We start from the raw sequence: 71,239 nt of genomic DNA on the forward strand, positions 1-71,239 counted from the left end.
CATAGGCGTTTGGGGCATGTAAATTTTAAAATGCTAAAACATACAGTAGAGTTATCTGATGGAATAAGGTTAAAACCTTGTGATAAATATTTGTGTTGTAATGTTTGCTGTGAAGATAAGAGCAAAGTATTGCCTGCAAATAGGCTAAATGGTTTCAAAACCAAAGAACCTTTAGAAGTGATATTTGCAGACATCATAGGTCCAAAGAAACCCAGTATGGGGGTGCTCGATATATACTGAGCATTATGGACCACCATTCTAGATATGGGTTTTGCTACTTAATGAAGAGCAAAACTGAAACATATAAACATTTTTTCAACTGGCTTAAATTTGCAGAAAGAAAGACTAAACGGCAACTGATAACCCTGGTGACAGATAATGGTACGGAATTTGTTAACAACAAATTCCAGAACAGACTAAAGGTAGCTGGAATAGAGCACAAGAAGTTTGCACCATACAGGCCAGAACACAACGCATTCATAGAGAGAAGAGGCCAAACACTACAGGCAATGGTTAGAACAATGTTAACTGATTCTGGATTACCTGATTCTTTGTGGGGAGAGGCTACAATGTGTGCTAATAACATATTGAACAACGTTGTTAACACAACGACAGGTGAAATACCATTCACCAAGTGGCATGGCAGGAAACCTGACCTAAGTTACCTGCACACATTTGGTGCACCAGCATGGGTGCATATCCCTACACAACTCAGGCATAAAGGGCAACACAGAGCTAAACGATTTTTCTTCGTTGGTTACCAGGCAAACCATAGGGCATATAGATTTTGGGAGAAAGGCACATCTAAGGTGTTATGTAGTGCTAGTGCCCAATTTCTAGAGCACGTAGGATGGGAGAAGTTAGAACAGGATACCAATAAAGAAGTAATTATTGAATCCTATAGAAATCCCATTAGTTATCCCTGTAACTTTAAGAATAAAGTAAAGAGAGAAATACAGGAAGAAATAGAGCCCATAAAGGAAGAAATAGATCCAATAGCTGAGCAGGATGAGGAAGATGAACAGGAAGTAGTTCAAAAAGGTCCTCCTGCAAGCCCTGTAATTCCCAGAAGAACTACACGAATATCTAGACCGCCTGATAGGTACCAGGCTAACACAGTGTGCCAGATTAATAGAGTTCCATGTACTGTAGATGAAATAAAAATGTATCCTACTAAGGATAAGGAAAGTTGGTATGCAGCAATGAATAAGGAACTGAACTCATTAAAGAATATGAAAGTATATGAGAATGCGAGATTACCTGTAGATATGAAGTCCATTGGCTGCAAATGGATCTTTAAGGTAAAATCTGATAAAGATGGAAATATAATCCATAAGGCACGATTAGTAGCCCAAGGTTTTAGACAGAATGCCAATGACTATGATGAGGTGTTTGCACCTAGTCTTAAGGCCGCAACCTTGAGGGCAGCTTTAGTGTGGGCAGCTAGCAAAAAATATATAATTAACCACCTAGATGTGGAAACCGCTTACTTGCACGCCCCATTAAGACACACTATATATATATATAAAAAAACCTGTTGGAATTAAAAGTGAAATAATAGATAATAATGATTGTTGGTTGTTAAAAAAAAAAAAGCCTCTATGGTCTTAAACAATCAGGCTATGAATGGAACCAGTATATTGTAAAGGAATTAAACAATATAGGATTCAGAGCTGGGTTAGCCGATCCATGTCTATTTAAGAGGGAGACAAATGGGAAAATATCATTATTATTGTTGTTCACTGATGATATTGCATTGATTACTGAAACTAATGATGAGGCCAATAAAATAATAGCATCATTAGGAAAGAAAATAAAGATAAAGCAATTAAGGGAGATAAAAAAATATCTCGGTTTAAATATACAGAAAACACAGAAGGGTTTTAAGATATCTCAGGAAGATAAGATATGCAAATTGCTAATAGATAATAAAATGGAGCTTTATAAGCCGGCTAAGACTCCAATGAGTCAGGAGTTTAGCAACACTGATGCACAAAGCCCGGGGTTTGATAAGGTAATTTATCAATCATTAATTGGTAGTTTGTCTTATATTAGCAATTGGTCTAGACCAGACATATCATACAGTGTGAATCAGTTAGCTCGTTTCAATTCTGCACCAAGTGAAAGACACTGGATTGCAGCTAAAAGAATATTAAGATATCTTAAAAAGACAATGAATTATTCATTGTATCTAGAGCCAAAAGGTGATCTAATTCTGAGTGCTTATGCTGATGCTAGTTTTGCATCAGAAAGAGACACAAGAAAGTCGATTTCAGGAACAGCCATAATGCTGGGTAAGACATTAATAGGTTGGAAGTCAATAAGACAACAGCATATAAGTTTGTCAACTATGGAGGCAGAATTCTCCTGTTTATCGCTATTATGTACAGAATTGATTATGTATAAGCAAATGATGAATGATATAGGCATAACTGTGAATTATCCTATAATTATACATGAAGATAATCAGGCAGCAATTCAAATGGCCACAAATATTGCAGTCAAAACTAGGAGCAAGCATACAGATTTAAGGTACCTAAACGTTAGACAATCTGTGAGAAGTAAAATGATACAGCTGGAGTACTGCATGTCGGAGGACAATGTAGCTGATAATTTTACAAAAGCCCAAGGTGCCAGGAAGCACCAGGAGTGTTGTGAAAACTATGGGGTTAGATTGTAAAGGTATTATATATTTATATCACCCAAAAGGGGAGAATGTTAGGTATAACATTGATACCCAACAAGGTTTGGGTGGATAAATATATAAACTAAGGTATCATAGTTTAAGTGTTTGTAACTTTAAGCACCACACTGCATGTAATTAGTCAATTAAGGGTGCGGTTAGAAACTGCAATAAGAGGAAGCAGGAGAAAGCTGGATACAACTGTTTATTACTGTTTTACTGCGACTGTCTACTGTTTGATCGTTCTACTGAATATCCAGCGTTATCCTCTGGAGAAAGGCATCGGAGGAGGAGAAGATATCTTTATCGGCTGATAAAGATATAGTAAGGACTATTATCTGGACTGAGTTAGTGAGTCTTACTGAATGGATATATTGTGAATGACATACGGACTGATTGACAATGCTTAAACTCTAACTGGATTAAAAACTATTTAAACTACAAACAGTGTTTGTGTTCAGTGTGTGTATACTCTAAAACCCTTCCTCTCTCATTTGGCTGCCTGGCTTGACTGCTGCTGCATACTCTGCTAGGGGTTTATCCCCAAACACTAACAATGCCGTATTCTAACAATTAATTTTTTTTGAACACCCTGTCTAATGTTCAAATATCTCAAATCAGTATGTTTAGACCTTGTTTTAACAGCTAAATTAGTGGCCATACTAATTGCAGATAGATTTCATAAACAATAAATGGATCACGTACAGTAATTCCAATATCCTTCAACAATTGTTTATAATATATCAATTCTGTACACATTAATGATAAACATAAGAATTCCGCTTCCATAGTGGATAAACTAATATGTTGTTGCCTAATAGACTTCCATCCTATTAAAGCATTACCACTATACCTGATGTTGACTTACGAGTCATTCTATCAGTAACAAAACTTGCATCAGCATATGCAGTTAACACTAATTCATTACTTGGTTCTAAATATAATGAATAATTATTGTGTGTTTTAAAAACCTAATTATTCGCTTAGCTGCTTACCAATGCCTTTCATTTCGTTCAGCGTTATACCTAGCCAATTGGTTTACACTGTAAGATATATCTGGTCTAGACCAATTACTCAGATATGATAGACTATCGATTAAGAATTGATTTATTTCCTTATCAAACATAGGACTTTTGATATCACTGTGTTAATTTCTTACTCATTGGTGTCTTAGCAGATTTACAATGCTCCATGTTATAGCGTTTTAATAATTGGCTAATCTTTTTGGTTTGTGAAATTTTAAAACCTTTATTCGTTTTCACTATATCAAGACCCAAATAATGCTTAATCTCCCCTAAATTTCTAATCCTGAACTTTTTCTGTAATCTATAAACAATATCATTTGCTTCTTGTTCAGTTTTAGTTATAATTGCTATGTCCTCCGTAAATAACAGTTTCTTTTTTTTCTTTGGAACAGACAAGGATCAGCTATACCAGCTTCAGCACCTATTGAAACTAATTCCTTTACAATACATTTATTCCATTCATAACCGGATTGCTTTAGACCATAAAGACTTTTCTTTAATTTCCAATAATCAGTTTTTTCATTACCCTTTAAACCTAACAGCTTTTTCATATATATGGTATGTTGTAAAGGTGCACGTAGATATGCAGTTTCGACATCTAGATGGTTTATTTTACATTTATTCTTAGCTGCCCAAACTAATGCTGCTCTCAATATATTTGCTCTCAGACTAGGTGCAAACAGTTCATCATAGTCTTTATCTGACTGAGCAAATCCTTGAGCAACTAATCTTGCTTTATGGGTAATAGTCCCATCTACACCAGTCTTATACACCCATTTGCAACCTATTGCACACTCACCTGGTGGTAACTTTACATCCTCATACACCTCTAAATCCTTTAACGATTTTAACTCCCTATTCATAGCTTCCTGCCAAGCTACCTGATCCTTTGTAGGATATAGTTTTATTTCATTGAAGTTAGAAGTTTCTGTATTAACCTGACATACAATGCTTGCTTGAAATCTGTCAGGTGGACGTCTCTCCCTAGTTGACCTCCTAGGCAACTCAGTACATGTTTTTGGCATGTCCTCTTCCTTTACCTCCCCTATCAAATCCTCGTCTTCTACAGTCATAGAGGGTTCTTCTATTGATGATTCCTCCATTGAGGATTCTTCCACTATCTTATCATCAATATTATTATCATTAGGATTATTGGTAAACAATGGAGTCTCAACAACAACACTATCCTGTACCTTATTATATTCCTGTTCAAGTTTTCTCCAGCCAACATGCTCCAGAAATTTAGCACTTGCACTGCAAAATACATTAGTAGTACCTGGCTCTCAAAATCTAAATGATCTATGATTAGATTCATAGCCTACAAAATATAATTTTCTCGCTCTATGTTGTCCCTTTCGCTTTACTTGTGTGGGAATATGAACCCATGTTGGGGGTCCAAATGTATGTAAATAACTGAGATCTGGCTTTTTTCCATTCCAACGAGTAAATGGTAATTCACCAGTTGTTGAATTCACTGCGTTATTCAAAACATGGTTAGCACACATTATTGCTTCACCTCAAAGTTTTTCTGATAAACCAGAATCCAAAATCATAGTCCTAACCATAGCCTGTAATGTTTGTCCTCTACGTTCAATATATGAGTTATGTTGTGGTCTTTAAGGAGCAGAACGCTTATGTTCAATGCCAGCTTTCTGTAACATGGCTTCAAATTTTCTATTGGTAAATTCAGTACCATTATCTGTTACTAAGCTAATAACTTTCTGTTTCTTTTTCCTTTCAGCAAATTTTAGCCAGTTTACAAAATGCTGGCATGTTTCCATCTTTGTTTTCATTAAATAACAGAAACCATATCTGGAAAAATGATCAATTATACTTAATATGTAATAGGCTCCACCTAAAGTAGGTTTTTAGGTCCAATAATATCAGCAAAAACAACCTCTAATGGTTCACTGGTTTTGAATCCATTTACCCTATTTGCAGGAGTTACCTTGCTTTTTTCTTGATTGCAAGCATTGCAATTTAAATACTTTGTACAAATATTTTAATTTTATACCATTAGATAACTCAACAGTTTTCTTTAGCATTTTGAAATGTGTATGTCCCATACGTCTATGGAGCAGATGAATACATTCATCATGAGGCTTTTTATTCTCATAAACTGAGCTAGCATTAATTAATGGATTATCATGTATAATAAACAAACCATTCTCCAATCTTGCAGTAACGCTTTTACCCTGTTTTTCTATTAAACATTTATCTCCCTGAAAGGCTACAACAAATCCTGCTTTTACCATTGCTCTTACAGATAGCAAGTTAAATATCAGTCTAGGTACATACATGAACAATATGCAGTACCTTTTCCAGATGCTCTCAATTTCCATCCATTAGCTAATGATACATGCTGTTTATTCTTTGTCATGTTAACAAACCTCTTTACTTTTAGTTATACACTGCGATGTCAACTACCCATATATCATGGTTTTCAGTTGTAGTTGTACTTGATATGGCTAAACTAACATCTTTATACGCTCTCTGTATATTAATAGCATTCTGTTTCTTACCCTTTTTACAGTATCTGGCTATATGACCTTTAACCCCACAAGAAAAACATTTCCTAACAATATAGGCAGTTGAAGACAGTTTTTCTTCCTGTGGTTGTCTTTCTCTCAGTTGATTTCTATCTTGCCTTCTTCTTGCCTCTTCTAACAGTCTTCCAGTTATGCCAGTCAATGTAAGTTCATCTCTGTCTAAAACTTCCAGCAAAGACACATAATCATCATAAGTTTCATCCAAAGAAGAAAGAATAGTGTAAACTTGATGCAACTCTGACAAAATCAGCTCCTTTTCTTGTAGCTCTTCTAAGGTTCTTTTCATAAACTCCAAATGAGCTAACACGACGCCACCTTTTATAAGACGGGCTCTAAACAGTTTATGTGTAAGGTGTACACCCGTACTATCTCGAACATAAATCCTCTTCAAAATGTCCCAACACCTAGCAGCAGATACTTCACCACGAATATGGACTAACTGCTGATCGCTCAGTGTCAGTCCAATTATACTAAGAGCCTTTTCATTATCCCAGTTAAAGTCAGCTATTTTCTTTTTATCTTCATCATTCAATGGGTCTCAAGCTGTTACATCCGGTGGACTGTTAACTACAATCCATAATCCATCTTTACGCAGAAGTAAGCTGCACCACAGACCAGGAAACATAGTTCGTTCCATCCAACTGGGTTATCTGGAATATACTGGTTGACTGTTCTTGTGCCATTGGTAGTTTAACAATAAACTGCAATCGGCTGGCTGAATATCAAACTACATTCACACTGATTCTCAATTTCTCTCTGGGCCCATAACCAACGTTATGATATATACAGAATAACCCTTGAATAACAAGGGTATGCACATGGAAACGTTTATGAGAGTAGTTATGAATAATTATTCAGCCATACATGGATACACTAAATTGAGTTAAAGTTTACTTTAAGAAATAGTACAGTCCAATAAACGGTCCAGGTCATATACGTTTTACAGTCCAAAGAATATCCAATTACAAAGTCGTCTTACCAGTTGCCTTTGTCATTTCCAGTAAACAAAAATATCAAAGTATAAGCACAGCATAAACACAACAGAGAATCTTAGATAGCAACAGAGTGTCAGAGAGACAGAATGTCAGAGAGAACAAGCCATGATCTCTAGCTCCATCTTAGGGTAATTTGCAATATAATCAACCAAACGGAATATAGTATAAATCAATACAGTGATTTTGTCTTAAAGCTACAAACGTACATTGTTGGTTTATATATTGCCAACCCAACTAATTGGTGGACAGATTCCTAACGGGGTATGCTGGAGGATGACAGGGTCCCATCAATGATTTGGGGGCGGGGGCAGGTCTGGCCTCTAGATCTGGTCATTTTGGGGAGGGGGCTGCTCTTCTTTCTGGGGAGGGGGCTTTGCAAGCTGAGGAAGGGGCTCTTTCTGGGAGGGTGGCTGATATTGGGTGGGTGGGTGCTGGGTGAATAATTAATGATGTCTTATCTTGGGAATGGGACTTTATTCTTTCGGGGGTTGCAAGTAGGAAGGGGCTCTGGGAGGAGGGCTGATATTGGGGGCTGCCTGGACGATGAAAGGGTCCCATGAATGATTTGAGGGGAGGGTCTGGCCTCTAGATCTTGTCTTATTTGGGGAAGGAGCTTTCTATTCTTTCTAAGGGGCGGGGCTTTAGGATAGGCTGATACTGGGTGAGGGGGCTTTCTGGAAGATAAAAAGTCCCATCCATCATTTGGGGGAAAGGTCTTGTCTTATTTTGGAGGTGGGGGCTTCTCTGGGGGAGGGGCTTTGCAGGCTGAAGAAGGGGCTGCCTGGGACGGGGGGGTGATATTGGGTGGGGGGCTTGTCTAGAACAGGAAGGGGGTCCCACAAATTTTTGAGGGAGGGTCTGGCCATTAGATCATCTCTTATTTTGTGGAAAGGGGCTATTATTATTTCTGGGGGTTGAAGTCTGAGGAGGGGTTCTTTGGGGGCTGATATTGGGTGAGGGGGCTAGCTGGAAGAGAAAAATATCACATAACTGATTTAAGAGGGAGGGGGTTATACTCTGGAGATGCTGGAATCTGCACTTGGGGGAGGAATTAGTCCAGTTTGGTATATCGAAGCCCTAATGATGTTATCTAGTTGGGTCGTGAGACATCTGCGGAAAGAAACCGAGCCGAAAAAGCACTGAAGGACTCCACAATCTTTCTGCCTCCTCCTCCTTTCCCAAAGCCCCTCTTTCTCCTACCACTGATTCTGTTCCCTAGTTGGGTCGTGAGATGTCCGCGAGAAAACCACCAAGCTCAGAGACCACTGAGGACCGCACAGTTCTTCCTTCCTCCTCAATCGCCTCTCTTTCTCCTATCACTGATTCTGTTCCCTAGTTGGGTCGTGAGATGTCCGCGAGAAAACCACCGAGCCCAGAAAGCATCGAAGGACCCCACATTGGCACTGTGAGCATCCATTAATTGAAATTCTGTGGAGTCCTCGGGGGGGGGGGTGTCTCTCAGGTGGATGGGGTTGTTTTTTGGTTTGTTTTTTGGCAGACGTCTCATGACCCAACTAGATAGCATCATCAGTGCTCAAGGAGACATGGGATTGTGGAGAAGAAGAGGGGAAAGAAACTGTGAGATCCTTGGTGGTCTCTGAGCTGGAGGATTTTCTTGCAGACGTTTCGTGACCCAACTAACAAATGTCATCAGTGCTGGAAGAACGGAGGGAGGGAGGGAGGAGACGGACTGGGGCATCGTTGGTGCTCTCCTAAACGCTGAAATATTTTTGAATTTATTCCAACGGCTTTTTAACTATCCATCCATCCATCCATCCATCCATCCATCTATCTATCCGGGGTGGGATCCGACCGGTATAACTACCGGTTTGGTGGTTTATGATTTGCACACTCCTGTGCACCTGACGCGCGCTGTGTGTGCGTGTAAATCGGCATCATCTAGCTGCCTGAATGGCTGAGTAGCACTGCACGCAGGTGCGCACCACTCAAAACATGCCTTTTTTACTGCTTTTTCAACCACAGCTGTGCCGCGCAAAGCAGCTGAGGTTGAAAAATCAGGAAATAAAGGTCAGGTAAGAGCCCGGGCAGGCGGGTGGGCCAAAACAGCAGCAGACACAGAATCTGCTGCTCTTCGGAGCTACCAGTTCTACAGAGCCGGACAGAACCAGTAGAATCCCACCCCTGTATCTATCTATGAACATAATATCATATATGTATGTATGTGTGTATATATATCATATCTCTCTATCGTCTATCCATCCTTTATATCTCTAAAGTATATCTAATCTATATATCTAAATATATGTCATATCTATCATCTATCCATCTATATCTCTCTCTCTAAAGTATATCTAATCTATATATCTAAATATATGTCATATCTATCATCTATCCATCTATATCTCTCTCTCTAAAGTATATCTAATCTATATATCTAAATATATCTATCATCTATCCATCTTCTCTCTTATCATTTCTATATCTATCTGTCCATCTAATCTAATCCATGTATCCTCTCATCTATATCATCTATATCTCTCTCATTTCTATCTATCTCTATCTCTATCATTTATCGCTTTATATCTATATATCTCTATCATGTCTGTCTGTCTCTCTGTCTATCTTTATCTCTATCATTATCATCTGTCAGTCTAGTCTATCTAATCCATGTATCATCTCTCTCATCTACAGTATATCTTATCTAAAAACGCTGCTGGAATAAATTATAGGTATGTGTGTATGCATAATTGTGTGTGTGTGTGTGTGTAAATATATTTTAAAAGTATATTTTCTGTCATCTGCTGGGGATTTTAATATGGGTTTCCCGAACCGTAACAACCATAATCAACACAATTTGCAGTTCTCTACTTCTCCGGAGTCAAATAATGGGATCGTTGGGATTTTCGGCTTCCTCGCCTCTTGTCGCTGCAGGACGAGACTCCCACTGCCTGACTCCAGCCTCTGTTTCCCCCCCTGCAAAGCGTTTGCTGCAGGAATCTGGTTAGAGTCTGAATGATGCCTCCAGTTTTGGAGATCGTGAGGTAGGTAGGTAGGTAGGTAGATAAATAGATAGATAGTAGACAGAAAGGATGGATGGATGAGATAAATAGGTGATTGAGGTAGATAGATAATAGGTGATTGATAGATAATGGAGATAGATAAATAGATAATAGAGATAGATGATAGAGATAGATGAGATAAATAGGAGAGAGGGGGGGTGATAGATAATAGAGATGTGTGATATAGATAGATGAGATACATAGGTGATAGATAGATAGGAGAGAGAGAAAGGTAGATGATAGATGAAAATGATAGATAAATATAGATTGATAGATATACATATACATATAAATAAAAAAGGGGGGTTGAGACTGGAAAAGAGTGCAGAGAAGAGCAGTGAAGAGGATTAAAGGCCTGGAGACCAAAACATACGAAGAACGGTTGCAGGAATTGAGTAGGGCCAACCGAGAGTAAAGGAGGAGTACAGGGGAAGACATGAGAGCAGCATTCCAATATTGGACAGGCTGGTCCAAAGAAGGGGAGAGGTGGTCCACTTTTTATCCAAAGCACCAAAAGGCAGGACAATAAACAACGGATGGAAACTGATCCAGGAGAGAAGCAGCCTGGAATGAAGGAGAAATTTCCCACCAGTAGGGACAGTGAACCAGTGGAACTGCTTGCCACTAGAAGTTGTGAATGCTCCATCACAGGAGGTTTTTAAGAAGAGACTGGACAGCCATTGGTTTGAAATGGTCTTGAAGGTCTTCTAGTCCAACCCCCTGCTCGAGCAGGAGACTTACAGAATGACATAGTTGGAAGGGACCTCAGAGGTCATCTAGTCCAACCCCCTTGTCAGGCAGGAAACCCCACCCCTCTTTTCGGACAAACGGCCTTGCAATCTCTTCTTAAAAGCCTCCAAGCAATGGAGCCCTTACAACTTCTGGTGTGAAGCAGTCTCCAACCATACAAGGCACAATTACGGCCCTCGCTTCCGCTTTGCGGCCAAACTGCCATGCCCTTGTGACCTCCGGGTTCACTGAACAACTGGGTTTACACGCTCCCATCGCGTGACCGGGCGATTTTACGAGTGTGACAACTTAATGAGGGCAATGGGCCAGCTCCATGACAGTTGTTGGCGAAGGACTTCCTGTATATCTTCATGTTAATAAAAGACAACGGGTAGTTGGCTGACGGCCATCATTTTGGTCGCTAAACAAGACTGTTTGCTGCGCTCCTCGTTCGATGCATCATGCAGTTGTTAAGTGAAGTGGGTGTTAAGTGAACTTGGCTCATCAGAAGGTCACGAAAAGAGGATTGTCCGTCATAAAGATGAGTCCATTGCTGAGTGTCTGGGTGTGGGATCCCAGGGATGCAGCAGTGGTCGTCTGTGTAAGACACCGTCCCGAGTCCCTTTCCCGTCGGAACTTCGAACTGTCACTAAATGGTACAGTTGGATCCGAGCACAAAGGAAAGAAGGGTGTTTGGTGAACCTTGCCAACTTTTAAGTCTTTTGTGTGCGCTGGACCGCAACTCCCAGAATTCTCTCCGCCGGCTGCAGCATTCTGGGAAGTTGAAGTCTGACGGCCCCACGTTGGGCAGATGGAGAAGGTTGTCTTGATTGTCGGCAGGAAATTATTTTCCCCTCCTTATTCCCTGTTTGTGGTTCTTCCAAGGGACCCCCCCACACACACACACAACTCAGGTTGCAAAGTTGTAGTTGTTGCTAGGTTCGTGAGTTGCCTCCTCCAGGGGTGGGAATGGGCGTGGCCTAGTCAAGCCTCGGATTCATTCACCGAACCAGCCGTAAAGTTAGCTACTGGTTCGTTACCGGTTTGCCTGAACCGGGGCAAACTGGTATCTGCCCACCCTTGGCTTGGACCTTGAGCAGCTCCGGATTCTGTTCTTGTTCTGGGAAAGATTTGATTGGAGCTTGAGGTGGAAATCCTTCAGCAAGCCCTTGGTGCACAACCGAGGAAACTGGGGAAGAAGAAGAATTCCTCCAGACACAAAGGTTTTGAAAACGGGAAGAGCAGAACTCATTTATGCATTCCTTCCTTCCTTCCTTCCTTCCTTCCTTCCTTCCTTCCTTCCTTCCTTCCTTCCTCCCTCCCTCCCTCCTTCCCTCCTTCCTTCCTTCCTTCCTTCCTCCCTCCCTCCCTCCCTCCCTCCCTCCCTCCTTCCTTCCTTCCTTCCTTCCTTCCTTCCTTCCTTCCTTCCTTACTTCATTTAATTTTTAATGGTTTCTAGAGACAATTCATTCGTTATATTTTTATCCTGCTGGAGACAATACTTCATATATTCATTTGTTTGTTCGTTCATTCATTAATTCATTCATTGGGCTTTTATTCCACAGAAGACCACAAATATATTAGTCTCTAATAGTCTCATTAGAGACAGTTTGTTTGTTTGTTTGTTCGTTCATTCATTTATCCCCCAGGAGACAATTATTGCTCATGTATTGTTCATTCATTTATTCATTTAAAAAAAGATTATTATTTTATTTTCCAAATCACACATCTCTCTTTACATTGTTAACATATTGTGTCATAGATATTACATATATTTACATTTATTTCTTCTATACATTAATCCTTATTCCTATGTTCTATCCACATACCATCTATCCCATACCGCACAGTATTCTGATTCCTCCTTTTCTTTTAGTTCTATTGTAAGTTTGTCCATCTCGGCACATTCTAATATTTTTTGTATTAACATCTCTTCAGACGGTATATTTTCCAATTTCCAACCCTGCGCAAAAACTCTCCTTGCAGCGATTCTTATGATGGATTGGATTTGTTTGCTAAATTTCCTTTTAATTATGCCCAGTAGGAATACTTCGGGTTTAAGTTCTCTTTGATGCTCTGTTTACCTCCTGCACCCATCTTTTGTATTTTCATCCAATATTTTCTGGCTTTGGGGCATTGCCACCACATATGAAAGAACGTTCCATCTTTCTGCTTGCATTTCCAGAACTCTGATTTCCTCTTTGGGTACATTTTTGCCAATCTTGCAAATATCCTGCAGGAGACAATAGCTCATATATATATTTGTTCATTCATTCATTTAATTTTTAATGGTCTTATTAGAGACCATTTGCTTGTTTGTTCATTCATTCATTGGATTGTTTATCCTTCAGGAGTCAATAGCTCATGTATATATTTGTTCATTCATTCATTTAATTTTTAATGGTCTCATTGGAGAGCTGTCAACTCATAAAATATTTCCCTGGTCTTTTAGAGTTGCCAACAGAAAGGGAGCGGGGAGCAGTGTAGCAGCTTCCAAAACTGAAACTGCATTCCATACATGTTTTCATAGATGGTTTCCAGGTGACTGTCTGTTGTCCGCCCATCACCCCAAAACTGATGGGGGTACAGAGAGTGCTGTCTTAGAGCAGTACCTTCTGTCAACTCATAAAATACTTCTACAATCTTAGTTGCCAACCGAAAAGGAGGGGGGAGCAGTGCAGCAGCTTGGAAACAGAAAGTGCATTCCATCAATAGTTTTTCAGAGATGGTAACAAGTGACCGAAGTTTCTGCCATGCAAAATTCTAACTGGAGAGCATGATTGATGACTCTGGGCTATGGATGTGTCCCATTGGAGGATATGAATTACGATACATCCGGCGGGGGGGGAGGGGAAACCAGGGTCAAGGGTGACAAGGAATGATGTGCCTCAGAGTCAGCTACACCCAGGCAGCACCGGCATGTCTACACCTAATAAATCTTCTTGAAGCTTTAAAAATCTGGCTAAGGACTCATGATTTAAATGGGGGTAACTACCGGAGCCCTGACAAGAGTGTTCTTTCATTCATTGGATTGTTTATCCCCAGGGTCAGCAACCTGTGGCTCTAGAGCCACATGTGGCTCTTTCATCCCTCTGCTGCGGCTCCCTATCGCCGGTCGGCTCCACAATTGATAGGGCATTCCGTTAAGACAGGTAGAGGAAAAAGGACGCCGTGCTAGGAGGAGACTCTATGGAGTGGGGGAACTGGACTTTCGGTCAGCTCCAGAATTGAACCGGGAGAGGGGAGCTTCCGGTAAGGACTTTTGTGGCTCTTTGTGAGTGATTAAGGTTGCCGACCCCTGGTTTATCCTGCAGAAGACAGGATACGTGACGACTTAATGACGGCAACGGACTGGCTCCATTACAATCGTTGTTGAAGGACTTCCTGTACAAATTACCGTTCATAAAAGACGACGGATCATCCCGGGCGTACGACCATCCTTTCTGCTGCTAAGCAAGACCGTTCATAAGCGGGTTTGGCCTCCGTTTTATGACCCAGCTGGGCCCCCCTGTTCTTTAAGCGAATCATTCCGGTGGGGAAGTTCATCCCCCACGGTCGTTAAGCGAAATCGGTGGATGATGTTTTGTCGGAAGGTCACAAATCTCCTGACCCTAGACCCTAGACCCGTCGTAAACACAAGTCAGTCGGAACTTGGACCCGGGGCGATGGGCGTTATGTGTGAACAATGGGCCTAAGTCCCTTTTGTCCCTGCCAATAAGCTGACGGTTGTAGATCGAGGGCTTTCTGTACGCCCTCCTTTGGTGCTGGGATGTTGTCACTTTGAATGGTCACTAAACAAATTGTCGTAAATCAAGGATTGCCTGCCGTGGATACACTGAGGCTGGTCTCTCCTCTCACACTGTTTCTTGATTTTCAAATCTTTCCTAGAGAATGCAGACACAATTCTCTTGCTTTCCTGAAGGCGTTTTATTTTATTACTAGCTCAATACCTGTGCTTTGCTATCAGTGTGTAAGAGAGTTGAGGGCTGTTTGGAAACTGAAACCGTATTTGATGGGTGAGCAAGAAGGAGACAGCAAGGAGCCTGGGCATGGCTTAGCTCAACTGTTCTGTACTAAAGCTGCTGGTGCTCTGAAACTGAAACTCCTCTGCTTGTGTTTTGCATTGGGAACAGATTTCTTTTCAGGTGGGGAGGGGGAGTAGAACTCCTTAGCATCAGAGCATGTTAATAATAATAATAATAATATAGGAAATACTAATGCTCTGATGGTCATTTTGAAAAATCCTTTCTTCGTGAGCCCCTAGAAGCCAAGAGGAACATCCGGGCCAAATGTCAAGTTTCTAGGCTTGACGGTTCTGGAGATTTTGTGATGATGCGTGAGGGGTATTTCGCTTTTTGATTGATTTGATTGTGAAAATTTCTCTTTTCTTCCCTCCCGCAGGAACTGGATCATTTCTGTCTGCTCAGAGATGTTCTCCCTGAATTCATGTAGAAGAGGTAAGAGGTCAGTCGAGCCGGGAGCAGAAGGGCCTGGAGGGGAAAAAGCCTTGGGCTCACAGAACCTTCAAATAACAGAAGGGACCTCGGAGGTCATCTAATCCAACCTCCTGCTCAAGCGGGAGACCCTTATAGAATCATGGAATGACAGAGGTGGAAAGGACCTTGAAGGTCATCTAGCCCAACCCCCTGCTCAAGCAGGAGGCCTTTACTGAATCATGGAATAATAGACATGGAAGGGACTTCAGAGGTCATCTTATCAAGCCCCCTGCTCAATCAGGAGACTCTTGCAGAATAACAAGAGTTGGAAGGGACCTCAGAGGTCATCTAGTCCAACCCTCTGCTCGAGCAAGAGATGCTTACAGAATAACAGTGTTGGAAAGGACCTTGGAGGTCTTCTAGTCCAACCCCCTATTCAAGCAGGAGACCCTTACAGAATTGCAGAATAACAAGTATTGGAAGGGACCTCAGTAGTCATCTAGTCCAGCCGCCTGCTCAATCAGGAGACCTTTACAGAATAAATAAGAGTTGGAAGAGACCTCGGAGGTCATCTAGTCCAACCCTCTGCTCAAGCAGAAGACCCTTACAGAATCATGGAATAAGAGTTGGAAAGGACCTTGGAAGTCATCTAGTCCAACCATCTGCTCGAGCAGAACATTGTTACAGAATCATGGAATAACAAGAGTTGGAAGGGACCTCAGAGGTCTTCTAATCTAACCCCCTGCTTGACCTGGAGACCCTTAGAGAATTGGTGCTCTAGGTGGTTTTCTTGCAGACGTCTCGTGACCCAACTAGGGAATATCATCAGTTTCTGGAGGGAGGAAGAGGGAGGGGGGGAAATCCCATAGCTTCGTTTCTGCGCCTGCGCAGTGGCGGCAGGTACTGCGGCTCTTGCAGCGAAAAGCCTGTTCTATCTCTCATCTCTTCCGCCTGGCGCGGAAGCTCTGGCCTCGCTCTCTTTCCTCTGTCTTCCCGCCCTCGGCCTGGCGTCGCAAGGGGTCGCTCCGTCTCCTCGCCGCTGCGGACGCTCTAGCCTCGCTTCTCGCTTCCCTCTGCCTTTCCGCTGTTCGCCTGGCGCCACGCGGGGGCGTTTCCCTCTCATCGCCGCCGCGGACGCTGTTCTCCGCGCTCCCCCTCGCGGAGCCGCTCCTTTTCCTCGCAGACGCTCTGGCCTCGGTCTCTCTCGTCCTCCTCCCCGCCGTTCCGCATTCGACCTCGCGCCGCGCGAGGCGCTCGCGACTCGTCTCTCTCTCTTTCCCCCCTTCCCGCGGACGCTCTGGCCTTTCCATCTCGCAGTTTCCCCGGCTCTCCCTAATTCCGCATGGCGGTCCCTTGCCGGCTTTTGCGGGGTCTCTTTCGGGGGGGAAGCTTCACGGGAACCCCCGGCTTGGTGGGGCCCTGGCGGTCTCGCTGCTACACCCGCGTCGCCGGACCGGAGGAAGCGGAGGAAGGCGGCCGTGACGGAGAGATGGGCCGGGAGGGCGAGGAAGGCGCGCTCTTGCGGATCGCGCCACCCAAGCTGCCTCGGGGTAAATGGGGAGGGGGTCTCTGGGGAAGGACGGGGGGGCGGAGGGATAAATAAGGGGGTGGGTCAGGATTGGGAGGGGATAGAGGGGAAGGAATGGGGGTTATTGAGCCTCCCCTTTCGGGGTGGGAATGGGGGATTCAGCCCCGACTTTGAGGGAGGAAATGGGGGTTCAGCCTCCTTTGGGAGTGGGAATGGGGGTATTGAGACCCCCTTTGGCGGCAGGAATGGGGGATTCAGCCCTCTTGAGGGCAGGAGTGGGGGGGTCTGTCCCGGAGTAAATGGGGTTCTGTTCCCCCCCGTTTGAGACAGGATCATGGGGGCACTGTACCCCAGACTCTATAGGGTAAGTGGGAGGGGATCTCTATGGGGCAGGATCGGGGGGGAGCTGCATCCTGGGGTAAAAAGGGATGCCCATCCTTTTGGGGCCATGATCAGGGGGAATTGAGCCCCCACTTTGTGGATCAGGATGTGGGGAGAATTGTGCCCTAGGCTGCCCTGTGGGGTCAATGGGAGGAGGGGTCCCAAGCCACCCCTTTTGGCTGAGATCAGGGTGGGGGGATTTAGACCCACATTTCGGGTGTGTGTGGGGCTTATCGGCCAGCCGGGAATGGCGGGGACTGCGGGTGCCCTTTGGCCCTTCACCTTCTGGAACCTCGGCCCCAGACTGTGGGGGGTGGGGGGCTTACCAGACTGTGACCTTCAAACTCCAGAGGTGGGTATTCAGCAGGTTCTGATCAGTTCTGGAGAACCAGTAGTGGAGATTTTGAGTAGTTTGGAGAACCGGCCAATACCCCCTCGGACTGGAGATTTTACAGTATCCTTCCCCTGCCACGCCCACCAAGCCACGCCCACAGAACCGGTAGTAAAAATAATAATGAATCCCACCACTGTCAAATCCCCCTCCCTCCTAACACTGATAATATTCCCTAGTTGGGTCATGAGATGTCTGCAAGAAAACCACCCAACTCAGAACCCAACACGCCACAGCTCTCCTCTCCTTCCTTCCTTCTTCCACCACTGATGATCTTACCTAGTTGGGTCATGAGACATTTGCAAGGAAACTACCAAGTTCAGAGAGCCCCAAAGAGCCTTCCTTCCTTCCTTCCTTCCTTCCTTCCTTCCTTCCTTCCTTCCTTCCTTTTCCTTCCTTCCTGCCTTCCTGCCTTCCTGCCTGCCTTCCTTCCTTCCTTCCTTCCTTCCTTCCTTCCTTCCTTCCTTCCTTCCTTCCTTCCTTCCTTTTCCTTCCTTCCTTCCTTCCTTCCTTCCTTCCTTTTCCTTCCTTCCAGCACTGATGACGTTCCCTAGTTGGGTCATGAAACATCTGCAGGAAAACTACCCAGCTCAGAGAGCACCCAGGATGCCACAGCTCTCCTATCCTCTCCTTCCTTCCATCTTTCCTTCTCCCAGCACTTATGATCTTACCTAGTTGGGTCATGAGACATCTACAAGAAAGCTCCCCAGCTCAGGACTTCCGGTTTGCAGGGCTTCAGCAACAGACAGAAATCCGTGATCGTGCACGGTTTCTGTCTGGGCTCGCCACTGGAGCGCCCCGAGCTGGCTGGTTTCGGGGCTAAGCCACCCCGTAGAGGTGGTGAAGAGGGGGAAGACCACCAGCAGGGTCGAGGAAAGCCACATCTCTCCTCCTCAGCTGGCCATTACTCCCTTTCCCGAAGGTGGTTGCAGCGGTGGTCAGAAATGGCCACCACAAAGAAGAACTCGATCAGAAAAGAATGTACAGAAGGAAGATAAGTGAAAGTTTTGGCTGACCGGGTTAAATTGTAAAAGCAACAACCAAGGTACCCTGGAATTTAAACTTACAAAAAATAACATCGCTCCCAAAGAAGAGTTGGAAGCAGCGAAGGAAAGTGAAAAGGGAAAGGTTTGGCTTTTTTCCCCCTTCTCTCTCCTTCCCTATACTGACAACTAAGAAACTTAAATAAGAAATCGGAAAAATCCATTTTGACATCAATAGGCAATTAAGCTGAAAATAAAACAAAATGCCAAAGGGATAATAAAGATTTCTGGACATTAAAAACTTTCTTTTTCATAAGCAGGAAGGGAGAGAAAAAGAATAAGGGAAGGATCTGGAAGAGGGAGGAGACTGCCTGGAATTAAAAAGAATCTATAGTAAAACTTCAACAAGACTTCTCAAAGATACATTTTAACTGAAACTTTGCAACTAAATAGTAACCCCAGGAAGAGAAAGTGAAAAAAAAGAGCAAAAAAGAAACAGCTTGCATGTATTTGGATTATTTGGTGATCTTTGGATTCTTGGTTATTATATTTGAATGACTAAAATCAATCGGGTGGTTGTTTAAAAATTTATACAATGGCACCACTTCTGGATGAATTATAAATGGAACTTAAAAAGTACAAAGATGCACAAGAAGGGAAGGGTTCTTTTGGCTTCGTTTTTCAATTCTTAGAAATGGAGATTTGGAACTATGAGAAACAAGAAGAAAGCGACTGCAAAACAAGAAGACTGGGACAAAGAAGAAGCCATCTTTAATGAACAAGCAATTTTATGTGGGGAAGAAAAAGGAAAGGGGGAAAGAGAATGGAGAATTTAAGACTTAAAAAAACAACCAAAGAAAAGAAAAATAATTCAAAAAATAAGTATAATACTGGAAAGCAACAGAAAAGGGGAATACAGAAGAGAGAAATAGAGGTAGAGAGACGAGGGGGTAAAAAGGAGAGAGAGAAGAAGAAAGGGAAGAAAGAAAGGAAAAGAAGTTACAAAGGACCGGAGCAAGATATAGAGAAACAGGACCTATTTAGAGATAATGGGTGAAAATCTAACTGAAAAAGGGATTCTGTAAAGGTACATAATATTGTATTGTTATATTAGTAATAGAAATAACTTTAGAAACTTGGAAACAACGTATGATTAAAATGAGGGATAAAATAGTGTAATTTAGTGAAATGTTTGTGAATAAAATAAGTGAAATAAAATAAATGAGAAAATTGAAGTAAGAAGGGAATATTAATATTAATGATAGAATTGACTTGGAATGGAATGTTGTTTTAATTATATACATTTATAATTTTTTTCTTTTTTTAAGAATACGGTGTGTATTTTAAGAATGTACCAAGCAGAATCCGAATGGAAGTTATGTATTATATTGAATGTTACAACTTTAGGGAAAAGATATAAAGGCGTCATACTCCAATCAGTAACTACAGGAGAAATTTTGTTTAATGAGAAAAGATAATAGATAATTGAAACAGGACAGACAAAAAATATAAATACAATTATTTGAATTGAGATGAGATAATTAAAATTGAGAAAATTAAAAGAGGGGAGAAGCTATGCAGAAAACGTAAAATAGTAATAAGATATGGAATAGAATATAAAAATGAGCATGAACCTGAATTTGTGTCTGAACGAAGAAATGTAACCCGGGATTATGCTGCTTTCAAAAAAAGATGTTTTATTTGTATTTTTTTTCTTTTTGTGAAAACTCAAATAAAATTTACAAAAAAAAAAAAAAGAAAGAAAGCTCCCCAGCTCAGAGAGCACTAAGGACCCCTTCCTCTTCACAAACACCCTCCCACTAGCCCTGATGATGTTCCCTAATTGGGTCACAAAATGTCCGCAAGTTAAACTCCCCCTACAACCTTCGAGACCACCCAGTGCCCCTCAAGTTAGTTCACCCTTGCTTAACCTAAGACGGGTAGGCAACCCGCAGCTCTAGAGCCACATGTGGCTCTTTCCTCCCTCTGCTGCGGCTCTCTGTTGCTGGTTGGCTCCACAATTGATAGGGCGTTCGGTTAGGAGAGGTAGACGAAAAAGGACGCCGTGCTAGGAGGATACTGTATGGTAGGGAACCGGACTTCCGATTGGCTCCAGAATTGAATGGGGGGCTTCCGGTTAGGACTTCTGTGACTCTTGAGTGTTTAAGGTTGCTGACCCCTGACCTAGGACATCCTGAGTCTTCAGCAGCCTGTTTCAACTTCCTGACCGTTGGAAGATCGCGGTGGCGTCCCGAGAAAATACGATGCAGTTGTGTTCCTGTTCAACAGGGTTGTCGGGTAGAACTCACAACCCCTCTTGTGTCCTCTTTTTACGGCAGAAACCAGAGATTTGCTGAAGGAATTCCCGCAGCCGAAAAACCTTCTCAACAGCGTCATTGGACGCGCCCTCGGGATCTCCCATGCCAGAGACAAATTAATCTACATCCATTCCAATGGGCCACGAAAAAAGGTAATTTTTGTTAAAGAAAAATTCAAATTGTTTCTTTTTTTCTTTTAAAAAAAGAAAATTGAACCAGGATCCAAAAACCCTGGCTCAGTTTCCTACGTGCTAAACCCAAGAATCGAGGTAGTCTTTGACTTACGACGGCTCGCTTAACAACCAAAGGTAATGGGGGGAAAATATCAACTGTGGGTTGTTTTTTAAAACTTCGGTGTTCCTGAAGGTGGTGGTATCGAAATTCTGACGTTTAGTGTCTGACTCGACTTTACAACTGTCGTAGCGTCCCGCAATCCCCGTTTTTCGACCTCCCGATGAACCAAATCCCCAGGGATAAAAGCCAGCTTCACCTTCCTGGCCTCGTTTCAGGGCAGTCCTCAACGTACGATTGTAATGGCCCTAATTAAAGCATTATTCTTGAGCCAAACCACTTTCTGTGACGACTTAACAGCCACAATGGGGAGCTTCCGCCCCGGTCGTAAGTGGAGGACGAACGGTTCAAACCTTCCTCTTGCTTCCCCCCACCCTTGCAGAAAGTCACGCTCCTCATCAAGTGGCCCAAGAATGTGGAAGTGGAAGGCTACGGGACCAAGAAGATTGACGCCGAGAGACAAGCGGCTGCCGCTGCTTGCCAGCTCTTCAAGGTGGGAATTCCCGGTTGCGGCGGGTTTCACAGGCACCACCCCTTTTGGGACGGGTCAAGGTTTTTCCTTTTAGCGGGACTCGAAAGCCACGGGGACGGCTAGCAACAGAAAGGGCCACCATTGGGTAGTACCATTTCCTCGCAGATGTCTCGTGACCCGACTAGGGAACGCCATCTGTGTTAGGAGGAGGGGGAGAAGACTGCGTAGTTTGTTAAGGAAACTGCCAAGAAACCCCATAGTCATCCTCTTCCTCCTCCTCCTCGCAATCCTTCCCCCTTTCTGATTGATGATGTTATCTCTACCTAGCTTGTCCTCCGTTGTGCTGTCCAACCTAATTTCTTCCTTCGTCCCTTTTTACTCCCGACTTTCTTTTTCCTTCCTTCCTACTCCCCTCTTCCTTCCTTCCTTCCTTCCTTCCTTCCTTCCTTCCTTCCTTCCTTCCTTCCTTCCTTCCTTCCTTCCTTCCTTCCTTCTTTCTTTCTTTCTTTCTTTCTCTCTCTTTCCTTGCTGCTCCCTTTCTTTCTTTCTTCCTTGCTTCCTTCTTTCCTTGCTTCTTACTCCCCTTTTTTTTCTCTCTGTCTCTCATTCTCTTCTTTCTTTTTCTTTTCTTTTCTTTCCCCACCCCAGGGTTGGGGCTTACTGGGACCCCGAAATGAGCTTTTTGACGCCGCCAAGTACCGGATTCTGGCTGAGCAGCTGGGCTGCGCTGAGAAGAAGTGGTTTGTCGAAGCCACTGGCGGTCCAAATCCGGCCCTTCCCTGGCTGATCTCTCAACCTGCTGGCGACGGATGGAGCCCGAAGAGCCCGTCCAGCCCCTGGAGCACAGCCCTCTCCCCAAACCCCTCCGAAATGAAGAGCTGGAGGAGGGGGAGCTGGAGGAGGGGGAACTGGAGGAAGGGGAGCTGGAAGAAGATGCCATCGACCTCCACAACGGTCTCTCCGTGACGCGGCCAGGCACTCAGACACCACCCAGAGAGCTCAGGTATGACAACGATACCGTCTGTCCGTTCAGTGGGAGTTTTTTTGTCTTTTGTCATCCATGTTACTTGTTGGGTGCGACTTCAGGATTAGTGTTCAGGGCTGGATCCTCTGGCAGCGCCTGTCACAAAACAACAGCCTGCCGTCGACCCCGTTGGGGTTGCCGCGAAATGCATCATCCCAGTAAGAGGTTCTCGTGCACCAGTTGGAAGCTAGAACCTTTCCCGGTGTAGAGGTTTTTGAAGCTTCGGCCTGGTGGGGAGGGGAGGCCCGCACCTTCGCTCGTCCAGCGTCTTCGCTCGTCTGGTGTTTTCGCTCGTCTGGAGTCTTTGCTTGACCGGTGTCTTTGCTCGTCCGGCGTCTTACCTCATACAACGTCTTTGCTCATATGACATCTTCACTCACCCGGCGTCTTTGCTCATACAGCATCATCCGTTTTTCTCATACGGCGAATGTACGCCGCGCCCTCAAAGGACGACAACGCTGGTCGAGTCGGGAATCATCTTGGATTTGAACCCTGAGCCCTTATCTAAAAAATGAAATTCAGCAGCAAGAAAACTCAGGTCATCCATTGAGTTAAGGAAAAAAACCCAAATGTGATTCTCCGTTCTACAGCTAGCCCTCAGCTTACAACGATTCATTTAGTGACCCTTCAAAGTCACCGCATTCCTGAGAAACGAGGGCCGCTTTTCACAGTCACGACACCAGTTAGCATCCATACTGATGATGCAATCAAAATTCAGATGCCAGGCAACTGATTCGGACTTACGCCGGTTGCTGCATCCCGAAATCAGGCAATTCCCCCTTTGCAACTTTCTGACAAGCAATGGGGAAGCCAGATTCACTTTACAACCGGGTTACGACCTTCACCGTTTCAGGAATTCACTTAATGGCTACAAAATACGTTGTAAAACAGGGCAAAAACTAACACCTGCTTTACTAACTTAAATAATTGCAGAAATTCATGTAACCAGAGCGGTAGGAAAAGTTGTAAAAAAAAAACCTCCTTTAACAAATGTCTCAATTAGCAAGAAAAATTTAGGTGCCGTTAGTCGAGGGCTAACTGAAACTTTGTCCATGATTTAGACCAGGGGAATAAAAATCTAAGACAAAAGGATCGGTCAGATTTGGAGACGACACCCAACTGTTGTCTGAAATGCTGACATACCAGAAGATCGGCTCTAGATCCCAGAAGGATCTCAACTGATTTGAACCCGGGGCCCTATCTAAAGCATGCCGGTTGGGAGATTCTGGGAGTTGAAGTCCCTCCCTTTTAAAGCACGCCGGCTAGGGGATTATGCGACTTGGAGTCTTTCCCTCTTAAACCTTGCTGACTGGGGGATTCTGGGAGTTGGAGTCCATCCCTTCTTAAAGCATGCCGGCTGGGGGATTCTGGGAGTCAAAGCCCACCCCTCTGAAAGCTTACAAACTGGGGAATTCTCGGAGTTGAAGTCGACTCCGCTTACACTGTACCACTCCTCCGATCCCTAGAAGCCGACGACCTCCCTGCAAGGTGGCCTAAATTCCCCCCCCCCCCCCCAATTGGGAACATTCTAGAACACCCGGCAACTTCTGCTGGACGATTGTGATGCAACCTGAGCAGGCCTTACCCTGCTTGGAGAGCTCGATGGACTTGATTGGGAGGGGACTGGATCGGTTCATCATCCCCGGCCTCACTCAAATGTGGGTCCCTCGACGAGGGCATGTCGATCCTGCGTTTGTGGGTTGAAGGAAGAACCAAAAAGGGGTTTAAGAGAAGGAACAAGTTGTGGGTTTTGTTTTGGGTGGCACGGGAGAAAAATCCTTGTGTGTGGGCACAGTCTCGTTGGCCTCCAGGCCTCAACCTGCCGACATACAGCCTGTCCTCGTCTTATGACCAAACAGGACGGGTGAGTGCCTTTTACGTCTCTCCTTGCTGTGGTCGTTCAGTGAATCCCTGCAGTTGTTAAGCGGGTTGTGCAGTTGTCGAGCGACTCAGGCTTCCCCCCATCGACTTCACTTGTCAGATGGTCGCAACAGTGGAGATTGCCCTTTCCCTGGGACGTTGCTCGAACCGTCATAAATACGAGTCTGTGCCAAGGCGTTAGGCTTTCGATCATGTGACCACGGGAATGGTGCCACGGCCCTACGTGTGGAAAAAATGATCATGCCGCTTTTTTTCCAGGGTGAAAAATGGTGGTTAGTCGCTTTTTCCAATGTGAAAAACGGTGATAAGTTACTTTTCAGTGTGAAAAATGGTAATAAATCACTTTTTTCCAGGTGAAAAATGGTTAGTCATTTTTTTCAGTGTGAATAATGGTAATAAGTCTCTTCAGTGTGAAAAATTGTGATAAGTCACTTAGTGTGAATAATGGTGACAGCCACTTTCCAAAGAAAAATGGTCGTTACTTTTTTCAGAGTGAAAAATGGTGATCAGTCACTTTTTTCAGTCAGAAACATAAGTCATCTCATTTTTTAGTGTGATGGTGATAAATCACATTTTCCAATGTGAAAAATAGACATTACCTTTTTCAGTGTGAAAAATAGAGATTAGTCACTTTTTCCAATGTGAAAAATGGTGATAAATCACTTTGGATGTCACTTTTTCAGTGAAAAATGGATATGTCACGTTTTCAGCGAATAATTGTGATAAATTGCTTTTTTACTGTGAAAAATCGTGATAAATCACTTCCTTAGTGTGAAAAATTGATTTTTCTGTTGAAAATCATGATAAAACACTAATATGAATAATGACACTTTTCAGTGTGAAAATAATGATAAATCACTTTCTCAGTGTGAATAATGGTGATGTCACTTTTTCCAGTGTGAAAAATGATCCTGTCACATTTCAATGAAAATGAGCTCAACTCTCAACTACTAATGTCTTGTAGGACGTGAGGATTTTAATACAGATAGTCCTTGACTTACAACTATTCATTTAGTGATCATTCACTGGCCCTGAGAAAAGTGACCAGACCATTTTTTCACAGACCTACGACTGTTGCAGCCATCCCTATGATCACATGATCAAAATTCACACCCTTGGCAACTGACTCATAGTTATGACGGGTGCAGTGTCCTCAGGTCCCCATCAATTCCTTTTGCCACCTTCTGGCCAGCCAACTCAATGGGGAATCCAGGTTCGCTTAACGACCGTGTTCCTCACCTAACTGCAGTGATTCACTTAACGGCAGCATGAAAGGTCGTAAAATGGGCAAAAGTCACTCAACACACATTTCACTTAGTAACAGAAATTTGGAGCTGAATTGTGATCGTACATTGAGGACCGGGGTCCTGTTCTAACTTGGAACAGCCCTGAAATCATTGGTCGTTGAAACGAGGACTACCTCTCATGTCAAGCCCTCCAACCCAGTTGAACTGAAGCTAGTCCTCACCTTAATGACCACCGCTGAGCTCCAACTCTCCACGGCTCAGAGCGAAAATCCAGTCCAAAGTCCTTTTTCCCAGTTCCTAGATGGTCGCTATATGAACGGTCGTAAGTCAAGGGCTTCCTGCATGCTCCTGCTATAATAAAACAGGTGACGGCAGCAAACAGGACGCGTGGGGCGCAAACCAAACTCTCTCTCTCACACACACACACCACGTTTTCTTTCCCCACGCAGGGATGCCCTCTCGGTGGAAATGACCGATGACAACACTGCCCTGCGTGCCCTGACTCAGTTTCCCCTGCCGAAAAACCTCCTCGCCCAGGTCATCCAGATCGCCACGTCCTCTTCCACCGTCAAGGTGAGTTGCTAACCCAAACGGGGTTTGTGTGTGTGTGTGTGTGTTGCGTCCACACGGGCATCGTCTGTCGCATGGATTTTGGACCAACCGGAGGCTACAATCCCGCATTGTCATCTTCATAGGAATACATGCAGTTCCGCACCGTCGGCACCAAAACCAAGATCTGCAAACTGACGTTACGCTGGCCCTGCCCGATGACCTTCGCCGCCAAGGGACGTCGCAAAGTAGAAGCAGAGAACAAGGCTGCCGCCCTGGCATGCCAGAAGCTCAAGGTGAGTCACCCGCAGGCCAGATGGAGAACATATTATAGAATATGGCAGAATTACCAAATGGTACAGATTTACAGAATACCACCCTCCCCCCCCAAATATATATATATATATATATATGACCTACCCTGGAAGTAAGTCCTAGCTTGGTTTTTACACATGCATCCAATATAAGACCTATCCCTCAAACAATAAGCCCTAATTAAGATCCCACCCACTCCAGAGTGCACAGGTAAAAATTAAGGTAGGGTGGGGGTGGGTGGAGCTGCCCTACTCCTTACCTTTGGGCAGTTGTACCCAGGCCTCGCACATCCCGACACCTGCCTGGCCGGCCCATTTCTTCTGCAGCTGTCAAGGCTGTCAAGGCTTTCCTGAAGGCCTCTGAAGCTGAGAACAAAGATCAGGATTGATCCAGAGCTCTGTTATCGGCTGCGGAGGCCTTCAGGAAAGACTTGCCGGCCCCAGAAGAAAGATTTCTCACTTGTGCCCAGTGCACACAAGGGAGGGTAGTCAGTGGAGGACATCCCCCGAAAATAAGACCTTGCGCCTTTTTTGATGGCAAAAAATATAAGACAGTCTTATTTTCGGGGAAATGAAATATAGAATGTTGCAGTTACCGAATATTGCAGAATTACAGGATATTATAGAGTTACAGAATATAATAGAATATCGTTGAATTGCAGAATGTTGCAGAATTACAACATGTTACCAAATTACAAACGATTACAAAAAGTTGCAGAATATTAACAAATATCATAGAATATTACAGCAGAATATTGCAGGATTACAGAAGATTACCAAATTACAGACTATTACAGAATTACCAAATATTACCAAATATGAATGACTTACCGAATATTACAGAACATTATAGAATATTACCAAATATTGGAGAATTGCAGAATATTACAGAATTGCAGAACATTACAGGATATTACACGGCTACAGAATATTACCAAACTCCATAATTTTACAGAATTACAAAATATTGCAGAATATTACCGAATTGCAGAAGATTGCAGAATTTTGCAGGATATTATAGCACATTACATAATTGCAGAATTTTGCAGGATATTATAGCACATTACATAATTGCACAATGTTGCAGAATTGCAGAGAATTACCAAATTAATGAATTACCAAATATTACAAAATTGCAGATTATATAATATTACCAAATATTGCAGAATTACAGAGTATTATGGAATTGCAGACTATCATAGAGTATTACGCAACTACAGAATATTACCAAAGTACAGAATTTTACAAATTACAGAATTCCAGAACTTCAGAATATTACCGAATTACTAAATGTGACAGAATTACAGAATATTATAGAACATTGTAGTTACATAGTATTGCAGAATTACAAAATATTATAGGCTGTTACAGAATTGCAGGATTATTAGATATTAACAAATTTCAGAATATTAATGAATTACCAAATATTACAAAATTATATATTATGGAATGTTACAGAATTGAAGAATTTTGCAAAATTACCAAATATTAATGAGTATTAAAGAAACTACCAAATATTATATAATATTAATGAATATTAACAAATTACCAAATATTACAGAATATCATAGAACATTGCTGAATATTGCAGAAATACAGAATACTACTGGAATTTTATAGGATATTACTAATTTGCAGCATATTACAGAAATTACAGGACATTACAGAATTATGGAATAATACATAACATTATAGAATTACTGTACATTACCCTCTCCCCCTTGATTTCTGGGTACTCCCATATTCCAGCCCTCCAGCGTCCTCACGTGTCCCTCCTTCCCTCCCTCCAGAGTCTTGGTTTAGTTGACAAGAATAACAACCCACTGAGCCACGCCATGTACAACATGACCTCCCTACGGGAGCTGGGGGAGAACCAGAGGAAGCCCTGCCACATCAAAGTCCCTGAAGCTACGCTGCGCAAGATTGAGAACTACTTGAACCATGTAAGTTTGGGCTGAGAGTGGAGCGTCCGAGCCAACGGGAAGCAGACGATACAGATAGTCGTTTGGCAACCGCATAGGCACCTGATATTTCTGTCAAGGGTTACCTTTGCAAAGTGAGTGTCGTCCCTTTTTGCGAAAGTTTACCTCTGCTCTTAAGGGGGAACTGCTGCGGTTGTGATGTTAGTCACACGGTCATTAAGTGAATCTGACTTCCCCATTGGCAGAAGAAGGTCACCAAAGGGGATCACACGAGCCCGGATGCTGCGACTGTCATAAATACGAGTCGGTTGCCCAGGGTCTGAATTTTGTTCACATGACCCTGAGGATGCCGCAACGATCATAAATGGGAAAAAAGGTCCTCAGTCACTGTTTTCAGCGCCGTTGTAACTTGGAACAGTCCCTAAATGAATTGTATGTCCAAATGGATGGATGTGGATGGAGAGAGAGATGATAGAAAGATAGAGATAGAAAGAGAGAAAAATAGAAATAGATATGGATGGAGAGAGATGGATGGATTAGAGAGAGAAAAATAGAAATAAATAGAGATAGATACATAACGTAGATAAATAGATGATAGATCAGTGGTTCCCAAAGTGGGCCATACCGCCCCCTGGGGGGGCGATGGGATGACTTAAGGGGCGCTAAGAGGCAAGGGAGTGGCAGAGGAGTGCTGGAGGTGGGCCCCTCGCAGGACGCACCAGCTTCCCCCCACTTGCCTTGCTTGCTGGTAGCCAAGAGGAAGGTGAACCAGGGCTGACCCGTTGCTGCTTGGGTCCCGCCTGGATTCTCCGCAGCTGCTGGGCCTTGCCTGCTAGGGCGGGTGGGGGTAGGCGACCAGGGAGCACGATGCTTTGCCTGCCGCCCCTTCCCTCTGCTGCCTACCAGCCTGCGCGCTTTGGCTGAATGCAGGCCGCCGCTGTGAGAATGATGCAAGTCAAGCCTCGCAAGAGTGGATCTTCCACCCATGAAGCTTGCATAGCGGCGGCCCACACTCTGCTAAAACACTCGGAGGGGCGGCTGGCAGAGGGGTGATGCAGACGGTGTAAGCCTCGTGCTTCCTGGTTGCCTCCTGCACTCCCCCTCAGCAGCTACGACCCACGAGCCCCAGCAGCTGACGAGAAGTGGGCTGGCGGGGAGCCGAGTAGCGACGGGTGGGCTGGTTCACCTTTCCTGCAGCTCACTTCTCTCGCAGCTCCTGCGGTGGGCAAGGATGCAGCCTCGCTTGAAGTTCCCAGCCCTTTCCCCAAAAGAGAGACCCAAGACCCTTTGTTGGACCCGGAAGCCTTACCTGCCCGCTTTTCCGGGCATCGCGGGACCAGCCATGAACGGACAATAGCGCCAGGTCCCTGGGACTCTGGGAGACTCGTCACGAGCGACGCTGCCGGGTGACTACCTTGTTGGAAGAGTGTGTGTGTGTTTGTATGTGTGCATGGCTGTCAAAACTCCAAAAACAGGTCAAGTTGCTCTAGGGAGGTCAGCCATAAATTAGAACACTTGCTAAGCAACTGGCCATTAAGCAAGGATCGCTTGTATTTGGTTTTCCAGTCACGTGGCCACGCCTACCCAGTCACTTGACCACCAAACCATGCCCACCCGGTCACATGACCACCAAGTCACGCCCAACCAGCAAGCCACCTGGTCACATGACCTCCAAGCCACACCCATAAATTTGGCCACGCCCACAGAACAGGTTAAGAAATTTGAATCCCACCCCTGGGTGGAGGGGCATTGAGGATGAGTTTGTAGCACCAAGGGGATGGTGGACTGAAAAAGTTTGGGAACCACTGTGATAGATAAATATGGATGGATTAGAGAGAGATGATAAAGACAGAAAGAAATAGATGATAGATAGAAATGGATTAGAGAGAGAGAAAGAAAAATAGATGATTGATAGATAGATAGATAGATAGAGAGAGAGAGATGATAGATAGATAGATAGATGATAGATAGATAGATAGATAGATAGATAGATAGATAGATAGATAGATGATAGATAGATAGATAGATAGATAGATAGATAGATAGATAGATAGATAGAGATGGATGGATGGATGGATGGATGGATGATAGAGATGGAGAGAGATGATAGAGACAGAAAGAAATAGATATGGATTAGAGAGATATGGATGGATTAGAGAGATGGAGAGAAATGATAGAAAGAATAATATATGATAGATAGACAGATATGGATGGATTAGAGAGTGAAATGATGAGAGAGATGAGAGAGAAAAGGAATATACGACGGATGGATGGATAGATAGATATGATGGATTAGAAAGCGAGGTGGAGAAATGATAGAGATAGAAATCAATGATAGACAGACAGATAGAGACAGACAGATAAATATGGATGGGTAGATAGATGATAGATGTGTGTGTGTGTGTGTGTGTGTGTGTGTGTGTGTATGTACATATACAAGCCACCTGACTGGGGATGTAACGATAGTCATAAGTGTGAAAAAGTCTTCAGTCATTTTTTCCCCAAGCCCATCGTAAGTCCGAACAATCACTAAACGAATGGTCGTAAGTGGAGGATAACTTCTATTCAGGATGGAAGCAACCCCATTCTCTACCAGGCCTATAGCTCATTGGCGCCTGGCTGTTATTGCAAAAGGATGACGAACCCCTTTCCACTCCTCTTCCTTTGCTTCCCTCTCAGTACCCCGTTGACTCCCGGGACTCCCGGCCGCCCCGGCTGACGGATGACATGATGAACCTAAGTAAGGAGAGTGGTGGCGCCCTCAGTGATGCCATCACAGGCAAAACCTACATCCCGCTCTCCGAATCGGAAGAGGTCCGTCTCAGCCAGAACCTCCTGGCTCTTTGGAAGCGGCGGGGGAGCCTGTGGCAGGAGAGCCACCCGCTCCCCGTGGACTCCCACAAGGAAGCCATCCTCTCGGCCGTGGAACAGCACCCGGCGGTGGTGATCGCTGGTGATACGGGCTGCGGGAAAACCACCCGCATCCCCCAGTTGCTGCTGGAACACTTCATCCTGGAGGGCCGCGGCGCCCAGTGCAACGTGGTGATCACCCAGCCCCGGCGCATCAGCGCCATCTCTGTGGCCCAGCGCGTGGCCCAAGAGCTGGGTCCCAGTCTGCGGCGAAATGTTGGCTACCAGGTGCGGCTGGAGAGCAAGCCGCCAGCCCGGGGCGGCGCCTTGCTCTTCTGCACCGTGGGCATCCTGCTGCGGAAACTGCAGGGCAACCCCCGGCTAGAAGGGGTCAGCCACGTCATTGTGGATGAGGTCCACGAGCGGGACGTCAACACCGACTTCCTTCTCATCCTGCTGAAGGGAATTCAGAAGCAGAACCAGCAGTTGCGCCTGGTGCTGATGAGCGCCACGGGAGATAACCAGCGTTTCTCACAGTACTTTGGGGACTGTCCCGTGGTTAAAGTGCCAGGGTTCATGTACCCGGTCAAAGAGTACTACCTGGAGGACATTATGTCCATGGTCGGCCGGCATCGTCACTACGAGATCAAGGTGGGACACTGGAACGAGCGGAGGGGAGGGTTGGGGGATGTTGCACTAGCTCTCGGGTGAAAAGGGGCAAACCGAGAGGTCAGGAACGATGTGGGTGGGTGGGTGGAGGGATGGATACATGGATGGTTAAACAGATAGGGATAGAGAAATAAAGGTGGGACAGGGAGATAAATAGAGATGGACAGACGGATAGGTAGATAATGGATAAATAGGGATAGAGAGAGAGAAATAAAACAGATTGGAGGGATAGAGGTATGGGTAGATTGATAGATAACGGATAAATAGGGATAGAGAGAAATAGACAAATTGGAGAGATGTATTGATAAGTAGGTAATGAATAAATAGGAATAGAGAGATAAAAGACTGATAGATTGATGGTTGAATAGGTAGATAGGTAGATAACGGATAAATAGATAGGGATAGAGAGATAGAATTTAAAATAGATTGGATGGATAGGTAGATAGAATTAGAATTCTTTTATTGGCCAAGTGTGATTGGACACAAAAGGAATTTGTCTTGGTGCAAATGCTCTCTCAGTGTACCTAAAAGAAAAGATACATTCGTCAAGTATAAGGTACAACACTTAATGATAGTCATAGGGTACAATAAGCAATCAAATCATACTAGGAAACAGTATAAATCGTAAGGATACAAGCGACAAAGTTATAGTCATATAGTCACAAGTGGTGGGGGTGATAAAGAGTGATGAGAAGATTAATAATAGTAGTGCAGATAATAGATAAATAGGGGTATAGAGAGAGAGAAATAACTCGGGAAGATAAATAAAGATGGATCGATCGATAAGTAATGGATAAATAGGGATAGAGAGAAATAAAAACGGAGATAAATTGATGGATTGATAGATAATGGATAAATAGGGATAGAGAGATAGAAATAAAGACAGATAAATAGAGATCGATGGATGGATGGATAGAATGGATAAATAAGGCTAGAGAGAAGACAAATAGATATCGATGGATGAATAGATAGATAGGTAGATAATAGATAAATAGGGATAGAGAAGGAAAGACAAATAGATTGGATGGTTGCAGGCATGCATGGGTAGGTAGATAAGGATAGAGAGATAGAAATAAAGACAGAAATAGATATGGATGGATAGATGGGTAGATAACTGGTAAATCGGGATAGAGAGATAAAAAAGATGGACAGATAAACAGATATGGAGGGACGGGTACATAATGGAGAAATAGAGATAGATGGGGATAAAAGATGGATGGATGGATAATGGATTAGTAGATAGGGATAGATAGAAATAAGGATGGATGAATAGATAGATAGAGGTAAAAATAGGAAGATAGAGGTGGGTGGCTACATATGTCTTGCTTAATGACAGAAGTGTTAGGCTCCATTTTCATCATAAGTTGAAAACTGCCTGTCTCGTCTCTTTTTCACTCCCCGCACTCATACCCCCACCCCACCCCCAGCAATCGGACGACGAATGCATCGTGGACCTGGAGCTGATCGCTGACCTCGTCCTTCAGATCGACGCCCACGGCGAACCAGGTGCGTTCATTCTCTCCATTCCCCCATTGCTCTACCCATGGTGTGGGGTTGCTGGAGAAGGGGGAGCCTGGTTTTTTTCGGGGGACAATTTACAGGGGTGGCTTGGCTTTGGGTTGGGGAGAAGCAAGGACGGTTGATTCCCTTTTAGCACGACCGGCGAATCCCGTGGCTTTATCTTGGGGCGGGCCGTTTCATTTTCCCCCGGTGGGGGACTGTCACAGGAGAAACAGGGATTGCGTTGGAAGAGCAGACAGATGGAGCTGGGTAGGGGTATGGACATCCACCATAATAACGATGATAATGGCAATAGTAATAATAATTTAAAAAATTAAAATAGCAATAAATAATACTAAAAATATACTACTACTACTGCTACTAATAATAATAATATAATGGCAGCTACCTGTATCAACCATCAGTACCAGTCAACAATATTTGTGATACATTTTTAAATGTTCAGTAGACTGAATTTCATGTTTAATGAATAAAAGTTTAAAATACTAATAACAATGATGATAACGATTATAATAATTATAAAATATGTTTATATTTTATATAATATACCCTGTTTCTCCAACAATACGGCCTCCCCCAAGAGGAAGTCCCAGCATGTTTTATAGGCATGAAATGAAATTAAGCCCCTCCCCCCAAATTAAGGCCTATATTAAAACATGCGAAATGGGGGGGGGGGAATGGTGGGGGGGCTTGCCCTTAGGAAGTGCTTTTGTTGCACACCCAGATATGGTGCTGCCTTCATTGACCCCGATACGAAGTGCCCCACTAAAGCCGAGGTCAACATCCAAGCCGTCGCCGCCTGCCCAAAGATGCAAGGGGGGGGAATTAAGTCACCCCCGAAAAGACGGCCTAGCCATTTTTTCAGGGCTCAAAAAAAAATAAGACCCGGCCTTATTATATGAGAAACATGGTATATATATATATATATGTATATTACACACACACACACACACAGAGTATATATGTGTAAAATTTAAAAGAAGTATTATAAAATATGGGTAGGAACCTGTAATAAGATTGATAACATTTGTGATATATTTTTAAATGTTCAGTTGACTGAATTTCATGTTTAATGAACAAAAGTTTATAAACCTAACAATGATGATGATAATGATAATTATAAAATATTTTTATATTTTACATATATATAACATATAAAAATATGAATATAAAAATGTATTATAAAATATGGGTAGCAACCTGTATCAACCATCAGCTCCAGTCAGTGTTATTTGTGGTACATTTTTAAATGTTCAGTTGATCGAGTTTCATGTTTAGTGAATAATAATAATAATAATAATAATAATAATAATAATAATAATAATAATAATAATAATAATAATAACAACAACAACAATAACAATAATTAATAATAGCAGCAATAAAGGAGATTATTTGTAGATTGGGGTTGAGAGGAGGGACCTTCGCTGCTCTCCAAGTTCAGTTATTGTCTGGCAGACGTTTCATGGCCTGACTAGATAACATCATCAGGGCCAGAAGAGTATGGGGTTTGTATAGAAGAGGAGGTAGAGAAATGGAGGAAAATGAGGAGGAGGAAGGGCTGTGGGGTCCTTAGTGCTTTCTGAGCTGGGTGGCTTCTTTGCAGATGTCTCATGACCTAACTAGGGAACATCATCAGGGGGAAAGGAAGTGGGGATTGTGTAGAAGAGGTGGAGGAGGAGGAGGAGGACAATGAGTGTGGATTTTTTGGTGCCCTCTGATCTTGGTGGTTTCCTTGCAGACTTCTTTTTCTGGTGGCAAGGAGTTCCACTGGTTAATTCTTCTCACAGATAAGAAATCTATTTAGTTCTATGACAGGGGTCGGCAACCTTAAATACTCAAAGAGCCTAATTGGAACCTCCCCCCGTTCAATTCTGGAGCTGACCAGACTCTATGGCGGTTCCCCCACCATAGAGTCTCCTCCTAGCACGGCGTCCTTTTTTCTCTACCTCTTCTAACCAAACGCCCTATCAATTGTGGAGCCAAACAGCAACAGGGAGCCGCAGCTGAGGGAGGAAAGAGCCACATGCGGCTCTAGAGCCGCAGGTTGCCTACCCCTGCCCTAATCCTTCTCTTTTCATGAAGCTGGACGTACCGTGTCCTCTCTTTTGCAGGTGGCATCCTCTGCTTCCTTCCGGGCTGGCAGGAGATTAAAGGGGTCCAGCAACGTCTTTTGGAAATCCTGGGGTCCCACAACAGCCGCTACCTTATCTTACCAGGTGAGAAAAAGAGGCTCGTCCTGCCCTTCCGTTGCTCCCCCGGGGTGGGCACAGCTATGTCTTGAGTGTGCTATTACCACAGGTGGGATTCAATTTTTTTAACAACTGGTTCTGTGGGCGTAGCCAAGTGGCCATGGCTTCTTCTTCTTCTTCTTTTTTTTTTGCAGCAAACCTACCCCCCTCATTTTTTTTTTTGCCTCAGGGAAGCCTCCTGGGGGGGGGCGTTTTGCTTTGCCTCCCCCCTGCGCTCCATTTTTTTTGTTTCCTAGGCCTCAGAAAAACCTCCTGGGCGAAGCAGGAAGACAGCGAGGGGGATCCCGGCACAGCTGATCGTCGGGAGGGGGAAAAAAAGAAATACCCTAAGGACTGACTGGGCGGGGGAGAACGCAGTCGGCCATGTTGGTCACGTGTGATAAGGACTGACTGGGCTGGGGAGGGGAGGGGCCAGACAGTGACGTGATTTGCTGGTTCTCCGAACTGTGCCGAATCGTAACAACCGGTTTTATGGAACCAGTCCGAACCGATCGCATCCCACCCCTAACTCTCACTATAGAAGAGACAGTTTGTCTGGGAAAACGAGAACCGGTGATGGATGGTTGTAAGGCAGGGGGAGGATTTGACCGTTTTGGACCAGTTCGGGCCAAACCCATTGTTCCGAAACATCATCTGGCAACGAACCGGTTCAGTGCAACTATCATGTGGACCTGCTTGCCCGCCCCTGCGCTTTACCTACCAGTATCGACTCAGTTGATTAGTGCGTCAAGTGCTGCGCACACAGGCACGTGCCAATTGCACACAAAGCCCACACGTGCATGCCAATCGTGTGATCACCTAACCAGGTGTTAAACCCGGAGAATTCCACCCCTGGATGGCTGTAAATCATCATCTTCCTCTCCCCCCGACCCTCTTTTGTTTTTGTTTTTTTTAGTTCATTCCAATATCCCAATGATGGACCAGCAGAGCATCTTCCCCCGGCCTCCCCCCGGCGTGCGAAAAATCGTCCTGGCCACCAACATTGCCGAGACCTCCATCACCATCAACGACATCGTGCATGTGGTGGACAGCGGGACCCACAAGGAGGAGCGCTACGATCTGAAGACCAAGGTTGGCTATGTGGACTGGGTTGGGGGGGGGGGGGCTATCCTTCCCCCTTCTCCGGGGATTAAATCAGTAGGCGCTGGGAGACACGCTCACACTGAGTTGGTCACGTCCACCCTGCCCCCCACCAGAGGTCAAACACAACCCTGGTGCGGCCCTCAATGAAACAAAACCTGATGCTGTGCCGCCCGGACAGCTGAAAAGCGCAGCGTATGGGTGCGCAGCCTTTGAAAAGCCTCTTTTTTCCTGCTTTTTCAACCTCAATTGTGCCGCGCAAAGCAGCTGAGGTTAAAAAACCAGGAAATAAAGGTCAGGTCAGAGCCCGGGCAGGCGGGTGGGCCAAAACAGCAGCAGACCCAGAATCAGTTCGGTGTCTGCTGCTCTTCAGAGCTACTGGCTCTATAGAACCAGGCAGAACCGGTAGCACCCCTGGGGTTAGGTTTAGGCTTATATATTAGGGTTAGGTTTAAGGTTAGGCTTAGAGCTAGGTTAGGGTTAGGGGTTAGAGTTAGGGCTACTTAAGGTTACACTTAGTGTTAAGGTTAGGTTTGAGGCTAGGGTTAGGGTAATGCATTAGGGTTAAGGGTTAAGGGTTAGGGTTAAGGTTGGGGGTAGGCTAGGCTTAGTGTTAGGTTATACATTAGAGTTAGGGTTTGGTTTAAAGTTAGGGTTAGAGCTAGGTTAGGGTTAGAATTATGCATAAGGGATACCGTTAGGCTTACGGTTAGAGTTAGTTACGTATTAGGGCTTGTTTTAGGGTTAGGGTTAGGTTACACATTAGGGTTAGCTTTAAAGTTAGGGTTAGAACTGGGTTAGGGTTAGACTTATGCATTAGGACCAGGGCTAGGTTTATTACTAGGGTTAGGATTAGGGTTCCTTTAAAAAAAAAAAACAACTTTGGAGCACCCACAGCTTCTTGTGGCAAGAAGTTCCACTAGTTAATTGCCCTTGCCGTCTGGAAATTTCTCCTTCATTCCCCGCTTGTTTTCTCCCTCTCTCTCTTTCCCTCCGTCTTCCCCACTTTCCCAGGTTTCGTGCTTGGAGACCGTCTGGGTATCGAAATCGAACGTCATCCAGCGCCGAGGACGAGCCGGGCGCTGCCAGTCGGGCTTCGCCTACCACCTCTTCCCACGCAGCCGCCTGGACCGCATGCCCACCTACCAAGTGCCAGAAATCCTGCGCACGCCGCTGGAGAATCTGGTGGTCCAAACCAAGATCCACCAGCCGGAGAAAACGGTGATACTCAGGGCCAATCCTTGTCTGTTTCGTTGCCCCCCATCTCCCCCGATCGTTCTCCAGTGGTGGGATTCGACCAGTTTGCAACAGTTTGGGTGAACCGGTAGTGCCGCTTGAGCAGTTGGCCCTGCCTTTTCCTATCCTAGATTTTCCCAGTTTTGTAGCTTAGATGATTCGTGCGGCACAGCCGATTGACGCGCCTCGGCTGCTTTGGAATGCAGCGTGTATGCCTGCATGAAGTGCGCGCTCCCCGGTCCAGTGGTTAAACCGGTTGCATCCCACCACTGTCGTCGTCGCAAACAAACCAAGGTCTTTGAACGTGGGAAAGGTGCGGGAAGGGTGTTCCCAGGGGGTGGTTTTCTGATGTTTTAGACTCGCTTAAGGACTAGAAGGTCGAGCCCCTTGCCCAAACAAGAGAGACCCTTGCAGAATCACAGGGTTGGAAGGGACCTTGGAGGTCATCGAGTCCAACCCCCTACTCTAGCAGGAGACTCATGAAAAATGAGAGTTGGAAGGGACCTCGGAGGTCATCTAGTCCAAACCCCTGCTCAAGCCAGGAGACCCTTAGAAAATTACAGAATAACATAGAAGGGAGTTTGGAGGTCATCTAGTCCAACCCCCTGCTCAAGCAGGAGATCCCCCCCCCTAAAGAATCGCAAAGTTGGAAGGGGGACCCTAGAGGTCACCTAGTCAAGCCCCCTGCTTGAGCAGGAGAGCTTTACAGAATGACAGAATCAAGGAGTCGGAGGTCATCTAGCCCGACCCCTGTTCACGCAGCAGACCCTTAGGGAATGATAGAATCACACAGTTAGAGGGGGGACCTCAGAGGTCATCTAGTCTGATCCCCCTGCTCAAGCTGGAGAAACTCCAAGAATAACAGTTGGAAGGGACCTTGGAAGTCTACTAGTCAATAAACCTTTACAGAATGACAAAATCAAGAGTTGGAGGGCACCTCAGAGGTCATCTAGTCCAACCCCTGCTCAGGCAGGAGACCCTGAATGAATATATATATATATATATATATATATATATATATATATATATATATATATATATATATATATATATATATATGTGTGTATATGTATATGTATATGTATATGTATATGTATATGTATATGTATATATCTATATGTATATGTATATGTATATGTATATATATTTATGTATGTATATCATTCCATCTTCCGTTGGAGAGTATGTTGTCTGGGTACAAGCATCTTGTACAATCAATCAAAATTATAACATCCTTCTATACATATTAATTATTATTAAATACCCCTCACACATCATCACAAAATCTCCAGAACCGTAAAGCCTACAAACTTGAAATTTGGCCCATTGGTTCCTCTTGGCTTCTAGGGGCTCACTAAGAAAGGATTTTTCGAAATGCCCATCACAGCATTAGTATTTTCTATATTATTAACATGCTCTGATGCTAAGGAGTTCTACTCCCCCTCCCCACCTGGGAAGAAATCTCTTCCCAGTGCGCAAAACACAAGCAGTGGAGAGGAGTTTCAGCTTCAGTTTCACAACTTTGGTCCAGAACAGTTGAGCTAAGCCACACCCAGGCTCCTTGCTGTCTCCTTGCTCACACAGCAAATATGGTTTCAGTTTCCAAACAGCCCTCAGTTCTCTCAGACACTGACAGGACGCTAGCCAGATGAATACCAATGGATGCTGGTAGGCAGAGGCAGGATTTTCCCCCTGCCCTTATATTCCTCCCCCCAAAACTAAGCCCAACCACATCGTTTTGTAGTGAAGCATGGGTAGTATATGAATAGCTAAGTATGCATTTTCCTTAACGATATTCTTCAGGTAGACCCCTAATAGAAATATTTCTGGTTTGAAATCAAGATGTTGTTTTATCATTTTTTTTCCCAACCACGTCTGAATTTTGGTCGTCTCCATTCCGTTGAATTGCGTTTGCTTTTTTCCCCTTGCAGGCCGTTGAGTTTCTCTCCAAAGCCCTGGACAGCCCCGACATCAAAGCCGTAGATGAGGCCGTCATCCTCCTGCAGGAAATTGGTGAGTTTCTGGCGAAGAACGGCCTGGCTCTGGCGATTCTCATTTCCCCCCACTCTCACTCTGCTCAACGCCCAATTTCCCTTCCCAGGAGTGCTGGATTCCCGAGAGGCTCTGACCACGCTGGGCAAGCGCCTGGCCCAGATCTCCACTGATCCCCGGCTGGCCAAGGCCATCGTGCTGGCTTCCATCTACCGCTGCATCGAGCCCCTCCTGCTCATCGTCTCCTGCCTGACCCGCGACCCTTTCAGTAGCAGCCTGCAGAACCGAACAGAGGTGGACAAGGTGAGGGAGCCCACGCGGAGAGAGGGGAGGAGGAGGGGAGCTTTCCCAGAGTGAGGGGTGGGACTAGAGGACCTCCTGGGGCCCTTCCCACTCTGGGTTTCTCCCGCTCGGGCAGGAGGTTGGACTACATGACCTCCAAGGCCCCTTCCAACTCTGTGATTCTGTCAGGGTCTCCTGCTAGAGCAGGGGGCTGGACTAGAGGACCTCTGGGGTCCCTTCCAACTATTCTATGGTTCTCCTGCTTGAGCAGGGGGTTGGACTAGATGACCCCGAAGGTCCCTTCCAGCTCCATGATCCTCTCCTATTTTGTAACGGTTGCCCCTTAGGCCAAGGCTGTGCTGAGCCGGGAGAGTGGCAGCGATCACCTGGCCTTCGTGCGGGCTGTGGCGGGCTGGGAGGACATCCTGCGGCGCCGAGACAGCCGCGCTCGCGACGACTACCTGCAGGATTATTCGCTCTACGCCCCCAGTTTGCGCTTCATCAATGGTGAGCAGCTCACGCTCCCAAGCAACGCAACCGCCCTCCACCCGGCGTTCTCTTTTTCCCATTTTAGCGCTCACCACAGCCCTTCGATTAGGGGTGGTGAGCACGTGGTTAGAATCCGGCTTGCAGGGTTTAGGCTCTGGTCTACCCAACGTGAAGAGGTAACATCGGGCCAGCAGTTTGGTGAGTGGCATCCGGCTGGCCACGCCCACTCTGTCAGCCACACCCACCCAGTCGGCCATGCTGGCCCGATCCCCCCGAGGTCAATAATAGACCTGGTGCGGCCCTCAGTTGACACCCCTGCCTTAGATTTATATACTTCAGAGTCCTTTCCAAGACGTTTAGATAGCCGGTACATGTTGCACACACACACACATACACACCCAACTATCTGGGTCCTTGTTTTGTGCCCATGGAAGGACGCAAGGCTTGAGTCCACCTTAAAACAGTCAGGATCAAACTCCTGACAGTGAGCAGAGTGCATGCTAAGCACTACGATACCACGGCTCACCTTCCAGGGCAAGGATGGACGTGTGTGTGTGTGAATGGAAGGAAGGAAATGAATGAGGGGGAGAAGAAGGAAGGTAAAAAGGGAAGGGAGGAGATGGAGAGAAAGGAGATGGAAAGGAAGAAAGGAAAGGAGGGAGGGTGAGGGATGGATGGATGAAGGAAGAAGATGGATGGGGCAAGGAAGGAGATGAAGAGGGGAGGGGAGGAAGGAAGGAGATGGATGGAAGGAAGGAGATTGGGAGTTGGGAAGAAAGGAAAGAAGGAGGGAGGGAGTGGGAGGAAGGAGATGAGTTAGGAAAAAAGGAAAAGGAGGAAGGAAGGAGGTATGGGGGAAAGATGGATGGGTGGAAGGAGATGGGGAGCTGGGAAGAAAGGAAAGGAGGGAGGGAGGAGATGGTTGGCAGAAGAAATGAATTCATTCAAATGGCCCCCAAACAGTCGTAAGTCAAGAACGCCCCTGCACTTGGCCACCACGGTCGATTTACAATCGGCTCGCCAGGGCATTCTGGGAGTTGAAGAAGTCTTTTTAAGGTTGACCCAGTTTGGACTCCTGTGCTGGATGGACAGGTCTTTTAACTCCTCCGTGGTTTTTCTCCCTGCCCACCCGCAGGACTCGTGAAGCAGTTTTCTGAGAACCTCTACGAAGCTTACCTGGTGCCGACCCCGTCGGATTGCCTTTTGCCGTCGTCCGTCTGCAACCAGTACAGCGAGGAAGAGGAGCTGGTGAAAGGAGTCCTGATGGCCGGGCTGTACCCCAACCTCATCCAGGTAAGAGAGACACAAGAGGGAGGGAGGGGAGAGAGACCTATCAGACAGAGAGACCTTAGAGAGAGAGAGAACTGAGAGAGAGAGAGAAAACTGAGAGAGATCACAGAGAGAGAGAGAGACCTACCTGAGAGAAAGATCTATCTGAGAGAGAGGACGGGGATTTTCTTGCAGACATTTCAGGACCCAACTAGGGAATAGCATCAGTGGTAGAAAGAAGGAAGAGGAGCGGGGAGGAGGACTGCGGGGTGTTTAGTGCTTTCTGAGCTTGGTTGTTTTCTTCCAGACATTTCATGACCCAAGTAGTGACATCGTCAATGCTAGAAGTGGGAGACGGAGGAGGAGGAAGGAAGAGGGAAGGAGGAGGACTGTTGGGGTCCTTGGTGTTCTCTCATCTTGGGGGTTTTCTGGCAGACATTTTATGACCCAACTAGGGAACATCATCCATGCTAGAGGGAGTGGGGTTTTCTCTTTGTGTATATGCAGTTGCTTGCCTTCGCAGTGTCGATGGACGCTTAGCTTTTTCCTTGGCAGTTCCTTGATCAGAGGATTGTTTTCTGCTTGATTGCTTGTCTGGTGTTAATTCCTGCTTCTCTGGGTTTCTCTTTTTGTGTGGTCCTTGGTGCTCCCTGAGCTTGGTTGTGTGTAGACGTCTCGTGACCCAACCAGGGGACATCATCAGTGCTGGAAGGATTTGGGGGCTGGGGGTGTTTGGTCTCTACTGATATACAGTTGCTTTCCCTGGCACTGTTAATGGGAAATTGGGTACTGTTGTCTGCTTGTTTGTTTGTCTGGTGTCAATCCCTGCATCTCTGGGTTTCTCTTTCTGTGGGGTCCTTGTTGCTCTCTCAGCTGGGTGGTTTTTTGTGACCCAATGGGGTGATACCCTTAGTGCTAGAAGGGAGGGGGTTTACGGAGTGTAGGAAGAGGAAGACAGAGATGAGGATTTGGGAGTCCTTGGTGCATTCTGAGCTTGGTGGTTTTCTTGCAGATGTTTCATGACCTAACTAGGTTACATCATCAGTACTAGAAGGATATGGGGGTGGGGGTGGGTGTTTGTTCTTATTTTTCTCTCCTAGTGGCTTGCCCCATGAGTGGGCTCTTGTCTGTGGACGGTCCCTGTTGCTCTGTCACCTCTAAAGTCCACCCCAGTGGCTTTGGTTAATGGGAGCCTTCGTTCTCGCCAAATCTTGAGAAACAAGTCTTCCTCTTTTCCCTTGAGGTTCCTGCAGAGAACAGCCTTCAGTGTCCTATCTGAGGGGTCTTTCCGATGACTTGGAAGGACCCCTAAGAAATATCCCTTTTATTCCAGGTCCGGCAAGGGAAGGTGACCAGACAGGGCAAGTTCAAACCGAATAGCTACACGTACCGGACCAAGGCAGGGACTGTCCTCTTGCACAAATCAACCATCAATAGGTAGGCAAGTCGGTCCCTCCTGGGATGCCAAACGGTCCCTCCTGGGATGCCAATTGGTTGGCCGGATGGCCACAAGACACTCCTCTTCTTATCCCCTGCAGGGAGTCCTCCAAGCTGTACAGCCGTTGGCTGACCTACTTCATGGCAGTCAAATCCAATGGAGGTGTCTTTGTGCGAGATTCCTCTCAAGTGCATCCACTCGCTGTGCTGCTGATGACCGATACGGACGTCTATGTGAGGGGTGAGGAATCGGACTCTTGGCTCAGTTCCCTCGCTGTTGTCTACACCGGAAGGGGCCTGTCTCACATACACACATACACACACATACACACGCACGCACTCCGATAGCAGAGTCTCCCCGCCCCCTCAGTTGGGTTGTCCAGCCCACCCCAAAGAATGTTTTCATCCCTCCCTCTGGCTGAGCTTCCTGTGTCTTTCCCACTTACAGGTAGTCGTCGACTTACAAGTTCGTTTAGTGACCGAAGTTACAACGGTGCCAGAAAAATTGACTTATTTCACACTTACAGCCATTACCGCATCGCCATGATTGTGTGGTCAAAATTTGGATGCTTGGCAACGGACTCATATTTACGACGGTCGCAGCATTCCAGGGTCATTGTGACAAGCAGAGTCAACAGGGAAGCCCGATTCATTTAACAACCATGTGATCAAACTGAAGTGCAGGGATTTGCTTAATAACTGTGGTCATATAATGGAGCAAAATTCACTGAATATTCACTGACTTGTTTAGCGACAGAAATGTTGGGTTCCCTTGTGGTTGTAAGTCAAGGACTACTGTAAGTTTCCATATATTTGGTTATGACTTTGCAGAGGTTCACCAGCTGCACCTGTGTGTCAGAAACAGCTTTTCTTAAGCGACTTTTTGCCGCATTTTACGACTTTTCTCACCACAGTTGTTAAGTGAATCGCTGCAGTTGTTACATTAGTCACACAGTTCTTAAGTAAGTCTGGCTTTCCCATTGACCATTGTTTCCTATTCTGAGGTCTTTTGAACCCAAAGTGAATTTTGTCCCATTTTTATGACTTTCCTGGCCACGGTGGTTAAGTGAATCACGGCAAATTTTCAGTTAGTTACAGCATCAGCAAGTGAATCCAGCTTCCCCATTGATGATGCTGGTCAAAAGGCTGCCAAAAGGGATCACGCGACTCCAGGGACATTGCAACTGTCATAAATATGAGTGCGTTGCCAGATGTCAGAATTTGGATCACGTCCCCACAAAGATGTTGCAACGGTCATAAGTGCCCGAATCAGCCATCAGTCACTTCTTCAGTGTCGTCACTTGCAACGGTCAGTAGTTGAATTGTTGTAAGTCGAGGACTACCCTGTTTCCCCGAAAATACGACCTACCTTGAAAGTAAGTCCTAGCTTGATTTTTACACCTGTGCCCAATATAAGCCCTACCCCCCAAAAAAATAAGCCCTAATTAAGATCCCGCCCACGTCAGAGTGCATGGGTAAAAATTAAGCTAGAGTGGGGATGGGGGAGGTGGAACTGCCCTACTACTTACCTTTGGACAGGCCTTGCACACCCTGACACCTGCCTTGCCGGCCCATTTCTTCGGCAGCCGGCAAGGCTGGCAAGGCTTTCCTGAAGGCCTCTGGAGCTGATAACAAAGCTCCAGATCAACCCAGAACTCTGTTATCAGCTACAGAGGCCTTCAGGAAAGCCTTTCCGGCCGCAGAAGAAGGACTTCCGGAAGGAGGCCGGGGTGCTACGCGCAATTGAGGTTAGTCAGTGGATGACATCCCCTGAAAATAAGACCTGGTGCGTTTTTTGGTAGCAAAAAAATAACACAGGGTCTTATTTTCGGGGAAACGGTATATGAAGAATTCTCGTCCTTAAAGTACCATCTCTTTATCTGTCTTTCTTTTCCCCCAGACGACGGCTGGCGCGCCACTATCTCCCTGGTGGACAGCGACCTGCTGGTCCTGGAAGGCGACTCGTACACCATACGGCTTCTCCGTGACTTCCGGGTGGCCCTCTCCCGGATGGTGGAAACCTGCCTCTGCTACGAGATGGCGGCCATTCCTGGCGACCTCCACCACCAACACAGCCAGCTCCTGGATATTCTGGTGGATCTTCTAAAAGGCCCTTCCGCCAACTTCGGTGCCTAGGATCTGAACCAGAGGACTTGTAATTTGTACAAAGATGTTGAGATATGTTTATTTAAATAAAGTTCTATTTATCCCTTGTGACACTTCTCGCTTCCCAGAGCCGGCTCAACTGTGGTTGGCGTCACCCCACCACTGTGGGTGAGGCAGCACCTATTTCTTCCAACGAGCCATCGGAGAAGAATGCCAGTCGCACGCCTGAAGACAATGTGGGCGTGCCCTGGCCTACCGGGTTCACATGCGAGGATGGATTTTGTCCACTCCATCGAGAATGGGGGCAGCTGGCGGTCTGGTCCACTCCAGGAGCTCAAGATGACAACGCGAGATGAGCTGATTCAAGAACAATGGATAGGGTTAGGCAGTGTTTGGAAGACTTTGTGCTCCCTGAATCGCTGCTTGTCCGGGCGAGGAGACCCCGCGCTCTTGCCCGTATTGTCCAAGCAGGAAAACTCCGTACACGGGAGTCCTAACTAGGTTTCTGGAACTGGTAATGTTTCCTGTTGAGTAGGATCAGTTCGATGGACTAACAGCCCCTGTCCCCCAAAATAGGGATGAGTCTACCTAGTGTTCTCGCCAGCCCATTTACCTATCCACTTGCATGTGAGTTCTCAGCTTCCATTTGGCAAGCCTGCCAGGAGTAAGACCCGGGTGAATGCCCACCTGTATCTTGGCCGTATGGGAATAGCGTCTGTGCTCTGTGTTGTAGATGCATGACATCAGAAACATGGCTGTGGATTGAAGGAGTACCTCAATGGCTTCTTGGGAGGGTCCCCTTAATGAGGGAAGGGAGGCTTCTCTGGTGAAAGCTGATATGGTGGTGTCTACAGGAGCAAATGGGACAGCTAGTCTCGTTCCAGAAGAGAGAACGAGGCTATTTCTGACACCTGACGAGGGGTCAAATTTAACCTCTCATCAGCCTACAGCAGGGATGTCAAACTCAGTTTCATTGAGGGCTGCATCAGGGTTGTGTTTGACTTTGGGGGGGATTTGACCAGGAAACATGGCCACCTCCACATCACAGACTCTTTTCAGCTGCGACGGCCTCTTGCAGCTCTTTGCCAGCAAAAAAGGGCAGATGGTTGCAGGAGTCCACCGTGGCCCAAAATTGAGCCCAGACTGGCTGTGCAGAGCCTTTCTAAACTTTCTGCTGACAGAGGACTTCAGGAGGCCCTCGTGGCCCAAAACGGAGGACGGCACTGTGGGCCACTTCGCTGTTTCCAGGGTGGCTCCGTAGGCCGGATCTAAGCACCCCGTGGTCTATAGAAACAGCCTCGTTCTCTTGTCCGGAATGAACCTAACTGCTCCATTCGCTCCTGTAGATACCACCATCCCAGCTTTTAACACCTAACCATGATTTCCATGCAAGTTGGAAACGGCGTTGCCCACGCCAGGCGGGGAGGGGGGAAGTGTGAGCTGCAGGCCGTGTTGTGACACATCCGTCCCTCCTCAAACAGGGCGCCCGCCAAATTTTGGACGGGAATCGGCAACCTGTTCGAGAGTGCGCAAGTTGGCCGCTTCCACCAGGGCTTCCTTGAGCGTCCCAAGAGCTGCTGGCAATGTCCTCGAAACGTACTTGTGACTCTCGATGCGCAGATAGGCCAGTGGTTGTTACTTCTCCTGCAACCTTTTTACAACTTAGATGAAAGCTAATAAATGGGGATAAAATCACTATTTTATGGCTCTTGTGTTGGGTGTGTTTGTGTTGTGTGGTGTTTTTTTCCCCCCAACAAACAAGAAATCCCATCCTCTTGACCCCCCCCCCCAAAAGAGATGGGGTGGAGAAAAAGGCAAAGTGTGAGGTTTTAGGAGTTTTCCTGAGAAACAGCTTGCAGAGGTCGTCCTCATTTTAAACTATTACGATTTATGACCGCAATGGAGACCCGAATTTCCAAGTTCGATTTCAAGCTGGTTTTATCACCATTTTAACCACCCTTTCTATTCTGGACGGTAAGCGAATCACCACAGTCATGAAGCCGATCGTGTCATTAACCAAAGCAGTGTGGACATTTTTCTGCCAAGAAACCACGCAAATGGTCACAACATAAATGCCAAAAATCCACACAAAACATCACAACATAAAATGCCCAAACTCCAAGCAAATTTTAATTTCCGTGAAATTCGCATTTTCATTCCCAGAACTATTCAGAGACTTTCTTAACTCGATCCAGGCTCGATCGGCAAAAGAAATCAACATTTATTATGGAATTTGATTTGTACCAGCAAAATAAATGTCATGATTATATTCACCCTGCCGTTATGATAGACAGCCCTCAACGGCCACGATGGAGCCCAAGATGGCTGTCGTTAAACGAGACAGGTGGGAAGCAAGTTATCATGTTTTACCAGCAAAAGAAATGTCCTTTATTATATTCACCCTGTCGTTATGACATACGATCCTTGACTTAATGGCCATGCTTGAGCCCAAACTGGCTGTCATTAAGTGAGACAGGCAAGAAGGGAGTTGTTCTCCCCCTTTTTACGACCTTCCTTGCCACAGTCGTTAAGTGAATCGTGGCATGGGTCAAGGAGAAGTGAATCCAGCTTCTGCATTGACTGTCAGACCTGTGGGATGGCTATGAGCGTTGTAAGAACGAGTCGATTTGCCAAAAGTCTGAAATTTGGATCAAGGGACCACAGGGAGAAAGCGATGGTCGTAAGTGTGAAAAAAGGGTGGCTTCCTTCAGGGCCTTGCTTAGAATGGTGATTTCAGGAACGGACGTAAGTTAGACATTATCTGTGTAATGGGCAACCCGGAAGAGCGGGAATTTTGAATTTGGGAAAAATGGATTTCTTTCGACAAAAATGTCACCAGCACATTGAAGCGAAGGGCGAAATTAACATAGTGGGACTAGCGAAAGTGGGCTAGTCTCGTTTAACGTCCTGGTTCGTCTGATTATGGCAGTGTTCCTCTGGCAACTTCAAGAAGAGTGGACTCCAATTCCCATAATCCCCTAGACCAGCTGGCATGCTTTAAGAGGGAAGGACTTCCAGAATCCCCCAGCCTTCAGGGTTTAAGAGGGGAGGACTCCAATTCCCAGAATCCCCCAACCAGGAAGCTTTAATAGGGGAGGATTCAAGTCCCTGTAGCTTGCGTGGAAAAAGTCCCCTCTCTCCGAACTACATTTCCCAGGATGCTTTGCTTCCTTGGAAAGGGAGGAGATTTCATCCCGGGAGCAAAGCCCGGGCAGCGGGAAAGTGCGCATGCTCTGGGGTGGGGGGCGGAGCCTTCTCTTTTTCTTTTTCTTCTTTTTCTTGTTCCTTCTCCTCCTCTTTTTCTCCTTCCTCCTCCTTTTTCTTCTTCTTCTTCTTCTTCCTCTTCTATCCCGGGCCGAGATGACTAAGCACTTGGCATCTACACCGGTAGGACCTCCTGGCAAGGGTGCCTCTGAGCATGTGCAAAGGGACCAACCGCCTGCATTCCCAGGGCTACAAGAGCGGCCCCCTCCTCCAGCTTCCCAGCAGTAGCCCTCCATGGTGGAAGGGTCCTTGGCGGGAGGAAGGGGGCTGCCATACAAGGGAAGAGGAGGGGGTCGCTAGGAGGTCTCCCCCACAGGTGGGGGGGTCTTTGGGGTCTCACCTCTGAGACTGTTGAGGAGCTTCCACTTTGCAAACACCTCTAATTCTTGGGGGCGGGGGGTTAGACTTGGTAAGAAAGGAATGGGGAGAGGTTTGGGGGCACAAGATTAGGGAGAGAGCCCCCTAGCCAAGCAGAGAGGGGAGGGTCTCCCCTCCAATTTAGGGGAGTGGGAGATCCTATTGAAGGGCTAAACCTCTGGATCCTCCCATTTGGGGGCGGGGGTTCAATTCACAGTTTCCTTTTTCCAGTTTATTGGGAGAAATGGCTCCCTTCCCCCGTTGAGAGAGGGTGGGATTCGAACTCACCACTCTCTCCCAAAGAAAAAAAGGGAGGGGTCTTTAGCATGGGAAATGGATGGCGGGATGAAAGAGGGATAAAGGCTTTTGGGGAGGGGTGGGGCCAGAGCAAGTGCCCTCCCCGAATCTTCCCATTTTTGGGGGGGGGGGATCTGAAATCTCGAAGCCACCGTCACCCCCGTTGGGGTTTTCGCTTACCCGATCGTACTCGGTGTGCGAGCACAATGGAGCCTCAAAAGTTATGTCGCTAAGTGAGACCTTTCTGAAGTGACACTCGGCCCATTTGATGGCTTTTATCCGGCCCCCGTTTGGGAAGTGAGAGGCTGCCCTAGTTAACATTAGTTACCCGGTCGTTAAGTGAATCCGGCTTCCCTGTTGATGCGTCAGAAAGTTGTAAAAAGAGGATCCCGGGATCCCCAGACCCTACGGCCATCATAAAGTCGGTTGTCAATCGTCCAAACTTAAATCAAGTGACTGCAGAGATGTGGCGACGGTCGTAAATGTGAAAAACAGTCCTAAGTTACTTTTTTCTGTGCCATCGTAACTACAAACCATCACTAAGCAGATTGTTGTAAAGTGGGGACTCCTTAGAGGAATGTGCAAAAATTCAACAGGGAAGTCCTCACAAGGGTTCATTTAGCGACCATATGATGTTTCGAGGCACTGAGAAAAAGAGACTTGCAAGCAAGTGGTCCTCGCACTCACGACCGTTGCAGCATTACCCGTAGTCACATGATCACAATACCCGCTGGTACATCTTGTCCTCAACTAATGACTGTTCATTTAATGACCATTCAAAGTACCGACGGCACTGAAAAAAAAGTTTGCTACTGTTTTTCACGCTTAGCAACCATCGCACATTTCCACAGTCGGTCAAAATTTGGACTCTTATCAACTGATTCATATTTATGAGAGTTCACTTAGTGACCGTTCAAAGTTACAACGATGCTGGACAAAGGGATTGATGACCGATTTTCACACTTACGATGGTTCCACCTTTTTACGGTTAATGTGATCCAAATTCAGAAGTGCGTCGACTGATTCATACTTATGACGGTCACGGTGTCCCGGGGACACGTGATCCTCTTTTGCGGCCTTCTGTCCAGCAACGTCAATGGGGAAGCCAGATGTACTTAGTCACCTTTTGACTCACTTAACGAATGCAATGATTCACTTAACAACCGTGAAAAGAAAAGTAAGTTGTAAAATGAGTCATACTCACTTTGCAACATAAATTTGGGGCTCAATTGTGGTCGTAAACCAAGGACCCCCTGTATTTCCATTTGCAGTATCCCGGGTTTCATGATCCCCACTTATGACCTCACAAGCCGGATTTTGACAAACACATTGAATGTGGGAAGGCAGATTTGTTTAATGACCGTATGATTCTCTTAACGACTCTAGTAATTTGTTTAACAACCAAAGGAAAATGGGGACAAATCAGGCCCGACTCACTTAGCAGCTGCCTTACTTAACAGTGGCGATTTTTGGTTCGAATTGCAGTTATAAATCGAGGACTACCTGAGATGGAGAAATGAAAGAATTTCATTGGATGGGGGACACCTTTCGTTTCCTGGGTGATGTATAAGATGTCTGGACTTCAACTCCCAGAATTCCCCCAACTGGCCATTTTGGCTGCAGAATTCTGGAAGTTGAAATCCAGACATTGTATATTGGTTAAGGTCGAGAAACATTGATCTATACAGGTAGTCCTTGAGTTATGACTGCAATTAAGACCAATGTGTTGCTAAGCGAGGCAGTGAAGTGGGTCTTTTGCCCCATTTTGCGACTGCTGGTATGTGAATCGCCTCAAGTGTTAGCAATACGCTTGTGACATGAATCTGGTTTCCCCATTGACGTTGCTTGTCGGACGGTCGCAAAACAGGAGCATGTCACCCTGGGACACAACGGCCATCGTAAAGGTGAGTCCGTTGCTGAGCGTCTGAATTTCATCACTTGGGAATGCTACCACGGTCTTTAAGTTTGAAAAAACGGTCTGAACGCCATTTTCCCCCGCACCATTGTAACTTTGAATGGTTGCTAAATGAACCGTTGTAAGTCGAGGGTGACGTGTAATAATCATAATAAATCAATTTCCCCAAATTTGGAAGAAACTCAACCAAGTTTGGACTGACGGTGTTGCCTCCTTTCCGTGTCTCCATGCATCCACCAATCTTTTCTGCGCTGCGGGACGCAGTGCGCCACCGTGATTTGAAATTGTATGCCATTCGGTTGCAACGCCAATCCAGCCGCTCACCAAGTCCCTTCGGTTGTGTCATTCTGAGGTGTTAGTGTTCTTGAAAGTAGGGGGGGGGGATCTGGGGTGCGGACCAGCTTTGTGCGACACGAACATCTTGTTCGAAGGCAGACATTTTACTGCGCTGCATCCTGTCGCTTCTTCCGTAGGTGACTTTTGAAGACGTCGTTGTGTACTTTACGGCCGCCGAGTGGGCGCCACTTACCAACTGGCAGCGGGACTTTTACCAAGCTGTGATGGTGGAAACTTATGAGTTGGTGGTGTCGCTGGGTAAGGATTACTACACACACAGTCTAAAATTTGTGTTCCGGGTTGTTGTCGATGTACAACCGCAATAAAGCCCAACATTTCGGTTGTTACGCATTCCAATTCATTTGCGAAGTGAGTTTTGTTCCATTTTACGACATCTTTTCCCCGTTATTAAGTGAATCCCTGTCACTCTTAAGTTACTCAGACTGCCTTGCTTAGCAACAGGAATTCTGCTTCGAATTGGGGTCGTAAAGCGAGGAGGACCTGTACACAGAGAAATGGAAGGACACCGCTGATCTATGATCTTATGACCGCAATTGAGCCCAATGTTTCTGTTGCTAAGTGAGACATTTGTGATGTGAATTTGGTTTGCCCCATTTTATGACCTTTCTTGCCACCGTTGTTAAGTGAATCCCTGCAGCGGTAAAATTAAGTCACAAGCTTGTTAAGCAAATCTGGCTTCCCCATTGACTTTTCTGGTTAGAAGGCCGCAAAAGGAGATCATGTGACCCCAGGACACCGTAACAGTCATAAATATGAATCAGTGGCCAAGTGGCTGCATTTTAACCACGTGACCATGGGGATGCTGCAACAGTCATAAATGCAAAAAACGGTCGTAAGTCCCTTCTTCCAGTGCCATTGAACTTTGAGTGGTCGTTAAATGAAATGTTGTAAGTCAAGGGCAACCTACAGGTGTTGTTGTAGGTCTTGGTGAACTCTAGCGTGTCACCCAAAATGTCATGGGATGTCACTGTCGACACACCTGTCACGTTCGCCGTCATTGGATTAAGGATTTCAGGCTGATCAACAACCACTGAGACCCGCGGCCACTGAGATCCACACACCCCCAAATCACATGCTTCTAAAATAGTTGAGGGGTGGTCTCAGGTGGGATCTTCTGTTATTGGAGGGGCCTCCTGATCTCGGGTTCGAGTGCTTGTCTGTTTCCCTGTCCTTTTTCTTCTTCATTGTCCGACAGGACCCAAAAGTTCGGAGTATCCCGGGCTTTTGGGAATCGCAGTGCTGACTTGATGGTGAGTTTGTCTCTTCTCCTGTCCTCCCAGCAGGCGATGGGGTCCCAATGGCCGAAGGTGAGGAGGGAGGAGAGGAGAGGCCGGTTTGGCAGTACATACCCCAGGGAAAAAGGAGGCGAAAGACCCCGCAGCCGCGAGCAGACACGGCAGTGAGGCAGAGTAAATCTGCAGCGTCCAAGGTGAACACTGGTTGTCTCCCACGGATGATGCCGAAGATGAATCCACCAGAGTGTCCTGAGTGTGATAAGACTTTCCTCACAAATGTGGCCCTGACCATCCACATCCGGACGCATACCGGGGAGCGTCCGTTCGAGTGTCACCTCTGCTCTAAGGCCTTCCCTGCCCAGAGTGACCTCAGGCGTCACCTCAAAACCCAATCCACGCAGGAAGGATCCTCCCAACACGGGTACCCTCCCTCAGGCCACGGAATTTCTTGCTGCCAAGCTCCGGCTGCTGCGCCAACTAGGGGTCTCCTCGGGCCCAGTGAAGCCGCACGGCTGTGTGCAGTGCGGGAAGAGCTTCAACTGGCTGCAGGACTTGCAGAAACACCGAGCGACACACTCGACGGAACCGCCATTTGCCTGCCCAGTTTGTGGGCGCGGCTTCCAGCTCAAACAAGTCCTAGTGCCCCACCTGAAGGGCCATGATGGGGAACGGCCTTTTTCCTGCACGGAATGTGGGAAATGTTTCGGCAAAAGCACCACATGAAGATTCACTGGCGGGTGCACACAGGTGAGAAGCCCTTTGCGTGCACCGCCTGTGGCAAGCGGTACACCCATAAGCAGCCGCTGATCAACCACCTGCGGGTGCACACGGGCGAGCAGCCATACGGCTGCCACGAATGTGGGAAGACATTCCGTAATCAGACCGCGCTGACCATCCACCACCGGATACACACAGGTGAACGCCCCTACCGCTGCCTGCTGTGTGGGAAGACATGCAGCCAGTTGCAGCACCTCAAGAGCCACCAGCGAGTACACTGCAGCGAGCAGCACCTGTTTGTGGAGAGCAACAGCGAAGCTCTGGCCCTCAGGGAGGCGCGTGAGATGTAGGAGAAGCCATATCGGTGCCCCGAATGCGAGAAACGCTTCCGGGACAAAAACATCATGCAGGCTCACCTCCAGACCCATGGGAAGAGCGAGGGTCTCTGGTTCGGTGGGCCAAGTCCATCGCTTCCCGTCCAGCCGAAAAAGTCTCCACTGGACTCCGAGCCTGTTGACAAAGCGGCAGGAGCGAACCAGGATGCCTCTGCCCTTGTCCCAAGGAGACCCTTTGCATGCCCCAACTGTAGCAGGACATTTACGCAGGCCAAGTATCTCGCCTTCCATCAGAGGAGCCACCAACGAGGGCGGCGCTTCCGCACGGAATGAGGCGTGAGTTCGAAAGCACAGAAAGGACCTTTTGGCGGCCACCACTTCTGCTATGGGTGGGACGAAGAGCAGACTTGCATTGGGGCAGGGGGCAGCGGGAAGGGCCTTGAGGCCAAGAACTTTCACACAGTTTGAAGAGCTGGATAGCAGAAGTGCGTTTCTCATTCAGAGGACGCGGCGAAGAAGAATTTTTTCTTCAGACTGAGTTCAGACCCAAACTTTCCTGTGTTGTGACACGACAGGGGGAGCGGAGAGGGTATGTTCCTGTACAAGTGGTGAGCAAGTGTACGTGCGTAGCTCCATTTGCGTATGAGTGGTGGGTGCACACGCCACTCGCACGAGGGTGTGTGCATGCCTTCAGCTGTTGCTCTTGCCCGCCACTTCCATGGCCTGATTGTGAACAGCTCAAAGCCCATTGGTGGACTGCAGCCCTGGGAGTTTTGCATGTGTCTTAACCTGGTTTATGTCCAGCATCTGATGTCCCCTACGCAGAGTGAGGAGCTGTAGGATGTAAAACCCAGGTTTTGTCCCGAATCACAACCGTTAACCAAGTCTGTCAAGAGTCGGGAGATAATCAGGGTACTCCTGAGCCCATCGCCGCTGCTCTGGTTCCTGGGTCCCATTGCCATCGGGAGGGGAGCCTGATCGTGAAAGGGCCACCAAGACTGGGAATGCTAGACAGTCCACCTCTCTCACGATTTGTCCCCTTCAAGAAGCCCCTGTCGACTCCGAAGCTGTGTGGAATTTCGACTTCCAGAATTCCCCAGCTGGTACGTCTTAAAGGAGCGACAGTGGAGAAACAAGGCATTGAACCGTCTTCAGTCAACAGCCGTCAGCAGATTCCAAAGCGTCACTGCAGCATCGGATAGAGTGGGGTGGTGGCCTAGTGGTGGAGCCCTCGCCTCACAATCAGGAGGCTGTGAGTTTGATCCTAGGCAGAGGCTGATATTTCTCTCTCTGGTCACAATGAGAATGTATCTGCTAAAAAAACCTCTGCATTGGCGACAGGAAGGGCATCTAGCCAGTAAACATGCAGCTCCATTCAATTGCCCCGACTCCACTTAGATGCAAGGGTTTACGGGGTCATTAAACGATGAACAACAAGCACTGGTGCTGGTAGATAAACAGCAATGGAGTCCTGCACCAGGGATGGACTACATGACCTCTGGGTTCCTTCCAGCTCTTAGGTTCCACGTGAAGATTTTGGGGCCAGGTGTGAATAAGGACAGAATTTCCCATTAAAATCCATTTTTCGGGAACTCGCAATGTTCTACCAGCTGCTCTTTTGCTGGGAAAAAGATTTATTTGATTTGGGAATGATTTAATGAATATTCCTTGTTTGTTTGCATATATGAATAATAGTCGGGGTTTTGTAAGTGTTTATTACCCACAGTGCTCTGGAACAGTGTTTCTTAATATTGGTAACTTTTAGGATGGGTGGACTTCAACTCCCAGAATTCCCTAGACACCCGTGGTGACTAAGGAATTCTGGGAACTGAAGTCCACCTGCCTTCAAAGTTTCCAAAGTTGAGAGCTATTGTCTAGCAAGTTGTTGAGTTGGTGTTGTTAAACCGTTCGCAAACACCATTATGACCCACAAAAAAGCACATTGCAAGTCTGTTTGGATTTTTAAAAAGGAAAAAAGTTAAGAATTGGGAGACAATAAATTTTTGTTCACTTCTGTTCAGAACTAATGTTTTTTTGCCAATTTGCCTTGAATTAAAAAAACAAAACAAAACAAAACCAGCTGGTCACTAATTGAACATTATAACGCAGTTAATCCTTGACATAACGACTACAATGGAGCCGCAAATTTCTCCCGCTCTGAGATGGTTGCCAAAAAAGGTTTGTCCCATTTGATGGACTTCCTTGCCACCGTTGTTAAATGAATCACCACATTTGTTAAGTAAGTCAGACAGTTGTGTATATCATGTTTCCCCAAAAATAAGACCCTGTCTTTATTTTTTTTGCCCCCGCCCCCCAAAAGGCACCAGTTCTTATTTTCGGGGGATGTCATCCACTGACCACCTTCACTTGCGTGTGTCGCCCTCAGGCTTCTTCCGGAAGTCCTTTTTCTCTAGGCGGCAAGGCTTTCCCGATAACTGAGCTCCGGATCGATCCAAAGCTTTGTTATCAGCTACTACAGAGGCCTTCAGGAAAACCTTGCCAGCCTTGCTGGCTGCAGAAGAAATGGGCCGGCCAGGCAGGAGTCGGGGTGTGCGAGGCCTGGCTACACCTGTCCAAAGGTAAGTAGTAGGGCAGCTCCACCCACCCCCGTTTAATCAGGGGCGGGTCATAATTAGGGCTTATTTTTCAGGGGGAGGTCTTACATTGGGCGCCCATGTAAAAAAAATCAAGCTAGGACTTACTTTCAAGGTAGGTGATATTTTCGGGGAAACGGTAGATATACAGATAATGGAAGGATGTAGATAGGTGATGAGAGGATGGCTAGATAGAGGGAAGGAGGGGAGGGAATTATTGGATGGATGGCTAGATAGGTAATAGAGAAATGGATGGAGGAACGGATGGAGGGAGGGATGGATGGATGATGGAATGGATAGAAAACAGATATAAATACAATAGGTGCGTATATATGTATGAGGGTGGATGGTTGGATGGATTAATTATATATAGATTTATATAGAAGAGATAAACGGTTGATGGGGAGAGAGGTAAGAGATGATAAGATAGGTAGAGACAGAGAAAAAGGCACACAAAGGGATGGAAGGGATGAATAGGGGGAATGGATGGATGGATCAACAGGTAGGTAGGTAGGTAGGTAGATGATGGATGGGTGGATAGATAAGAGATTGAGAGAAATAAGACAAAGACAAGGGAGAGATGGAAGGAGGGATGAATAGGGGGAATGGATGGATGGATCAACAAGGAGGTAGGTAGATGATGGATAGATGATAGATGGGGGAGAAATTTAGAGAAGACAAAAATAGACAGATGGAAGAAGGGATAAATCGAATGGATGGATCAACAGTAGGGAGAGTGATGAATAGAGAAACAGGTGATAGGTAGGTAGGTAGACGGACGTGGTGGCTCAGTGGCTAAGATGCTGAGCTTGTCAACCAGAAAGGTTGGCAGTTCGAATCCCTAGCGCCACGTAACAGTGAGCTCCCATTCCTTGCCCCAGTTTCTGCCCGCTTAGCAGTTTGAAAGCCTGTAAAAATGCAAGTAGAAAAATAGGGACCGCTTTGGTGGAAAAGGAACAACATTCTGTGCACCTTCCGCATTTGATCATGCTGGCCACATGACCACGGAGACATCTTTGGACAGCGCTGGCTCTTCAGCTTTGTGACGGAGATGAGCACCACCCCTAGAGACGGAAATGGCTAGCACGCATGTGTGAGAGTAACCTTTACCTTTAGGTAGGTAGATAGGTATAGATAGACAGAGACAGAGAAAGATGGAAGGAAGGATGAATTAGATGGATAGAGATGAATAGAGACACAGAGAGGTAAGACAAAACACACGAAGGAGAAATGTATTGGGTGGATGGATGGATAGTAGATTAATTAGAGAGATCATAGATGGATAGATAGGTAAAATTGTCAGAATTCCAGTGATCACACTAATTTGTGTTGTGGCTGTGAGGCTGTGAAGAGAGCAAAACAACCCAGAGTGTGGCAACGAAGCTGTGCAATTATTAATATGAGGCAGAATGGGGCTGCCCTTGTGTCTTTGCGTGCAAACAACACACCGATGTACATATACACCCACTACGGAAACCAGCCTTTGAACACTTTATTGGCATCCGGTCCAGAAGATCATTTCCATCCGTGAAGTCAAAGTCCTTCAGACACCCAGACTGAGCGGGATCAGGGGCTCTAAGCATCTACACCGCTCCCTCTTGTTTTCCAAAAGCAGGCGGATTCTGAGAATCTCCAAAGCTTTTCTCTCTCGGAGCCACTGCTGTCATGATGTAGCGCCTGGGTTTCATCCAGCAGTCTTCTCCGAGGAGACCTCTTTCACGGGGTGATGCGGGTCCACTGCTGGTGGCCAAGCCGGGCTTGAGATGAAACACTACCCCGAGGTCGAGATCTCACAGAAGCTCCCCAGAAAAGATGGGTCAGCGTCGGCTGTAGCTGTCCGGGCACTACGTGACCTCCATCGCCCGATTTGCTGTGCCTGATCACCGCGTCCTTCAGGACATCAGAAGACCTTCTGTTCAGGGCCTTGTAACCCCTCCCCTAACATCCCCTTTCCCCAACCTTTAAGCCTTAAGTTCCCCCCAACATCGTTGATCAGGGCTACATCTCCCGTACAGGCCAACATACGGTGTTCTGTACGAGTCATGAAGAGGCCCTGAGCCCCTCATATGAAGAATGCAGAGGCTGTCCTTTGCATCCATCGTGGGGGAATGACTCCCATCATGTGCATGTGGGGGTGTGGCATGGTTTGGTCCCTCCCCCAGGAACCCCCAGGCCTTTCTGTTATCCACACATTTCTCCATTTACAAACCTGCTGTTAACCACTATCAGTGAGGGGCTGAACCATGGTCTAGAAACCACAATCTAGTATACTGAACAAACTCGCCCTTGGTGGATAAGCAGATGCCAGGATGGGTCAAATGGAAGACCCCTGTTGTCCACCACCCCCTCCCCAGATTCTATGTGAGAAGGTGGTGGTCAGTTATGTCCAGAAATTGGTTATTTTCTGCATGCTACTAACTCCAGAGGAAAACGGCAAGATCTCGCTTGATACTACATGCCAAAAAACTACTTTGGAGACTCTACTGGGTGTCCAGAAATCCAAAAAGAGCACGGCTTGATGGATTTCTGGACACCCATTTCAGGATCTGGAGTGCTCCGTCCGTTCAAGGTGTACGTTGGGCCTCAGTCTTGACAGGGTTTGGCTCTGGCTAATTGCATGTCGGACAGAGCCAGGGCGTGGATTGTGTCCTCCAGCTGGTAGAACGTCTGGAAGATGTTGGGCGACACCGCGTGGCACTCCAGGTAGCGCCGCAGCGTCGCCAAGCTTTCCACAACATCGGTCTTGGAGGGACAGGAGAAGAGAGACGGTTCCTCCTTTTCCTCCTCCTCTTCTGCTCTTGCCAAGATGGGTTCTTGGGATGGAGGGACCTCCTTCATCGCATCCACACCCTCATGGTCTCCAAAACACTCCAACCCTTCATCCATCAACACAAACTGCTCAAACTGGTCTTGATCCTTGCAGCCCAATGCTCGCACTACTTCCAACGAAGGGGTCATCAGGCGGGGATTGACACTGAAGCCAGCCGCTTTGAAAGAGTTTGCTATGGTTTGAGGGCACACTTCTGACCACGCTTGGACCACCAGGTGGACGGCATCCAGCAGGGTGAGGAACCGGGAGAGTTTGCTGGTGGGGCTGGCGACTTGGCTGTGGTCCTTGACCAAGAGATGGGTCAGCATCCGTCTCCGATAGTGGCACTTAAAATTCTGGATAACCCCTTGCTCCAGAGGAGGCAGCCAGGCAAGGTGAGGTGGCATGAAGACCATCTGGACATTGGAGAGCTCGGTGTAGGGGTGGACGCTGCACTGTGTGACAAAGAGTGCCACCCGCCTCTCCTGCTCCTTCATCTCCTCGTTGAACTTCTGAAGCCACTCGGAAAAGATGGCCGGGGTCATCCAGGCCCGGCGGTTTGTCTTGTAGGTCGCGGATGACAATCCACGGAGCGCCCCAAATGGCCGCACCGCCTTGCCCACGATCAACACATCCTTTTTCTCCGAGCCATCCATGTTGGCACAGAGCAAGACGGTCAGCTGGTCGTTGGCTTCGCCACCACCTCTCTGGGTCGCCAGGTCATCGGGGGTCGCTCGAAAGAGCATGCCCGTCTCACCACATGCATAGACATTGGGAAGGTCGTAGTGTCCGAGGATACAGGGCAGCGTCGTACTTTCCCAGCGATTCTCATCTTCGTCATCCTCTTCCTCCAACACTTCCCGGCTCCACTTCTCCGGGAGGGACCTCCTGGGACCTGTTTTCGACTTGGCCACCAGGGAGCTGTTTGGCCACTGGAGAGCAGTCTCCATGCCTGGTTCCCCGCTTCCGAGGGTGACTTTCTCAGCTGGGAATGGGTGTCCGCAGCTGCGTTCGAACCACTGCAAGAATGCTCGGTCACCGCCAGCCGGCCCTTTGTCTTCTAGTTTGCGTTTGCGACCCGGGTTGGCGTTTTTCCCCCACTCGGTCAGGATCCGTTCTTTGTTCTTGATGATGCGGCAAATTTGGGGCTGGGATACCCCGAAGCGCTTGGCCAGTTCACTCTGCGAGACCTTGGGCCCTTCGAGCATCTCCAGCACGCGGACTTTCTCCTGCAGCGACAGCTCCTTGCGCTCCTTGCGTTGAACCCCGGCTTCGCCGGGCAAGGGTGGCCCTTTTCTCCGGCTCCCCGAAGGGCTGAAGGGGTGTCCGGCGGCACAGGCACCCTGCCCGGACAGCGCCATGTGCTCCATGAAGCTCCGCCCGCAGTCGCCGCAGATGTAGGAATTCTGCCCGGTGTGCTTGGACTGGTGCACTTCCAGCTCGGACTTCAAGCCGAAGCTTTTGCCACATTCCAGGCACCAGTGGGGCAGCTCCCCCAGCTGGGGTCGGCACCCTCGCATATAAGGACTCACATGGTAGTCCACCAATAGGATCTCCTCATTGGCAGCTCCGGAGCCCAGCAGAATGGGCTCAGGGCTGCTCGGTTTTCCTGCAACCTGGTGGAGTCCATTGGTGGCACCCTGTGCAGCGGAGGTGGCAACCTCCAGCCGGTTAAGGTGCATCTCCAGCCCATCTTCTTCCTCCTCCTCCTGCTTGATGATTTTCGGCTGCCAGCTCTCCTCTGGGGAAGGAAAAGCAGAAGGAAGTGAATCTCCTGTCCTTCTGAGAGTTGGTATGGGGCAGAGCCTGATGTTGTTACCTAGTTAGGTCATGAAACGTCTGCAAGGAAACCACCCAGCTCAGAGGGCACGGGGACCTCATCACCTCCTCCTCCTCCTACTTCCTTTCCTTCTCCTCTCCACACTCAACCCTCCCTTCTAGCACTGATGATGTTTCCTAGTTGGGTCATGAAATATATGCTAGAAAACAGCTCAGAGAGCACCAAGGATCCCCCAGTCCGTCCGTCCTTCCTTTTTTCTTTCCTTCCTTCTTTCTTCTTTCCTTTCCTTCCTTCCTTCCTTTCTTTCCTTCTTCCCTCCCTCCTCTTCCTTGTTCTGACAAGGCTTCCTGAGACAATCACACGCTTAGTCCCAAAAACCCTCTTTTTATTTCAATGGCTGTGAATTATATGCATTCACCGCCCGTAAGGAGTCCCAAACAGATTGTGAAAAGTCCAACAGAAATTCTGCCACAGTCCTTCGGGATAAGGCTGATCAGCACTCACCTTTATCTCCCTTGAAATGCTGCCAATGACTACATTGCCAATTAGCTGTACAAAGCCAAACGGAGCACAAAGTCAACACGGAGCTTCAGAGTTTAAATCGACCAGAACAAAGTTGCTTCCTGCAAAGGCTCATGTCCCTTTACTCCTCCTTTATGTCTTATGGGAGGGACCAATCACCTCCAAGCCTTACTCCCGAGTCGCCCCTTTTGTCTTAACATTTCTTGCCTTCTGGCAGCTCTGCACACTGGGAACAGTCTCTTCCTACCTACCTACTTTTCCTTCGTTCCTCCCTCCCTTCCTTCATTTGTCCTTCCTTTCTTCCTACTTTTCCTTCCTTCCTTCCTTCCTTCCCTCCCTCCCTCCCTACTTACTTTTCCTCCCTTCATTTGTCTTTCCTTTCTTCCTATCTACTTACTTTTCCTTCCCACCCTTCCGTTCCTCCCTCCCTGCAACCCCCTCTCCTTTCTAGCATGGATGATGTTTCCTAGTAGGGCCATGAAATGTCCACAAGAACACCCCCAAGCTCAGAGAGTGCCCATGGTTCAACCCCAAGCTCCCAACCCATTCTTCCCTCCAGATTACACCGTGTTTCTCCACCCAGCGCATATCTTTTTGATTGGTTGGTCTTGTAAAAAATTTTTGCGAAACAACAAAAAAGGAAGAAGACATTTGATGAGTCCAAACAGCTCAGAGACCCACCGACGTCTGGATAGCCGCAGTTCTCCACGTCCTGTTCCATCTCCTTCATCATCCTCACAGCCTCCTTGGAGGTATCGCCAAAATTAGCCAGGATGCCGGGAGTTCCTCTGAAACCGGTCGGATCTGCGAGGAACCGAAGGACACCCCTCAGTTTTGGACCTAAATATTGGCAGAAGGGACGAGTGTCTCTCTCTCTCTCTCTCGCCTTACAACTGCCATTGCGGCCCCACAATTTCCGGATGTTCGGTGAGGCTTGCGTCTCCTGAGTTTTGTCCCGTATTTACAACCACCATCGTTAAGCGAATCGCCGCCATTGTTTAGCGAGGAACGCGGCAGGGAAGCGAATCCAGCTTCCCCTTTGGCGTTGCTGTTCGGGAGGTCGCAAAAGGGGATCGCGTGACCCCCTCCCTGCTTGGACCGTCGTAAGTATGAGTCGGTTGCCGTCGAGCATCTGAAATTTTGAATCAGGGCTGGGAGGACGCCGCAACGGTCACAAGGGTGAAAAACAGTCGTAAGTCCCTTTTTTTTTTCAAGGCGGTTGGAACTTCGAATGGTCACTAAGCAAATCGTCGTAAGTCCTGGACTGCCCGTATATATGTATTGGTTTGTCTTGTTAAGGGATGCCCCGCCTCATTGAGGGACTCTGGGTGATGCACAAATAGGCATATTAAAAAAAAAATTATGCATGTAGTCCTCAGCTTATAAGAATTCGTTTAGTGATGATTCAAAGTTCTGGGAACCCAATAGGAAAAAGCTTGGAATTCTGGGAGTTGGAGTCCTCCCCTCTTAAAGGATGCCGGCTGGGGGATTTAAGTTAGCAGACATTATTGTTCCAGGAGACAAGACTTCATCCCACTGGATTGGCTGGGGACGATGGGCACTGTGTCTTGGCTCTCCCAGAAGTCCCTTCCGCTTCCAGAACAACAGAGTTGGGTCTGTTAGAGGTCATCCAGTCCACACCCCCTACTGAAGCAGGAGACCCTTCCAGAACAACAAGGTTGGAAGGGACCTCGGAGGTCATCCAGTCCACCCACCCTTCCCACCCACCCCCACTCAAGCAGGCGACCCTCGAACCATTCCTGACATTTTGTCCTGCCAGACCTCCTCCCTTGTTGGAGCAATTCCTCCCCCCCTCCCCCGCCATCTTCCCAAGCCAGGCCGTTCCCCGTTTCCCCCTTCATGGGCCGGATGCCAGGACGGGGGAGGGCTTGGGAGTCAGATAACAGATAATCAGAGTTGGAAGGGACCTTGTAGGTCATCTAGTCCAACCCCACCCACCCCCGCCCAAGCGGGAGACCCTACACCATTTCTGTCGGGGTGGGAGGCAGGAAAGCCCTCTGCACATGCTCCCTCGCCCATCTCCAGCTATTCCCCAGGTGGATGCGGAGGGGCGACCTCACCTGAGCTTCGCCCCAAGTCTCTGTGGCTGGGGACGAGGGGTTTGGTGGTCGCTGGCCTGGTTCTTCTCTCCCCCCCTCCCACCTCTCCAGCCGGTTGCTCAGGGCGACGGATGGGTCCCTTTGGAGGATGCAGGAGGGATGCAGGCGGAGGAAGGATGCTGGAGGAGGAAAAGAGACACCCCCCTCCCCAAAATGCCCCTTTGGCCTGGAAGAACAGGGCAGAGAGGCCAAAGGGAAGAGGCTCAGCCCCCGTCGCCCGGCCTGCCCCTCGAAGACCCTTCCCCTCCCCTCGCCCTGCCCAGCCTGTGCCTGGCTATATCCCCTTCACCGATTGGTGGCTGCCTGGTCTCAGGAGTCTCTCTCCCTGCCCGGGATTGGATGGGGTCCCCGCCCAGAGAGGCGGGCCAGGCAAACAATGGTTCATTCAGGAAGCCGGCAGTGCCTCCTCGGGTGGGTGGGTGGGAGGGAGGGGGAGGGGTGGAAAATGCTGACGGGGTCCCGTGGGCTGTTTTCCTGGCAATGGGGTGGGGCTGTTGGGGAGGCTGCAGAACCTCAGGATGCAAAGCAAAGATTTGAGATTTAAGTGGGGTGGGCTTCCACTCCCAGAACCCCCTCATGTTTTAAGGGGGTGGGCTTCCCTCCCAGAACCCCCTCATGTTTTAAGGGGTGGGCTTCCACTCCCAGAACCCCCTCATGTTTTAAGGGGGTGGGCTTCCACTCCCAGAACCCGCTCATGTTTTAAGGGGGTGGGCTTCCACTCCCAGAACCCCCTCATGTTTTAAGGGGGTGGGCTTCCACTCCCAGAACCCCCTCATGTTTTAAGGGGTGGGCTTCCACTCCCAGAACCCCCTCATGTTTTAAGGGGGTGGGCTTCCACTCCCAGAACCCCTCATGAAGGGGTGGGCTTCCTCCCAGAACCCCTCATGTTTTAAGGGGTGGGCTTCACTCCCAGAACCCCCTCATGTTTTAAGGGGGTGGGCTTCCACTCCCAGAACCCCTCATGTTTTAAGGGGGTGGGCTTCCACTCCCAGAACCCCCTCATGTTTTAAGGGGGTGGGCTTCCACTCCCAGAACCCCCTCATGTTTTAAGGGGTGGGCTTCCACTCCCAGAACCCCCTCATGTTTTAAGGGGGTGGGCTTCCACTCCCAGAACCCCTCATGTTTTAAGGGGGTGGGCTTCCACTCCCAGAACCCCTCATGTTTTAAGGGGGTGGGCTTCCACTCCCAGAACCCCCTCATGTTTTAAGGGGGTGGGCTTCCACTCCCAGAACCCCCTCATGTTTTAAGGGGGTGGGCTTCCACTCCCAGAACCCCCTCATGTTTTAAGGGGGTGGGCTTCCACTCCCAGAACCCCCTCATGTTTTAAGGGGTGGGCTTCCACTCCCAGAACCCCTCATGTTTTAAGGGGGTGGGCTTCCACTCCCAGAACCCCTCATGTTTTAAGGGGTGGGCTTCCACTCCCAGAACCCCCTCATGTTTTAAGGGGTGGGCTTCCACTCCCAGAACCCCTCATGTTTTAAGGGGGTGGGCTTCCACTCCCAGAACCCCTCATGTTTTAAGGGGGTGGGCTTCCACTCCCAGAACCCCCTCATGTTTTAAGGGGGAGGGCTTCCACTCCCAGAACCCCTCATGTTTTAAGGGGGTGGGCTTCCACTCCCAGAACCCCTCATGTTTTAAGGGGGTGGGCTTCCACTCCCAGAACCCCCTCATGTTTTAAGGGGGTGGGCTTCCCTCCCAGAACCCCTCATGTTTTAAGGGGGTGGGCTTCCACTCCCAGAACCCCCTCATGTTTTAAGGGGGTGGGCTTCCACTCCCAGAACCCCCTCATGTTTTAAGGGGTGGGCTTCCACTCCCAGAACCCCCTCATGTTTTAAGGGGTGGGCTTCACTCCCAGAACCCCTCATGTTTTAAGGGGTGGGCTTCCACTCCCAGAACCCCTCATGTTTTAAGGGGGTGGGCTTCCACTCCCAGAACCCCTCATGTTTTAAGGGGGTGGGCTTCCCACTCCCAGAACCCCTCATGTTTTAAGGGGGTGGGCTTCCACTCCCAGAACCCCCTCATGTTTTAAGGGGTGGGCTTCCACTCCCAGAACCCCCTCATGTTTTAAGGGGGTGGGCTTCCACTCCCAGAACCCCTCATGTTTTAAGGGGTGGGCTTCCACTCCCAGAACCCCCTCATGTTTTAAGGGGTGGGCTTCCACTCCCAGAACCCCCTCATGTTTTAAGGGGTGGGCTTCCACTCCCAGAACCCCTCATGTTTTAAGGGGGTGGGCTTCACTCCCAGAACCCCCTCATGTTTTAAGGGGTGGGCTTCACTCCCAGAACCCCCTCATGTTTTAAGGGGTGGGCTTCCACTCCCAGAACCCCCTCATGTTTTAAGGGGGTGGGCTTCCACTCCCAGAACCCCCTCATGTTTTAAGGGGGTGGGCTTCCACTCCCAGAACCCCCTCATGTTTTAAGGGGTGGGCTTCCACTCCCAGAACCCCCTCATGTTTTAAGGGGGTGGGCTTCCACTCCCAGAACCCCTCATGTTTTAAGGGGGTGGGCTTCCACTCCCAGAACCCCCTCATGTTTTAAGGGGGTGGGCTTCCACTCCCAGAACCCCTCATGTTTTAAGGGGTGGGCTTCCACTCCCAGAACCCCCTCATGTTTTAAGGGGTGGGCTTCCACTCCCAGAACCCCCTCATGTTTTAAGGGGGTGGGCTTCCACTCCCAGAACCCCTCATGTTTTAAGGGGTGGGCTTCACTCCCAGAACCCCCTCATGTTTTAAGGGGGTGGGCTTCACTCCCAGAACCCCCTCATGTTTTAAGGGGTGGGCTTCCACTCCCAGAACCCCCTCATGTTTTAAGGGGGTGGGCTTCCACTCCCAGAACCCCTCATGTTTTAAGGGGTGGGCTTCCACTCCCAGAACCCCCTCATGTTTTAAGGGGTGGGCTTCCACTCCCAGAACCCCCTCATGTTTTAAGGGGGTGGGCTTCACTCCCAGAACCCCCTCATGTTTTAAGGGGTGGGCTTCACTCCCAGAACCCCTCATGTTTTAAGGGGGTGGGCTTCACTCCCAGAACCCCCTCATGTTTTAAGGGGGTGGGCTTCCACTCCCAGAACCCCTCATGTTTTAAGGGGGTGGGCTTCCACTCCCAGAACCCCCTCATGTTTTAGGGGTGGGCTTCCACTCCCAGAACCCCTCATGTTTTAAGGGGGTGGGCTTCCACTCCCAGAACCCCCTCATGTTTTAAGGGGTGGGCTTCCACTCCCAGAACCCCCTCATGTTTTAAGGGGTGGGCTTCCACTCCCAGAACCCCTCATGTTTTAAGGGGGTGGGCTTCCACTCCCAGAACCCCCTCATGTTTTAAGGGGGTGGGCTTCCACTCCCAGAACCCCTCATGTTTTAAGGGGGTGGGCTTCCCTCCCAGAACCCCCTCATGTTTTAAGGGGGTGGGCTTCCACTCCCAGAACCCCCTCATGTTTTAAGGGGGTGGGCTTCCACTCCCAGAACCCCCTCATGTTTTAAGGGGGTGGGCTTCACTCCCAGAACCCCCTCATGTTTTAAGGGGTGGGCTTCCACTCCCAGAACCCCTCATGTTTTAAGGGGTGGGCTTCCACTCCCAGAACCCCCCTCATGTTTTAAGGGGGTGGGCTTCCACTCCCAGAACCCCCTCATGTTTTAAGGGGTGGGCTTCACTCCCAGAACCCCTCATGTTTTAAGGGGGTGGGCTTCCACTCCCAGAACCCCTCATGTTTTAAGGGGTGGGCTTCCACTCCCAGAACCCCTCGTCATAGTCACCTTACAAATTTCGAGTGGGGCAGCCAGATGAACCCCTTCCCCAACTCCTTTGGGGGGGGCATCCCTCACTCCCTCGTCCCCCCGCCACCTTTGCTCCTTTCCCGCTTTCCTAACCTGGGCGGTTGGGGGGAATATTCCCCCCCAAAAAAATCCACCGCGGCTGGAGCTGCTGATTCCGGCCGTTAGGGGGCGGTGTGGTCTCTCCGACAGCTGCAACCGACGCAACGGAATGCTTTCGGGGGCGGGGCGAGGGAGGGGGCTGGAATCGGGATGGAGGAGGGAGGGGAGGGGGGACAGGGGAGCAGGCGGGAGAGGAGGGGAGGCGGGAGACGCCCCCTCCCTCCCTGCCCCTCCTCTCCCCCCTCCCCCACCTAAACGTGGTGGACTCAGAAATAGGGACCCCAAAATTGATCCCAGAAGTGGGGACCCAAAACAGGAGAGCCAAATGTGGGGACCCCAAAAGAGACGCCCAAAGGGGACAGCTCAAAAGGGACTCCGAAGCGGGGACCCCAAAATTGTGACCTCAAAAGAGGGGAGCCTAAAAGGGGGGACTCGAGGGGAGGCCGCATATAGGGGAGACCCCCAAAGTGAGCCTCCCCAAAGTGACCATAAAAGCGGGGACGCCAAAAGTGGACACACGGAAGTGGGGAATCCCCCAAATTGACGCCCGGAGAAGGACCCCGAACGAGGAGGACTCAGAATCAGGGACCCCTTAAAAGTGGCGACCTCTCCACCCAAGAGACCCCAAAGGGGAGACTGAAGGGCAGACCCCAAAAAGGGAGGCTCCCAAAGAGACCCCCAATAGTGGGGACCCCCAAAAGGACCTCGAAAAGCAGGGACCTCAAAAGTGGACCCCTCCAAATTGACGGCCGGAGGAGGACCCCAAAAGCGGGAAACCGCCCCCCTTTTCTCCTCTCTGCCCCTTCCCTTCTTCCGACCGAGAGGCTGCGATGCCGACCTCCGCACGCCCGGCGTCGCTGCAGAGAAAAAGGCGCCGCGGCTCCTTGCGGCCCCCGCAGCTTCCTGGACCCGCTTCGCCCCGCCGCTCTCCCCGCTCGCTCCTCTCCTCTCCTCTCGTTGCCGCGCCCGTTCGTCTCCCCCCACCCGTTCCTCGCCTCGCTTACTGACCGGTCCTCGCCGGGCCATGGCCGAGTGGAGCCCCGCCCAGGTCAGCGGAGGGAGGGGAGGGGGTGGGGGGGGCTTGCCGCAGTCGGGCGGGGCTGGAGGGGCGGAGGATGAGCCCCTTGGGCAGGTGGAGGGGAAGATAGGACCCCCATCGCGGCCCCCTGGGAGGGGAGGATGTCTTCTAGCCGGGAAGGGGCATGGACCCCCCCACCCTGGGGGGATTGGACCCTTCCTCTGCTCATTTGCTGGGAAGGGATCACCTGGTGGTGCCCTTTCTACCTGCCCAGTGGGGATGATGGTGGTGGGGGGTTGTCCTGCAAGGTCTACCCACCCCAAAGTACGGACCTTGGATACGAGGGGACGGATCACCTGGTGGTGCCCTTTCCACCTGCCCAATGGCAGTGATAGGGAGAGAGTTCGGCAAGATCTACCCCCTCAAAATTTGGTTCTTGGTTGGGCTGAGGACTGGGGTCCTGCAAGATCTGCCCTCCATAAGCTTTGGATATGGGTTTTGGGGACTGAACTGGCCAAAAGATGGGCTCAGGGGCTGCCCCCAACATCAGCCCTTCATATACGGGGGTGGGGTGGGTGGGTAGGAATTTGAACCCAGTGCCAGAAAAGGCTAAGTAGGAAGAGGAAGGATTGCATGTGAGGCTGGTTGGGGGACTTTGGGCCAATCACCAGGAGATGGTGAGTTCTAGTCCCGCCTTAGGCATGAAAGGCGACTGGGTGACTTTCAACCAATCACCAGGAGACGGTGAGTTCTAGTCCCGCCTTAGGCATGAAAGGCGACTGGGTGACTTTCAACCAATCACCAGGAAACGGTGAGTTCTAGTCCTGCCTTTGTTTTGAAAGGTGACTGGGTGGGCCAATTACCAGGAAACGGAGTTCTAGTCCCGCCTTAGGCATGAAAGGCGACTGGGTGACTTTGTGCCAATCACCAGGAAACAGGAAGTTCTAGTCCTGCCTTTGTTTTGAAAGGTGACTGGGTGGGCCAATTACCAGGAAACAGGGAGTTCTAGTCCTGCCTTCGGTATGAAAGGCGACTGGGTCACTTTGCGAGAATCACAAGGAAACAGGAAGTTCTAGTCCCGCTTTTGGCATGAAAGGCCACTTGGTGACTTTTGACCAATCACCAGGAGACTGTGAGTCCTAGTCCCACCTTAGGCATGAAAGCTGGCTGGGTGGGCCAATTACCAGGAAACAGGGAGTTCTAGTCCCACCTTAGGCATGAAAGTCGGCTGAGTGGGCCAATTACCAGGAAACAGGGAGTTCTAGTCCCACCTTAGGCATGAAAGCCGGCTGGGTGGGCCAATTACCAGGAAACAGGGAGTCCTAGTCCCACCTTAGGCATGAAAGTCGGCTGGGTGGGCCAATTACCAGGAAACTGGGAGGCCTAGTCCCGCCTTAGGCATGAAAGTCGGCTGGGTGGGCCAATTACCAGGAAACAGGGAGTTCTAGTCCCACCTTAGGCATGAAAGTCGGCTGGGTGGGCCAATTACCAGGAAACAGGGAGTTCTAGTCCCACCTTAGGCATGAAAGTCGGCTGGGTGGGCCAATTACCAGGAAACTGGGAGGCCTAGTCCCGCCTTAGGCATGAAAGCCGGCTGGTGACTTTGGGCCAATTACTAGGAAACAGGGACTTTTAGTTTCACCTTAGGCACAAAAATCTACTGGGTGACTTTGGGCCAATCACCAGGAGACGGGGAGTTCTAGTCCCACCTTAGGGACAAAAGTCAACTGGGTGACTTTGAACCAATCACCAGGAAACAGTGAGTTCTAGTCCCACCTTAGGCATGAAAGGCGACTGGGTGACTTTGAACCAATCACCAGGAAACAGGGAGTTCTAGTCCGCCTTAGGCATGAAAGGCGACTGGGTGACTTTGAACCAATCACCAGGAAGCGGAGTTCTAGTCCTGCCTTAGGCATGAAAGGCGACTGGGTGACTTTGAACCAATCACCGGGAAACAGGGAGTTCTAGTCCCGCCTTAGGCATGAAAGGCGACTGGGTGACTTTGAACCAATCACCGGGAAACAGGGAGTTCTAGTCCCGCCTTAGGCATGAAAGGCGAATGTGTGACTTTGAGCCAATCACCAGGAGACGGGGAGTTCTAGTCCCACCTTAGGGACAAAAGTCAACTGGGTG

The 71,239-nt window shown here is 47.8% G+C and overlaps 2 protein-coding genes, 1 long non-coding RNA gene and 1 pseudogene across 5 annotated transcripts in view; 3 read left to right on the plus strand and 1 right to left on the minus strand.

Annotated features, from left to right (window-relative positions):
- Positions 1–10,213: 10,213 nt before the first annotated feature.
- On the plus strand, positions 10,214–46,032 carry DHX30 (DExH-box helicase 30). Its single transcript, XM_087946154.1, is given in 21 exon segments — positions 10,214–10,254; positions 15,403–15,458; positions 21,060–21,190; positions 21,712–21,822; positions 22,450–22,552; positions 22,555–22,804; positions 26,403–26,526; positions 26,649–26,798; positions 28,607–28,759; positions 31,418–32,239; positions 33,685–33,763; positions 35,893–35,997; positions 36,926–37,101; positions 38,125–38,331; positions 40,278–40,359; positions 40,448–40,641; positions 40,968–41,127; positions 42,245–42,402; positions 43,712–43,815; positions 43,917–44,056; positions 45,716–46,032. Coding segments are annotated over 21 exon segments (3,570 nt in total). The 5' UTR covers positions 10,214–10,225; the 3' UTR covers positions 45,952–46,032.
- A 3,170-nt stretch (positions 46,033–49,202) lies between these two features.
- LOC148128726 (uncharacterized) lies at positions 49,203–56,412 on the plus strand (annotated as a pseudogene). Its single transcript, XR_015746139.1, has 3 exons — positions 49,203–49,308; positions 52,228–52,348; positions 53,392–56,412. The product of XR_015746139.1 is annotated as an uncharacterized LOC148128726 (transcript).
- On the minus strand, positions 49,231–52,348 carry LOC148128727 (uncharacterized). The gene is made up of 2 exons (XR_015746140.1): positions 52,233–52,348; positions 49,231–49,415 (listed from the first exon to the last, which is right to left on the minus strand). It is a non-coding gene; the product is annotated as an uncharacterized LOC148128727 (long non-coding RNA).
- Positions 56,413–68,793: 12,381 nt separating the features above from the next.
- LOC113423561 (zinc finger protein 783-like) overlaps positions 68,794–71,239 on the plus strand; it is a 10,048-nt gene continuing 7,602 nt past the window's right edge. The window contains exon 1 of one of the 2 annotated variants that reach the window (XM_087946005.1): positions 68,794–69,136. In XM_087946005.1, the coding sequence (XP_087802131.1) occupies positions 69,113–69,136 (24 nt within the window). In that variant the 5' untranslated portion in view covers positions 68,794–69,112. Of the gene's footprint in view, positions 69,137–69,793; positions 69,918–71,239 lie in introns of those variants that run through there. The other variant, XM_087946004.1, reaches the window with a different exon arrangement.

This window comes from Notechis scutatus, chromosome Z, assembly GCF_049901735.1.
Source record: "Notechis scutatus isolate UNSWTSFEM ecotype Mainland chromosome Z, rNotScu1.2, whole genome shotgun sequence".
NCBI classification, from domain to species: domain Eukaryota; kingdom Metazoa; phylum Chordata; class Lepidosauria; order Squamata; family Elapidae; genus Notechis; species Notechis scutatus.